This window comes from Quercus lobata, chromosome 3, assembly GCF_001633185.2.
Source record: "Quercus lobata isolate SW786 chromosome 3, ValleyOak3.0 Primary Assembly, whole genome shotgun sequence".
Lineage (NCBI taxonomy): Eukaryota > Viridiplantae > Streptophyta > Magnoliopsida > Fagales > Fagaceae > Quercus > Quercus lobata.
The window spans coordinates 52941572-53013312 of record NC_044906.1 but is presented as its reverse complement, the minus strand read 5'-3'; the positions used below and the strand labels follow the sequence as shown (position 1 = coordinate 53013312).

At 36.3% G+C, this 71741-nt stretch overlaps 4 protein-coding genes, 1 long non-coding RNA gene and 2 pseudogenes across 21 annotated transcripts; 1 reads left to right on the top strand and 6 right to left on the bottom strand.

Moving 5' to 3' along the window:
• Positions 1-8852: 8852 nt before the first annotated feature.
• Positions 8853-12176, bottom strand: LOC115979876 (annotated as a pseudogene).
• A 13729-nt stretch (positions 12177-25905) lies between these two features.
• On the top strand, positions 25906-36808 carry LOC115982200. Of its 16 annotated transcripts, XR_004089537.1 has the most exons (11): positions 25906-26360; positions 26804-26878; positions 27020-27068; positions 28535-28656; positions 28936-29095; positions 30203-30392; positions 30569-32591; positions 33317-33422; positions 33733-33775; positions 35322-35383; positions 36582-36808. It is a non-coding gene; the product is annotated as an uncharacterized LOC115982200 (long non-coding RNA). The 16 variants fall into 16 exon arrangements; XR_004089547.1 differs by lacking the exon at positions 35322-35383; XR_004089541.1 differs by lacking the exons at positions 35322-35383; positions 36582-36808 and adding an exon at positions 34086-35315.
• A 570-nt stretch (positions 36809-37378) lies between these two features.
• LOC115981050 lies at positions 37379-37912 on the bottom strand. The gene has a single exon (XM_031103239.1). It carries the CDS (start codon positions 37910-37912, stop codon positions 37379-37381), a length of 534 nt encoding a protein of 177 aa, XP_030959099.1.
• A 4604-nt stretch (positions 37913-42516) lies between these two features.
• On the bottom strand, positions 42517-44015 carry LOC115982196 (probable xyloglucan endotransglucosylase/hydrolase protein 23). 2 transcript variants are annotated; one of them, XM_031104730.1, is made up of 3 exons: positions 43668-44015; positions 43370-43563; positions 42517-43147 (listed from the first exon to the last, which is right to left on the bottom strand). In XM_031104730.1, the coding sequence occupies exons 1-3, from the start codon at positions 43950-43952 to the stop codon at positions 42715-42717; spliced, it is 912 nt and encodes a 303-aa protein (XP_030960590.1). In that variant the 5' UTR covers positions 43953-44015; the 3' UTR covers positions 42517-42714. The 2 variants fall into 2 exon arrangements, with proteins under 2 accessions (XP_030960590.1, XP_030960591.1); XM_031104731.1 differs by having other exon boundaries at positions 42517-43114.
• A 3420-nt stretch (positions 44016-47435) lies between these two features.
• On the bottom strand, positions 47436-48855 carry LOC115982197 (probable xyloglucan endotransglucosylase/hydrolase protein 23). Its single transcript, XM_031104732.1, has 3 exons — positions 48497-48855; positions 48203-48396; positions 47436-48028 (listed from the first exon to the last, which is right to left on the bottom strand). The coding sequence occupies exons 1-3, from the start codon at positions 48779-48781 to the stop codon at positions 47629-47631; spliced, it is 879 nt and encodes a 292-aa protein (XP_030960592.1). The 5' UTR covers positions 48782-48855; the 3' UTR covers positions 47436-47628.
• Positions 48856-56683: 7828 nt separating this feature from the next.
• Positions 56684-58134, bottom strand: LOC115982199 (probable xyloglucan endotransglucosylase/hydrolase protein 23). The gene is made up of 3 exons (XM_031104733.1): positions 57808-58134; positions 57514-57707; positions 56684-57281 (listed from the first exon to the last, which is right to left on the bottom strand). Exons 1-3 carry the CDS (start codon positions 58087-58089, stop codon positions 56882-56884), a joined length of 876 nt encoding a protein of 291 aa, XP_030960593.1. The 5' UTR covers positions 58090-58134; the 3' UTR covers positions 56684-56881.
• Positions 58135-70036: 11902 nt separating this feature from the next.
• Positions 70037-71513, bottom strand: LOC115982198 (annotated as a pseudogene).
• Between the last annotated feature and the right edge of the window lie 228 nt (positions 71514-71741).

The following is a 71741-nucleotide window of genomic DNA, read 5'->3' as shown; positions in this document are numbered from 1 at the left end:
TCAATTAAATATGAAAGTTTGTGGACATAATTTTTTTTGCCACAACTCTAATATGGTTGATTGTGAATAATGAAGAAAAAAAAGATGAGTTCATGTAAAAGTGGCATATAACCACTCACAATTGATCACATAAAAATAATGGTAAAAATTGTACAAGAGAAGTTTTGGTCGTAAAAGGATAAAGTTAATGGAGGTCTTAGGGACATTAATTTAAGAAATTTTTTATTAAAAAAATTAATTTTTTGACTTTTTTTATATTTTTCATTAAAATTATGTTAAAATTTTATTAAAATAGTTTATTAACAATTTTTCTAATTAAGGACAACCATTAAAAGAACGATTATAGGATAAAATATTCTTAAGCTAATCCAAGGTAGGCAAATTAGTTTATCAAAAAAAAGATTAAAAAAAAAGGCAAATTAAATTGACAGTTGCCAAAAAAAAAAAAAGGTATTGCTGAAAATAACATAGACAAGGTTTACGACGCAGCTGGCCCTTTTTGGACCCCACAAAAAGCTTTTTACATTTTCTTTTTCCTAGCCCATTCCCACCGCAACCGTAGCCGACTACTTCAGTTAAGGAAGCAAAGCCAAATCCACAAACCATTAACAAAAAATCTAATAACTCAACTCAACTATATTGAATCCTTTGGTTTATTTGATTATTCACTTGGCCCCACCATTACTGAATAATGTGACCAATTCCTGTACTTTCTGCTCAGTAAGTGGTAGCCAACCAGAAAAATAAAAAAATAGTGACCCTATACGTCATAGTCCACTATATAATAACTCTTTTAAAAAGTTTTAATTTGTTAGAGCATTCACGTGCAAACTTTCCTTCTATTTTACATAAAAATGCTATTTATATATATTTTACACATCTATTTTTATAAAATACTCACATCAGTTTATCAATTTTATACATTTATTTAATAAAATATTCATTCTTTTATAATTTTTTATTATTCTCTCGTCACCATCTCTCTCTCATCGACCCAATCTGAAACCCATCTCTCACTCATCGCCTCTCTCTCTCACAGACCCAATCCGCCTCTCTCTCACTTTCTCATCAACAAAACAATAATTACAATCCTCCATTTCATGATAAAATAACCACAAAACATCCAAACAACATCCCAGATTTTCTCACAAAACAAACAACTCAGATTTAAGACAAATTAAATAAAATTTTCTTAAATCCTCCCACCTCCACCTCCACCTCCACATAAACCACCATGAACGATTATGAGATTTTAGCTGCACCACCATAAATCTTAAGATTTTAGCTCCGACGAAGCACTCGTTCATTGCCTCGTTGCTTCAATGGATTCCAATGAAGACAGCAGTGCCGATGACGAGGACAATGAGGCTGGACTCAGTGAGGCCGATGACGAGGACAGAGAGGGTTGGAGCTAGAAGGAGACGAGAGAAGGAAAAATAAGTAGAGATAAAAAAAAAAATGAAAAAAATGAGAGCACCAGCGACAAGAGAGAGAGAAAACTAATAAAATAATAAATGCACAATTTTACACCTACTAATGTGGGTGTTTTTTTGTTCAAAATGTGTAAAATGAGCAATTTTTTCTATTCTGCACAACTTTACATCAACTGATGCAGTTGCTCTTAAATACTTATATGGTAGCTTAATTCTCGTTTGAATATGAAAATTTACACCAAAGAAAAGTACCAACACCCACCAGGTGGCTCGATAATTGGAGTCTTTGTCTCAACATTTAGAGAAGAGTGGTTTAAGCGATAACCCCAACAAAATCCGTATGGTACACATGATATTATCTATTATCGCCACATGACATGGGTCCTAAGTTCACACCAGAGACCCTTTTTTTATTAAAAAAAAAAGAAAAAGAAAAAGAAAAGTACCAACACAACCAAACCAGAAAAAGAAAGAAAGGAAATTTTTTCTTGCTAGTCAAGTTTGAACTAGAGAGTGAAAGACAGCGAGTTTTGTCAAAACAAAAGCGCGTGTTTGGAGCACAGAAGTAAGGGTTACGTGATTGCATGACCCATAGATGGGCCGTGCATGATAATAAGTAAATTCGCTGAACTTTACAAAAGCCTACTCTCGCGCCGTACACAAATTATTTACACTCGCCATGTATATATATTTTTTATTCACGTGGGTTATTACCGTAAATTACTGAGTCCAACACGAGTCAATTTTTTTAGCCTAAAATTTCTAACATTCGCTTGTTCCCCATATGGGCATGTTTTGATTGTTTTCTATTCATGTGTTTATTTATTTAAATAAACTTTTTAAAGATGGTTTGACAGACCTTAAAACACTCACATTAGTCATTAGTAGATGTGTAATATATGATAAGGGATAAATTTTTTACATTCAACTCTAAAAATCATCAATATTCGTTTATATATACACGGTTATTATTTACTTCTAAATCTATTTTTTAATACTTTTTCACTCATATAGAGAGAGAGAGCAATAAAAATCTTGATAAAAAATATTTTAATACAATATAATGTAAAATAGATAATCATATGTGAGTGTTTTTGAAAAGTGAATGTGTAAAATACAAAAAATAGGTTATTTATTTATTTATTAACATAGATATAACTTTTTGCATGGGCTATGATTCAATGTCATTATACAAAAAAATTGAAAATAAAATTAGTTCAAAATTGGACTGCTTGTCTAAAATCAGACTAAAACTATTTTTAGTTAACATGGAATTCACGAAAATATCAATTTTGAAATTTGTTCGCGGGGGGGAGGGGGGGGGGGGGGTTGTGTAGAATATATATGTGCAAACAGTTTTATTCTTAGCTTTGGGATGGAGGGGTGTCCTGGGTTTTGGCACTGTCCAACAAAGTATACATTCTTTTTATAAAACGACCATTTTTAATAATAATAATTATAAATTTAACCGGATTCTATAAGGGAATATTTTTAGTTCTAGTTTTTACCAAGTTTTTTTTTTGGAAAAAAAAAAAAAAAAACTGATGTTTGGAAAATTTATCATTGATTGACTTGACTTTGGCAATAGCCATTAGCTTATTTGATTTTTGTTGACAACATCCTGTTGAATGGTGGTTAAGGATGATTGTAACTAGAAAAGGTGATATTTTAAGAAATGAAAAACTAATGACAAATAGACTCTACACAATGAGAATACTAAAAATACTATTAGTTTTATGGACAAAATTTAACTACAAAATTGGTTGTAACTTAAAACAACAACCTTACTCAATATCTTTTTATTGGTGGTGAATTTTGACAAATCCACAATTGGATTACATTTTCTTCTTATATTCTATATGCTTGCAAAATTTATAGAAAATTAAAAATCAATAGCTATGTCATTAATAAATTGTTTAAATTGCAAGTTTTTGTTGTTTGAAATTATGCATAAAATATAAACTTATAGATCATATAGTAAATAATATCCGATTGACACAAAATTTGACATATATATTAAGAGCATAAAGAACATGTCATTTAATAGTTAAATTTTCAAAATATATAATAATATTTATTTTATTGAGTAAAGTTGTAGCCTTAAGTTATGTAGTTGCACGATTTTCCTGGCCCAAATTCGATTGATCAGGTCCTGGCCCAAAGCGCAACCCACAATAAATATTTATAGAGGATGGGTCAAAGAACTTGGCCTCAGCGTGTCTATTCAGTCTGATGCATGGGCAATATGGTTGCAGAAAATAAAGACATGCAAATGGATCTCTCTCCTATAAGTTTATTTCTTTAGTTCCTTATACAGAAATTTTCGTCCTCTTCTCTAAGGGACTCCATTACATTATATAGTTCCCTTTCCTCATCTCAACCCTACACTTGTTGACTATCTAAGCACCTACTTGAGTGGCTGTCCCATCAGACGCCTTCATCTCTCCCCATGTGAGTTGTAGAGGCCAAGGCGTTACTGTTCAGGGGTCATTTCCTCATTAATGCGGCCAAGAGGGTGGTTGGGGCGCAATTAATGTGGTGGTAGCTCTCCATGGGATATTTTGGATTTTAATCATTTTATATGTTGGGAGGATGAACTGAAGTGACTGGGGAGAGCTCCTCGTATGGGCTTCATGAGGTCCGAGGAAGAGTTACTCCTCGGACAGGTTTCCTTGGCGTTTATTGGGATTGAGTAATGCTTCATACGTGGTTTCTCTTCGGACAGGACGCTCCTCGGACGGGCCTGAATTTGGAATAGCCCATCATTTCTGGGCCGGGCCCCACATTAGCCCCTCAAAACTCCGGTTTCTATCTCCCTCCGAGGAGGAAAAGACGGGGTTTTGATATTTGGGAGAGGGTGGAAATAAGAAGAGCGCGTGGCCCGCGTGCGGACCGTTACTTCTGACGCGCTGCAATTTTCGAGGCGCGGACATTAACTTCTGGAGGCGTTATGTTCCCCCATCCAACGGTGTGGCGTAGATCGAACGGCTATCGTTTTTTCCGTATCTTTAGGCAGGAGCGATCTTTTCTCTCTCCTCCTGGCTATATAAGACGTCATAGGGGTTCAGTTTCTTCTTTATCTGCATTTCACAAACCTTAGAGGCTTCCAGAGAACTCCATCGAAACCCCAGAGATACACGAACACTTGCGACCGTTACGCCATCGTAGCCGTTTTTGTGAAGCGTTTCGTCCACGAGAGATTCCCAGGCGCCTCATTGAACGTTTTGTGAAGGTACCAGTACATTTCGTTCATCTTGCTGTTTCAATTTCCTCCTCGGACTCTACTTTTTTTTTTCTGAGTCTTTACTTTTGTTCCCCGGTTCAGTCCAGATGGGTAGATTTGAGAAATTAGTTAACACCCCCGCCGCTATGGAGGCCTTTAGGGCTAAATATCGCATTCCCCCGGGGGTTGGGTTGCGGTACTGTCCTCTTGAAGGAATATTGACAGATAGGCGTGCGGGAGAAGTCGTTATCCCCATGATTGCCTTTATAGAGGGAGGGATGACACTTCCCATGCGTAGGATTACAAGGGAGTACTTGTTCAACCATAGGTTGACGCCGTACCAGTGTGCCCCGAATATGTTCAAGATACTAGGCTGTGTAGATGTCTTAAACGAGCGGATGAATCTAGGCCTTACTTGGCACGATGTGGCTTATCTATACGAATGTCATCGCCTCGGGGATGAGGGGTATTATCTTAAATCCCGGAATGAGGACGTTAGGTTGATCTCTTGTCTCCCAATATCCAATAAGACAGTGAAGAATGACTTCCTTATTGCTTCTGGGGAGTGGTTCGACGGTATTCATTGTCCAACTCGGGCAGGAAACCCAGGTGCGGCGTCTCTAGGATTGGTCCCTTTTGGGATAGGATTTAGTATTGAGGGGTTACACTTTTTGCTTTCTTTATAATTGGAAGATTTTGTGGACTAATCCTCTTTTCCTTGATTGTTTGCAGATAAAATTCACGTCGCTCCTCGGCTAAACTTTGTGAACGTGCCAGCGCTGAACTACCTTCTTAGGTCGGAGATCTACGTTTCCGAGGACGGGCAGTTGCGTGCTGCCCATCTGGTTCTGGGCTATCAACCCCTGAGCAGCTCTTTCCAGGCTATCGGTCACGCTATAAGGGCTGGTAGTCCGAGGTTGGCTAGGATTGACGTGTCCAGGGACGGGCTCCTAGCTGAACACGATCTGCCACCAGTTGTGTTGCCCGGTGTTAGAGATCCCTACTTGGCAGAGCAGCTACCTCCGCCAGACGAGCCTAGTGCTGCCGCTCAGGTCGAAGAGGAAGCTGAATCATCTCGTCTTTCCCTTGAGGCAGAAATAGACGAGTTTTATTTTGAGGAGGAAGTTCAACAGACCCCCCTGGTGGAATTTTCTGATCCCGAAGGAGAGCGGGACCGACATTCTGCAGTTGGGGTTCCTTCCATCGTTCTTTGCTCGGACGATACTTCGGACGAGGAGATAGAGCCCATGGCAGAAAGAGGAAAAACTCTAAAGGAGCTGATGGCCTCCCGAGGGAAAGGCCGGCTGCCGAAAGGACAGTCCTCGAAGGCACCAACTCCACCACAGGGCAAGACCCTCCCTCCCGTGGCTCCTACGGACACCTCAGACCTTGGCCTTAAGGTTAATCCGGACTTAAAGAAGAAAAGGCCGGCCGACACTCCTGAGGAGGGCGAGGTGGCTGCTCAACCGACCAAGCAGCAAAAAACCACTCGCGCGCCAAGGAGCAGAAGGGGCAACTCCTCGGAGAGTCGAGACAAGGAGACTCTTGCGGATGTGCGTGCTACCCCGCGTGCATGGGGCCCCAGATTGGAGCTGGATGGGGTGGCCATTCCCTACAATGCTTCGATCCGAGATTACAATCGAGGCCGGGCGGGCTACGTGGCCGAGGCCCTAGAACAGCCCCTACTCCTTCCTCGGGATATGGAGGCTTATAGGCGGTTCTCTCAGCCCGAGATCTTCCTATCCCTTAAAAGGGATCTCGTGATGGTAAGTAATCCTTTTACTGTTTCATTAATTTCTTTGACCTTAGATTACAGCAATCTTGTTTCGTTTGTAGATTACCCAGCAGGTGTTCGTGGCTGAGGAATTTTGCCGTGGTAATAGTAGTCGGGCTGAGGTCGAGAATCAGGCGCGAGCGGAGGTGGAGAAAACCTTGGGGTCCCTCCAGCACGATTATACTGGACTTATGGACAAGTTCAAGGAGTCAGAAAACCGGCGCAAGTATGCAGAGGCTGGTTTGAAGAGTGCTAAGGCCCAGGCGGAGGACCAGCGCAAGGAGCTGTTCTCGACCCAGATTAACCTTGCCACCGAGAAACAGGCAGTGCAGGATCTCAAGACCGCTCTGCAAAGGGTCGAGGATGAGCTGCGACGGGCCAAAGAGGAGGTCCAACTGATCCGAGAAGCCACAGAGGCTGAGAAGAGTGCCGCCCGCCAGCTCGGGGCCGAAGAGACAGAGGCCAGGCTATCCGAGGAAATCCCCGAGGTATGCCGGGAGTATTGCGATATCTCATGGTCTCGTGCCCTCGACGCCGCAGGAGTTCCTGCTGACTCGGCGCTGAGACTGCCCGAGAGCATCTTCTATCCTAAAGAGATCCGAGCGCTTCCTGATGGTGTCCAAGCTGCCTCTGAGCAAGATCTGGCGACGCCTGATGCTGTCCTTGTGCCCAATATGGCGGATGATCCCGTCGTAGACTCTACCATCGAGGTTCCGCCTCCTCAGCCCGAGCAGAAAGGAGATCCTCCTGTTGAGGCTTAGCCTTCTAGGCTTTCGATCTTTGTACTCTTTCTTTCTTTTTTTTTTTTTTTTGACCGAGAGTCGTCCAATTTTCTCGCTTTTTTGTAAGGACCTCTCCTTTTAATGTACTCGGAATGTTAATACAAAATGTTCGTTTTGCTTACTAGGGATGCACGTCAGTAGTGTTCTTCTTTAAACATTTGCAACTATGTAGATACAGATAAACGGTCAAGATAGAAATGGGTTTTTGGGCTGTACATCTGAGAGTTGCGATGGCGCCAGACTGCGCGCACGTATTAAAATGGTTTCTTTTTAGTAATGATCTCTCAATCTACCATAAGCAATAATTTCCCCCAAGTCTGTGGCCCGAGGAGCCATGCAGGACTTAGGTTCTGTTTAGAGCTATGAATAGTTGTCTTAAGTATTAATTTCCCCTTAGTCTGTGGTCCGTGGAGCCATGCAGGACTAGGTTCTGTTTAAAACTTATTTTAGCAATAATTTCCCACAAGTCTGTGGTCCGAGGAGCCATGCAGGACTTGGGTTCTGTTTAAAACTATGGATAGTTGCCTTAAGTATTAATTTCCCCTTAGTCGGTGGTCCGTGGAGCCATGCAGGACTAGGTTCTGTTTAAAACTTATTTTAGTAATAATTTCCCCCAAGTCTGTGGTCCGAGGAGCCATGCAGGACTTGGGTTCTGTTTAAAACTATGGATAGTTGCCTTAAGTATTAATTTCCCCTTAGTCTGTGGTCCGTGGAGCCATGCAGGACTAGGTTCTGTTTAAAACTTATTTTAGTAATAATTTCCCCCAAGTCTGTGGTCCGAGGAGCCATGCAGGACTTGGGTTCTGTTTAAAACTATGGATAGTTGCCTTAAGTATTAATTTCCCCTTAGTCTGTGGTCCGTGGAGCCATGCAGGACTAGGTTCTGTTTAAAACTTATTTTAGTAATAATTTCCCCCAAGTCTGTGGTCCGAGGAGCCATGCAGGACTTGGGTTCTGTTTAAAACTATGGATAGTTGCCTTAAGTATTAATTTCCCCTTAGTCTGTGGTCCTTGGAGCCATGCAGGACTAGGTTCTGTTTAAAACTTATTTTAGTAATAATTTCCCCCAAGTCTGTGGTCCGAGGAGCCATGCAGGACTTGGGTTCTGTTTAAAACTATGGATAGTTGCCTTAAGTATTAATTTCCCCTTAGTCTGTGGTCCTTGGAGCCATGCAGGACTAGGTTCTGTTTAAAACTTATTTTAGTAATAATTTCCCCCAAGTCTGTGGTCCGAGGAGCCATGCAGGACTTGGGTTCTGTTTAAAACTATGGATAGTTGCCTTAAGCATTAATTTCCCCTTAGTCTGTGGTCCTTGGAGCCATGCAGGACTAGGTTCTGTTTAAAACTTATTTTAGTAATAATTTCCCCCAAGTCTGTGGTCCGAGGAGCCATGCAGGACTTGGGTTCTGTTTAAAACTATGGATAGTTGCCTTAAGTATTAATTTCCCCTTAGTCTGTGGTCCTTGGAGCCAAGCAGGACTAGGTTCTGTTTAAAACTTATTTTAGTAATAATTTCCCCCAAGTCTGTGGTCCGAGGAGCCATGCAGGACTTGGGTTCTGTTTAAAACTATGGATAGTTGTCAGCAGCCCAGCAAGCAGCGGATAATCATGAAAGAAAACGTGTGCTAAGCCATTCTCATTAATAATAATATCTTCTGAGGTTATTTACATTCCATGGTCGAGGTACAGCTTTTTCATCTAAATCTTCGAGGTAATAGGCGCCTATTCCGGCCACTGATGTGACGCGGTATGGTCCCTCCCAATTGGGCCCCAACTTGCCCCAAGAGGGGTTCTTTGCGCCGCCGAGAATTTTCCTCATTACGAGATCACCTGGCCCCAGAGGCCGTGGTTTGACGTTAGCATCATACCCTTGTCTCAGCTTCTGGTGATAATAGGCCACATGAATCATCGCTTTTTCCCTTCTTTCCTCGGCTAGGTCCAGACTCCGTTCCAATAACTCGTCGTTATCGCTTGGGGTAAACGATCTAGACCTCAGTGTGGGAAAGTTGTTCTCAATCGGGAGCACGGCCTCAGCCCCGTAAGTCATCGAGAAGGGGGTCTCACCGGTTGATCGTCGCGGCGTCGTCCGATAAGTCCATAAGACATGGGGGAGTTCTTCTACCCATCTTCCCTTCGCCTCGTCCAACCTCTTCTTCAGTCCGTTCACTATGACCTTGTTCACGGCTTCGACCTGCCCATTTCCCTGAGGGTAGGCGGGGGTGGAATATCGGTTGGTGATTCCAAACTCGCGGCAATACTCCCTAAAGTTTTTACTATCGAACTGCAGACCATTGTCGGAAATGAGTGTACGCGGGGTCCCGAAGCGGGTGATAATGTTCTTCCAGATGAATTTCTGGGCGTCCACGTCCCTAATGTTGGCCAATGGTTCAGCCTCCACCCATTTAGTGAAGTAGTCCGTTCCGACTATTATGTATCGCTTGTTCCCTGCGGCCTTGGGGAAGGGTCCAACTAGATCAAGGCCCCACTGTGCGAACGGCCATGGACTCGAGAGGGGATTGAGAACTCCTCCGGGTTGGTGGATATTCGGGGCGAATCTTTGGCACTGATCGCACTTCTTAGCGTATTCTTGGGCCTCTCTCTGCATGTTCGGCCACCAGTACCCCTGGGTAAGTGCCCTGTGTGCCAGCGATCTCCCTCCGGTATGACTTCCACAAATCCCCTCGTGTAACTCCTCAAGCAGAGATTCGAATTCTTCTGGGTGTACGCAGAGTAGGTACGGTCCAGAATATGAGCGTCGATATAGTTTGTGGTCCTCTGACAGCCAAAACCGAGGAGCATTCCTTCGTATTTTCTCGGCTTCCAATTTCTCTTCCGGCAAGACGTCGTTTTGCAGGAAGTTCTTTATGGGATCCATCCAGCTGTGACTCTTTCTGATCTGGTGGACTCTGGCAGGGCCTCTACTGATGGGACTTGCCTTAGCTAGATCTTCAACCAGGATTACTCACGGCAGATTATGTGCCGAGGACGTGGCGAGAGTGGCCAGCGAGTCCGCATGGGTGTTGCCACTCCTGGAAATGTGTGTCACATTGAAGGACTCAAAATTCGTCTGCAGCCGCCTGACTTGTCCCAGATACTCTTGCATCCTAGTATCTCGGGCTTCCAGCTCACCCATCACCTGTCCGACTACCAGTCTGGAGTCCGAGAACGCTTCTATCATTTTTCCGCCCAACCTTTGAACCATCGTCATCCCTTGAAGTAAGGCTTCGTATTCGGCTTCATTGTTCGTAGCCGAGAATCCGAGCCTTAATGATTTTTCAATGGCAGCACCGTCCGGGGATATTAAAACTATCCCAACTCCTGACCCTCTCTGGTTGGCTGCGCCATCTACGTAGACCTTCCAATGCGTGTTCCTCCCTGTTGAGATCGCACCAACCGACTTCCCATCCATGTCCTTCTTCTCGGTTATTGTTTCTATGGAGGGCTCAGCAAACTCCGCTACCAAGTCCGCGAGGACCTGCCCTTTGATGGAGGATCTGGGCATATATTTTATATCAAAGGCTCCCAAGAGCGCACTCCACATGGCGATCCTTCCTGTATAGTCAGCGCTTCGAAGCACTGCTCGGAGGGGAAGCTGAGTCAGAACGATGACTGTGTGCGCCTGAAAGTAATGAGGAAGTTTTCGGGTTGCATGCACTATTGCCAGGATTGCCTTTTCTAAAGGTAGGTATCGCACCTCGGCCTCATGTAGTGATTTGCTCACATAGTACACCGGTCGCTGTACCCCGTTATCATCCCGTATCAGTACCAGGCTTACAGCGTGGGGGGCTACGGCGATGTAGGCAAACAGCACCTCATCCGCCTCAGGGCTGGACATGATGGGCGGTCGGGACAGGTAGTCTTTAAGTTGCTGGAAAGCCTGAACACAATCCTCCGACCATGCAAACTCTTTCCACTTGTTTATCAGGAGGTAGAAAGGCCGACATCGATCCGCCGATCTCGATATGAACCGGTTCAATGCCGCAATCATACCAGTGAGCTTCTGTACTTCCTTCGGATTCCGAGGAGCCTGTAGGCTGTTAATGGCTTTGATTTGATCGGGACTTACTTCTATTCCCCTGTGGGTGACCATATACCCTAGGAATTTCCCAGACCCTACCCCGAATGAACATTTGGAGGCATTCAGCCGCAACCGGTTCTCCCTTAATATGGCGAAGATTGTTCCGAGGTCCTTCACGTGCTCGGACGCCCTTCTACTCTTGACGACCATATCATCTATATAAACCTCAATGATCTTGCCCAGTTGTGATTCAAACATCCGAGTCATCATTCTTTGGTAGGTTGAGCCTGCGTTCTTTAGCCCAAACGGCATCACCTTGTAATGATAGTTTCCGATGGGCGTCATGAAAGCCGTTTTCTCTTGGTCCTCTAGCGCAAGGGGTATCTGATGATAGCCTTGGAAGGCGTCCAGGAAGCTCATCCGAGGGTGCCCCACGGTTGCATCCACCAATCGATCAATTCGGGGTAGGGGGAATGGGTCCTTTGGGCATGCCTTGTTCAGGTCCGTGAAGTCTACGCAGACCCTCCATTTCCCTGTCTTCTTCTTTACCACCACCGTGTTTGCCAGCCACTCTGGGTAAAAGACCTCTTTGATAGCCCCCGCTCTTTTTAGCTTTGCCACTTCGTCTTTTACGGCACTAGCATGTTCCTTTGAAGGGCGTCGGGGTGGCTGCTTCTTCGGAGTGGAAGAGGGGTTGACGTTCAGGTGGTGACAAATAAGGCTGGGATCGACGCCCGGGGCGTCGTAGGCTTCCCATGCGAACACGTCGACATTTTCTCTAAGAAATCCGACCAGTTCCTCCTTTTCCTGAGAGGGCAATTCCGAGCCGACCAGAAAGAACTTCTCTGGGTCGTCGTTGACAGCGATTTTATCTAAACTTTCACATCCTATCTCCTCGGCCAATCCGTCGTCCTGCTCTGCCGAGGCGGCTGATTGCTATAAACTTTCAGGGGCCGAGGACTCGGCATGGGGCCGATGTAAGACGGCGGCCACCATACACTGCCTGGACACGGCCTGATCTCCTCGGATCTCTTCCACTTGTCCTTTGGATGGGTATTTCACCTTCTGATGGAGTGTGGAGGTTACTGCTTCCAGGGCGTGGATCCATGGCCTGGCGACTATCGCGGTGTAGGTTGAGTAAACGTCGACGACGATAAAATTCACTTCCACCACCTCCGCCCTAGTCTGTATGGGTAGTCGGATTTGCCCTTTTAGCGTAACCATTCTCCCCTCGAAGCTAAGAAGGGGGGAGTCATAAACTGCCAAATCTTCTGGCTTCAGGTTCAGCCCCTTGTATAGATCATGGTACATTATCTCTACTGCACTTCCCGAATCCACCAACACCCTTTTCACGTCAAAGCCCCCAATCCTCAGAGTGACCACCAAGGCATCATCGTGGGGTTGAATAGTTCCTCTCTTATCCTCATCCGAGAACCCCAGTATCAAAGAGCTTCCCTTTTTTGACCTTTTGTGTTCCCTCTGCCTGCTCCCGGAGGGGAGCCGATCAACAGCTAACACCCTGGGGATGGGTGGTCCCGTTCTTCCTGGTGCAGCGAAGATGACATGTATTGTCCCGGTGGGTGGTCTTAAGGTTACGTCCTTTCGCGGCTCTTGTGCTGCTTGGCCGGTGTAGCCACTCGACGGGTGCAGCAGGTGACGTAACTTTCCCTCTCGGACCAACTGATCCAGATGATTCCACAGATTCCTGCAGTCCTCAGTAGTGTGCCCATGGTCTTGATGATAGTGGCAGTACAGGTTTTGGTTACGTTTGGAAGGTTCTCCAGCCATCTTTCCCGGCCACCTGAAATAGGGTTCATCTCTTACTTTCTCCAGTACCTGTTGTACGGGCTCTCTGAATATGGCATTCATTGTTTGCGGGTTACTCTGCCCAGCCTATCGCGTAAAATCTCTCCTCGGCTGACCATGATTGTGCCGTTCCAACCTGAAATCATTTGCTTTGGGGTGGATAACCTTCTCCTTCCCCCTCCCTTGCAGCTGATCTTCCTCCACTCTTTTGTACTTGTCTATCCTATCCCTCAACTGATCAACGTTGGCAACTGGTTTACCAGTGAGGGACTTCCTTAAGCCATGGTCGGTGGGGAGGCCGCTTTTGAATGTGCTGATAGCGACAGCATCGTGGTTATCATCCAGGTCATTATATACTTCCCAGTATCTATCGGAGTATGCTTTCAGAGTCTCTCCCTCGTGCATGGACAAGGACAATAGCGAACCGAGGGGCCTGGGGACTCTGGTGTTGGTGATAAAGCGAGAGCAGAAATCTCGAGTGAGCTGCTTGTAAGAGCTTATGGAATTTGTCTTCAGGCCGTTGAACCACCTCATCGCCATTGATCCCAAGCTGGACGGGAAGATTTTGCACATAAGGGCCTCATTTTGCGAGTAGATCGCCATCTTTTGGTTAAATTGACTCACATGCTCTACCGGGTCTGATCGACCGCTATAAATGGCGAATGCTGGTTGGTTGAACCGTCGAGGTAGCTCAGCCCCTTCAATTCTATACGTGAAGGGGGACCTTGAAACCTGATCCAACGCCTTCTTCATGGCGTCGTTTCCCGAACCCTTACTAGATGCGCTCTCATACTTCCGCACAGGGCGTGGTTCCTTTTCGTAGGTAAAGGTTTCACTTGGGGGGGTCCTTGACCTCCGTCGGTAACTCACATCCTCCGCATTAGAGGACTTGTCTGAGTCTGAAGGAGATCGCCTTCGCTGTGCTCGTCGTAGCTTCCTTTTCAGATCATCTATCTCTCGCTGCATGGCCTGGTGACTATTTCGCTTCTGGGACACGTGACTACCTATCTGAGTGTGACTCTGGCTTGTCCGGATAATATGCACACTTCCCTCGCGATTTCCCCTGTGGCCTGGATTGATGGGGTTATTTTGCCTCTGGGACTCGGCGGGTTGTGTCTGTTGGGAGTCAGCCTCGTGAGGATTCTCCTGGTGCGGACCTAGTTCTGCCATGCTTGACCGTTGTGCTAACTGATGCTCTAGTTCTCCCCACAGACGGCGCCAATTGTAGTTGCACGATTTTCCTGGCCCAAATTCGTTTGATCAGGCCCTGGCCCAAAGCGCAACCCACAATAAATATTTGTAGAGGATGGGTCAAAGAACTTGGTCTCAGTGAGTCTGTTCGGTCTGATACATGGAAAGCATTGTTACAAAAAAATAAAAACACCAGAATGGATCTCTCACGTATAAGTTTGTTTCTTTAGTTCCTCATACAGAAATTTTCGTCCCCTTCTCTAAGGGACTCCACTACATTATATAGTTCCCTTCTCTTATCTCAACCTTACACTTGTTGACTATCTAAGCACCTACTTGAGTGGCTGTCCCATCAGACGCCTTCATCTCTCCCCATGTGAGTTGCAGAGGCCAAGGCGGTACTGTTCAGGGGTCATTTCCTCATTAATGCGGCCAAGAGGGTGGTTGGGGCGCAATTAATGTGGTGGTAGCTCTCCATGGGATATTTTGGATTTTATTCATTTTATATGTTGGGAGGATGAACTGAAGTGGCTGGGGAGAGTTCCTCGTCTGGGCTTCGTGATGTCCGAGGAGGAGTTACTCCTCGGACATGTTTCCCTGGCGTTTATGGGTTTGAGTAATGCTTCATACGTGGTTTCTCTTCGGATAGGACGCTCCTCGGACGGGCCTGAATTTGGAATAGCCCATTATTTCTGGGCCGGGCCCCAATATTGATTTTATGGGAAAAGTTACATAAAATATTGAGATTAAAAAAAAAAAATTACAATCTACTAAAAATGCTTTTTAAATATTTAAAACATTTCTATTTTTTATATTATTGACGTGTTTAAAAAAAATATAAACAGATTATTGGCTTTATATATTCATCTTTGGTGGTTTAACATTATATATAATTTTATCTTTACATATTTATCTACTTTAATTTAGATGTTTATAACTAAATAATATTATCAATGAAGAGTAAAAAAAACCAAAAATAATGTCTATACATATCTATACTATATATAATAATGGAGTTTTGTAATAAATTTTATAAAGTTCTTTATGCACTACATCTTTAGCATCTTTTATTTGTTTATTTGCAATTCTAACTTTGTTCAACTTTTCATCTTCTTCAATTATTGTCTTTTTAGTTCAATATTTCATCCCCTCCAATAATTTTTTTTTTTTTAATTTTCATTTGATTTTCTTTAGATTTTAAAAAATTTTCCATTATATCTTCTTAAATTCAATAGTTTCACTTCATTCAACCTTTCATCTAATTCCACCCTAGGCTTTCTCTTCCATCTTAATTTTCATATAAATTTCTTCTTACTTCATTTACACCTCTCTCCCCTATTTTTTCCAAGTTATCCACGACAAAAAGGTCAATACTCTCTCTCTTTCTCCAATTTTGTTTCTCTTTTGGTTGATTTTTTTTTTTTTTTTGTTTCAACCACTTTTTTTTTTCTTCTACTAATGGTTCTTTTTGCTATTGCTGTATTATTCTTATTATTTATTTATTTCCATCTCAATACTAGAAAAAAAATGTAATTCAAATTTGGGATTTCATGATGAATGAGTTTGAGTTTTCATTGTCTCAAAACTATTCAAATATGTTTTTTCTTTTTCAAAATTGATTTGAATTGAGCATTTGATTATGTTTGTTATAAATTGCTTTATGGTTGCCCTTCTCTAGATTGTAGGAATGCTACTTTCAATATGTTTGCCATAATTTTTTTTTTTTTTTCTGATAACTAACTTCAATGTGATGTTTTTTGTTTTGGTCTTTATTTTATAGTAAGTGTGTTATTCATTTTTATCAAACATAAATTGTTATTGTTCTCCTTTTCCTATCGTTTTATATGTTGACCTAAATTTCATTTTTATCTTTGTTTTGTTTGTCAATTTCTTGATAGATATCAACAATTAAGCCTTGCAATCACTGGAAGCTTTTTATTCTATTGAAGTTCATACCAATCAATTGGTAATTATTTTTTTTCTTAGAACCTTTTGAAGGAAAGGGGAATAAATTTTTTGTTTTTCTTGGGTGGTGCTTGATAATTTGCTCTTTATGGTTCAACAAACATTAGCTATATAAGATTTCTCTTTCGTTATATTAATTATTTGTTGTTTGTTATTTAATTGGACTATTTGGTGTCCCAGAAATTGTGGGCCAATGGAAGAGAAAACAAAGTAGAGTTTGAAGCTTTATTTATTTATTTATTTATTTTTGTTGTTGTATAGAACTTGGTGTGTAACAATTTAAATCTTTTTATCTTAACTTTTTTAAATGAAACTCTAATTCTTCAAAGCACACCAGCTTAAGTAGATTGTTGTGTTGTGGCTGGAATTTTTGTATTTTGGACCTTAGTTGGCCTATTTGGTTGACAAACAACTTTGGGGACTGTTTAGATTTTGAGAAATTGTTTGGGATTTTAGGAGTGAGGAAATTCAAAGAATTGAATTCTTTTAAAATTCCATTAGTATCTAGCTTTAAGCTAATTGTTATGCGAATGGAGAAACTAATTGGTTCTTGATTCTTGAATATCTATCTATAATATTGTGTACATGAACAACAGTTGGGTTTTTAGTTTTAGATTTTGGATTATGCTACTTTCTTTCAACTACTTGATTTTCTTTTTGGAATTGTCTCCTATTGAAGGTCTAGAATATTGTGTACATGAGTTTTAGACAAAACATAACAATACTCCTATACTTGAGTTTTAAATTTCATATTTTTCTATTTCTTTCCTTATTAAACATAATATGATAGCTGATGTGATGCAATGAAGGTAGGAGCAACTGCTATTTTTGGGGCATAGCAGCTGATACATTATAATAATTTCCCATAGCCATTTAAACTTCATGACTTGGAATGCTAATAGCCATATTCTCTGAGGCAAAAACAATTGGTTGAGTTCAATAAGTTTGCCACTAACTTTGACCACAACATCATGATAATATAAGTGACTCACACACTTGCAATTCGTATATGCACTATTTTGATTCTTGTGGAAATTCAAAACATTGATAAAATGAATGTAATGGCAAGTGGATGATTTGTATATAGACACGTTGATGAATGTGTGTAGTGGACATGAGTAGAATCAATGGCATGTGTTTGAGAATTTGGTCTTTGATGGAAATTAGTATAAGTGAGGGTCTATTAAATTTTTACCTCTTTATCTCCCCACTATTCTCTACTTTACTGTTTTTATCTTCCCACTACTCTCTACTTTACTGTCATACTTCTTTTATCATTTTCTCTATATTATATTTTGACTCTTCTTCTCCCCATTTTATTTTGTATAAATTCGATATCATTTCTTCCATTCAATCCATATTTTCCCCACAAAAAAAAATTGTAAATACTCTCTTTCTCCCTCCCTTGTGGATTTTTGTTTTTTCTTATAATTCTGATTAAGATTGATGGTTTTTTATTTTTAAATATATGTATTGGTATTTTTTTTTTTAAATTTCCCATTACAGAGTCTTCTCTCTCCCTTTTAAAGCTTTGGTTGAATTTTGATTTGGGTTAATACTTAGTTTTTTAGAAATAGGAATTTGAGTTTATGTCAAAACACATTCTACATGGCTATGAATTTGAATATACTTACCAATTTTGAGTAATAAATTATATAAAGTATGTCTTTTATTCCTTTTGTTTCATTTTAATTTTTGTTAAGATAACATTGTAGTTTTGTGATGAATTTTTATTATTATGATAATCTCATTATTCCTTAAGAGATGAAAAATTTGAATAATAAATTTGAAACTTATAAAGTTCAGTTGTATATCAAATATAACACACTACAATAGAAGTTAGAAAAATATAGTTCATCTTAAAAAAATATTAATCAAACATACAAAATATAATAGTATGATATATTTGTACTTTGTAGATATAAAAAGATGAAAAACACTTGTAGAATTTTTTTTTAAAATAAATAATATTTGAAGTAATTGTTAATTTTTATATATTACACCTCATTACAAAATATTTATATATTCCCACACATTGCGTGGGTCTGCGGCTAGTTGCTAATAAACAAGAAGGTCAAAGTGCTATTATTGAACAGGAGACATTTCCTGCAGTTAACTGGTCATGAGTTTGGGTCAAATCAGTATAAAAGTTTATCTTTAATTAATTTTATTAAACAGTTATAATTCTTCTGTGTAAAGTAGAGGTACAAATCTGATTAGAGCAAATTCAGATTCATCAGCATCATAACAATAATTTCCTTTAAAAAAAAAATAGCCCAATGGTTATCTGATTGTTGAGACAGCCTAGGAGCATATATAGTGATATGAAACTTTGATGCAATTACAGAGTACTCTGTGATGCTCTGTCTTGCCATATACTATTAAAGGAAGATGTCAGTGGTGGGAAAAATGCAGATACAGAAGTGATGCAAACTATATCATGAAGGATATGTGGCCACTACAAAAAACTTGATTTTTAGTAGCGGTTGCAACCACTACTAAAACTATTAAAAACTGTTGCTAAAAGTCATATAGGTCTATACCAGCGGTTTTCTAAACCGCTGCTACAACTTGAATAACCGCTATTAAGTTCCCGTCGCTATAGGTCACTATAGGTTATGGCAGCGGTTTTAGGAATCGTTGGTATAGAAAACATCTATAGTAGCAGTTCTATAAACTATTGCTAAAGAATTAAAAACTGCTAGTACACACAACTTTACCTTTTGGAATTAACTATTTATACCCACGGTTATATAACTGTTGCTATAGATTTTTTAGCAGCAGTTCATAGAACTGCTGCTAGAGAATTAAAAACTGCAGATACACACTACCCTTCCTTTCAGAATTAATTATTTGTACCAACGGTTATGTGACCGCTCCTATAGATTATTTAGCAGCAATTCATAGAACTGCTGCTAGAGAATTAAAAAAAACCGCTAGTACATAGGGCCCTTTTTTTTGAAAATAATTATTTATACCAGCGGTTATGTAATTGCTGCTATAGATTCTTAAGCAGCAGTTCTATAAACCACTACTAAACAAAATTAAAAATGTTTGTATACCCTTCCCTTATTTCTAGCATGAATTATTTTTAACAGCGATTTTGTGAATTGCTGCTAAATATTCTTTAACAACAGTTTTATAAAGCACTGCTATAAAATAAAATAAAACCGCTAGTTCTCCCATTCGTACACTTTGTTATAAATTAGTTATTGCAGCAAAAAACAACCGCTACTATAGGTTCCATATAGGAGCAGTTATAAAAACTGTTACCGAAGGTATAAACATTATTGAATATTACAAAAATATTTTTTAATTAAATTTTTCCTTGAAAATTAGTAATAGAACATGTTTGGAATGTTATTAAAATCCACAATTCCAAAAATCAAAGTAATAAAATAATTGCAAATAGTTAATAATATTGATCCAAATGAAGAAATAAAACTTTACAATTCGAAGTTTGAAATCACAAATAGCTAAATAAAAGTATAAACAATATTTTTTGGTACTTAAGATAAGACAAGGATAAAATAATTGTAGACAACCTACAATAAAAACTAAGACTATAAATATTCCCTTTGAAGTATGCCAAAAGTCACTCCAGCATGAAACTTGGTCACCCTTTATATTCCAATGTATTGTCTTAGTTTCCTGGAATACAATAAACCATATATTTGCATTAGTGAAAACTATATATATAGACAAATCTTAGACAATATATCAAATGACTATTGGAAAAGAAAAATGATGACAAATACATATCATCTCATGTGCATTATTTTTATTGTATTACCTCTAAACCAAGAGTCAACAAGCTTAGCATAATTTTGGTGATTTACTATATTTGGAGCCTCAGCCACTATTTGTGTTGCAGTTTTTGACTTATCAAAGTGCTTTGCTTTCAAAGCATGCTTCCAATTCCTCCATTGATCACCCAATCTCTTTAAATTATGACGCTTGATTATCTCTCTTGCAATCTCATCTTTAGGGATGTCAAACTTTGACTGAAACACAAATACATATATAAAAAAATAAAAAATAAAAAATAAAAAAACCATAACCACTATGTAGAAGCATTCTTTCTATAAAAAATAAAATTAAAAAAAAAATCTATGTAGAAGCATTGAAATTCTGGAAAGAAGTATAATATATGTTACTAAAATTTTAATACCTCAATTATATTCCAACAATTTTCTTTGTAGTCATTTGGCATTGTACGCCAACTAACATTAATAGGACATAAGTGAGGCTTCGTTGCAACAATCTTTATAAATTGATTAAACCTACAGCTTAGGCTAGAAATAACAGTCAAAAGACAACTTAAATTTGTTTATGCACAAAAAAAAGTAGTCAACACCACAATCATACTTTTAATTAAGTGTTATGTACTACAAGGTCTAAAAACATAAGTAATCATATTCATAGGTAGCTATAATCATATTCATAAGACATTTTGGTTTTTTTTTTTTTTGGTTTTTTTTTTAACAAAAAAAATTTAGTAATTAATCCTGAAAAAAGATTAATTTTCACTAATATTTGATTAAATTAGTATATATTCATGAAATTTAAGAATCACATGCACATATTCAAAGTCAAAACTAAGCCTCAATGCAGTCATTACTCATTTTATTAAAAAAAAATGCTAAATCTCAATAGATCAAGAAATACCAAAAAAAAAAAAAATCAAATAACTAATTAAAATTATTTTATTTTATGCTATATAATATATTTATTTATTTAATAAAAAAATGCATAATTGTTTAAAAATCTTGATGTTTACCTGGGGAGTAATGGTTAAAAACCATACATTCAATCACCCTTTAGTCTCCACTCTCTTAGATTTGGAGGAAATAGCAAATTCTCTGAGAAAATTGTAAAAAAATATTGGAGATTAAGAAAATTGATGAAGTGGGATACAAAGAGAGAGGGGTTAAAAGCTCACCTGTGAGTTGTTGTTACGACTCCTTCTACAAGAGTTTTTTTTTTTCCTTGAGGAGACTAAAACTCTTTTAATTTTTTCTACGCACTTATTGGCAGCTACAGGTTTTATTTTTTAACATGGCGGGTAACTACAATTTTGAGATAAAGATAAAGAAGACCAGTATTTTAGAAACCAAGATAAGATAAGGACTCTTAAAATGTTAAAAATAATAATACGTAAAAACCAAGATGAGATAAGGATTTAGTGAGTTAATAAAAAAATAAAAAAAGAAGTAAAAAAATACGTTTTATTTGGGAGAAAAAAAAAGGACCTGAATTTCAGTGTCCAACACACGTTTATTTGGCAGGAAAAAAAAAAAAAAAAACACTTCCAACACACTTTCATTTGGGAGGGGGGAAAAAATTACATAAAACAAACTTCCAGCACACACGTTTGTTTTGGAGGGAAAAAAATAAAAAAGAAATTGAAAAACTTTCCAATTGGCGGGGTTAGAACCCACCTTGATGAGATAAGGATTTAGTGGGTTAATAAAAAAAAAAGTAAAAAAATACATTTGTTTGGGAGAAAAAAAAGGGACCTGAAATTTCACTTTCCAACACACGTTTATTTGGGAAAAAAAAAAGAAAAAGAAAAAGAAAAAAAGAACACTTCCAACACACGTCCATTTGGGAGGGAAAAAAAAAACATGTAAAAGAAACTTCCAGCACACACGTTTATTTGGGAGGGAAAAAAATTAAAAAGAAATTAAAAAGCTTTCCAATTGGTAGGGTTAGAACCCACCTTCATGAGATAAGGATTCAGTGGGTTAAAAAAAAAAAAAAGAAAAAAAAAAGAAGAAGAAGGAAGTAAAAAACTAACGTTTATTTGGGAGAAAAAAAAGGACCTAAATTTCACTTTCCAACACACGTTTATTTGGGAGGGAAAAAAAAGAAAAAAAAAAAAAAGAACACTTCCAACACACGTTCATTTGGGAAGGGGGAAAAAGCAGGTAAAAGAAACTTCCAGCACACATGTTTATTTGGGAGGGAAAAAAATAAAAAAGAAATTGAAAAACTTTCCAATTGGCAGGGTTAGAACCCACCTTCTCAAGGTAAGTGTCCAAAATAATAACCAGTGGACCAAACACTATACTCTTACAGTACTGGAAATCTATTAGTATTAACTATAATTTAAAGAATTTGAAAAATTAAAATAGTTTATGACACCTACTAATTAATAAAAATATAAAATACGTAAGCTTATATATAAATTTTTTATTATAAATAATATATTTCGCATTAATTATTATGTTTTATAGTTGAAAGAAACTTAGCCATTCTTGATATAACCAATATGGATTAATATTTTAATTTTAATTTTTTTATATGTTTTATTATTCTATATTTTTATAATATAAAATTATTTTTAAAAATTATTTTATTTCATTACATTTTTAAACAAGATTGGTTATTTGTGCAGAATGTAACAATTCGTGTTTGCGGGTCGGGTTTGTATTTTGTCGAGCCATGAGTATTAGGTTATATGGGTTGACCCGAATCCGACCTGTTTAATAAATGTGTCAGGAATCCTTAACCCAAACACAACTTGTTTATTAAATAGGTCAACCCGACCCGACACGTTTAACTTATTTAATTAACAAGTCATGTAAAAGTCAATACAAATGAGCCGTTTTTAATAATCTAGGAGAGTAATAGTCCTAGTAATTATAGAATTAATGTATTTTTTTTCTCATTTTCATTTATTTTTATTGTATAGGGTAAAAACCAAAAAACTCTCTTGAGTTGGGCCCTTAACCAAATTTTTTTTTTTTTTGGTATAGATAGGGTTAAAAAGCTTACTTTGAAATAGTGTAAAGGAACTTAGAATAAATGTGTCAGGAATCCTTAACCCAAACACAACTTGTTTATTAAATAGGTCAACCCGACCCGACACGTTTAACTTATTTAATTAACAAGTCATGTAAAAGTCAATACAAATGAGCCGTTTTTAATAATCTAGGAGAGTAATAGTCCTAGTAATTATAGAATTAATGTATTTTTTTTCTCATTTTCATTTATTTTTATTGTACAGGGTAAAAACCAAAAAACTCTCTTGAGTTGGGCCCTTAACCAATTTTTTTTTTTGGTAAAGATAGGGTTAAAAAGCTAACTTTGAAATAGTGTAAAGGAACTTAGAATAAAAATACTTAAAGGGTAAGAGATTTGAAAAATGAATAATACTCTTCTTTTATAAAATCTCATCGGTTTGTCTGAGGAAGACTACTTATACTCGAGGGTGATCACAATAATCTATCTCTAGACTTAATCTTCAAGTGTTTATAATATTCAAGTATAGGATGATAATATTCAAGTGTTTATTACAATAATCTATCTCTAGACTTAATTTTGTTTCCATCTCTTAATATAATATATCTTTTCCCATTTACAGGTCGATCACTGCCATCTCAACCGTCCACTTCTAGGGTGGATGGTTCTTCAAGTGGTATACTTGTCCCATATTCCTTTTCCCCTCCTTTTAAGAGTAAGATGTGAAGGTAACAGGCTATCAAAACACTATTCAGGAGAGTCATTTAACCATATGTAAAGTTGTGATTTACAACTATTTTGTGTTGACTTTAATTCCATGCCAAATTCTATTGTAATTTTGTTCAATCTTATGTACCTGTATTTTATGTGGGATTTCTTAGTATGGGTTGTGTGTGAGAAAGAATGTAAAAACTCAAGACATCATTGAAGCCATGTGCTCAGCAGATGACTGGAATGCGAAGAGTCATGACAGATGGTGACAGCTGGTTTTTGCGAGTATTTCGCTGATAAGGCCTTCTCACGAGATACCCGCAAAACATTCTGTTTTGCTATTTTTTCATATTTGATACACCATGTCTCTACCTATACTATTTATACCCACATTACCCACATATTGAAAGGAGTGTTTTTTCAGAGAGAAAACTCTAGCCATAACCTTTGAGAGCTAGAGATTGTTATACCCACAATCCTCTACACAATTCATTGTGGTTTTCCTCAACTCTTACCTCTCCATATCCAAATTCTTGAGAGGTTGATAGCCCAAACACTTACCACACCCATTTTGAGTATAAAGTGAGGTTTTGGAGCTACTGGGAAGCATTGGAAGAAGCCATTTGTTTAGTGGATGCAATCGGGCTGAATTGCGTGATCCAGAGAGCTAAAGAAGACAAGGCTTCGTTAAGTAAGTTAGTAGCAGGAGCTTGGAGGGTAGAAGTACATGGAGTAAACTAAGCTGGGAAGGTCTTTTATTATTCGTGTACTCCAACTCATTCTCTAGTGGATCGATTTACCGCTTGGAGGGTGGCAGAGAGGTTTTTCGTCGAGTTCTTTAGTTTCCTCTTCGATAAAACATCGGCGTGTTATCTTATGTTTGCATTCTTTTTCCCTACTCTTTTAGCTTTCATTTTAGTGATTGATATATGATAAATATGGCTTAGAGTAGTTTATTGTTTGTTCGCTCGCATTTACTCTATTCCACACTTAGTTTAAGTTAGAGTAAAATTAACAGAGCTGTAGTTGTAATTTAGGGGTCTAAACAGCTCTTGTGTTTTCACACGAATTCTAGCTTTCACCATAAATGCGGCATGATAAGTTGGTGCAGTGCATTTAATGTGAAGAAGATAGTTACTTTCTAAGTAAGCTTCCTCCAACCTTCACTTGAGGAAATTATTGTTCCTCAGCCAGATAGTATCCTAGGTATAGCTTGATAGCCTTCATTTGCCTGTTTACATTTTTAAGCCTATCCCCTTCCTCGACACAGGATTTTGGTTCAAACCTTCCCTGGGTTGGTCTTATCGGAATTTTAGATGATGATTTGTTTTCAGACAGGTCTTCTCTGAGCTAATTCCCTTGACCTCTAGGCCAAAATGCTTGGTTTGAGCTCATTCCCTTTCCTTAATACATAATTGGGACCCTTTGGGCTCAACTTAGGCCCAATCCTCTTTGATTTTTCCTTCCCCCCCCCCCACCCACATTAATAATTTCATTTGCTTCTTAATAATGCACTTAAAGTTTTGGGTTTTTTTTTTTTTTTTTGATAATCAAAAAGGGGGGGGGGGCGGGGGTGATCATATGTGACTTACCCCCCAGGGCGTGACCTAATAAGGGCACCCCCGCTAGGAAATATTGGATTAAACCATAACTACTGTGATCAGAGCGCCACAAATCTCACCCTAGCACCCCAAGAGAGCCAGAGTGTGGGGCGTAATGCATGCCATGAAAATGTATGTTGGCTTAGCGTTAAGCACGTATGTGTTTCAACTTCATGCCCCAGGTTAGAAAGTCCAAATCTTCTGTCTCACTTTTCCTGCTCCATTATATATTCCACCGATAAAAACTTACCACATGTTCACGTAACTAATTAAATACTACCATTATTAATTAATGGTAATAATTAATTAGTTAGGTAAACATATGGTAAGTTTTTATTGGTAAAGTATGGAGTGGAGTAGGAAAAGTGAGATAGAAGATTTGGACTCTAGGTTAGAACCTTCAGAATTGGGTTTTTACATTTTTTAATTTTCTATCAAACACACTGATATAAATTAAATATAAATTTGTACAACAATCTTTTTTGATGTGTACCACTAGTCTAGTGGTAAGACTCGCGTGTTACTGTACTTGGCCTAGGTTCGAACCTTGCCAAAAACATTTTAATATTTTATTTTTTTCTCTCCTACAAAACTACGTCGTTTTATACATCAACTTAAACCATTAAAAAAAAAAAAAAAAAAACCTACTCTCTACATTTCACTTCAGCTGCCTCACGCCCTCACCCTCACCCTCATTCTTTTCTTTTCTTCTCTCTGAGTTCCATCTTCCATGCCTCCCTCTTCTATACTTGGCCCTCTTCATCACGCTTTAAAAAAAACGAAGATTAACAAAAATATGAGAGTGTTTATAGTGTGGAATTTGTTAATTTTTGCCTTTTTTTTTTTTTTTTTGTTAACTGTGAGTTGTTTCTTTTTTGCTCTAATGTAAGTCTTTCGTCGCCGGCGACGTAGAGAACGCGTTCTCTACACAAACGGTGCTAGAGACTCCATCTCTGCTGCCGATCTATAGCAGAGGATTCTCTGATTTCTCGCCAGAGCAGAACGGAAAGAACTTTGATGGAGGTTTTGGCGGATCGGACGGCCCGATCTTGCCTCCGCCGTCGGAGATGCAGTCAGAGGAGGGCTTTGCTCTGAGAAAGTGGCGCCGGTGAGTTCGCCATCTCAGTATTCAGATACTTCTAACTTTGTCTCTGTAATTCAGATTAGAATTTAAAATTTTCTCTAATTTTAATATAAGCTCAATTATGGTTATTGTACTATTTGCTTAGTAAAGTCAAAGAGCTATGAACTTCTAACTTTGTCTCTGTAATTCAGATTAGATTTTGATTTTTCTCTAATTTTAATAAATTTTTCCTATAAATTTAAAATTTTGAGCTCAAAATATCATTATTATTAATTTCTTAGTAATATGAACTATCTTCTAAGTTCTAACTTCTTTGAAATTCAAATCAGTATAGAATTTTCATAATTTTTTTTATAAAATTTATAAAGTACTCAGTTACTGTACTGTCTCTGTCCAAGCGCATAGAGCCACCCATATACGAAGAAAGTAAAAAGCAAGCACACTCATATTTCTCTCTCTCTCTGCAGTCTCTTTCTTTGTTATCACTCATTCCCCTAAAGCAACATGCCATCATTACAAAGATCAACCATCTTTCACTCACTGTATGTTTACTATTTTCTTTGGTAATCTATTTTTTTGATTGTGTCTGAGTAATTCTCTGTTTATTTTCTCTTTAGATGGTAAATTCTGAATTTTTTTTAGAACTTTATTGTATTGTAATTGTTCCCCATTTTTCTTTTCAGTATGAAACTGTTGTTAAGTTTCACTCAATTCCAGTGAATCTTCCATCAGGTAAATAAATCTCATTTTAAGGTTTTGTGCTGGCAAGATTATATCAAGAAATTCAAGTGTTTATAGTTGTTTTTGAGTAGTGTTTTTTCTTCTTATTTTTTTGAGGTGGTTTTACAATAAGAAATGGCAGTTCTTGTTAGTTATCTAATCAATGCTTCTTTTGTTTGGTTGTTTAGAGTTAACTGTCAACATCTACTATCTTAAAAATTAGAAATTGAGCTTATCTGACAAGACTTTGTTGTCTGATTTATTGTTTCGTTTGCAGAATTAGTTTTTTAATTGCTGAGATCAACTTAATAAATAAATAAATAAATAAAATGATATTTTAAAATCTGTATTTCCATTAGTTTGCTTTAGTTTCCGATTGGCTTAGTAGTTAAATTAGGAGTTTTTTTTTTTTTTTTTTCTTTTCTATTTCTTCACTGAGATATCAAATGATGAGAAAATTAGTATTCAAAACTTAATCTTTCACTTTGGCTACCATTAAACCGAGATAATTTTATGCATCGTTTGTTTTTTAATTATTTTTTCTGCTTTAAATTCCTAGTCACATACTCACAGCTGAGAATGATAAGTGCCTTTGGTGCTCCATTTTTGTTATCATTAGTGATTTGCTATATGGGTTAATTTTTTTTTTCTTCCTTTTTTGCTTATTTTTAGGATTTATGGAAAATTGGCATTTGGAGGGATTTATGATGATTTTGGCTGCATTATCTTGCCACTGTCTATGAATCAATATATATATATATATATATATATAAGCAGAGACCTCATGCGAGAGTGCATGAGGTTCTGCTATGTGGCGTTCTATATGAGTTCTTTGCAATCCTCTTTATTATGAAACGATTTTTTCCAACCTTAAAAATTAAAACAATGAAGCTTTTATGTTTAGCACTTATTGGTTCATCAAAAATCAATTCAGTTCTTCCTCTCTCCTAACTCTTCACTTCTTTCCATTACAAAAAACAAAGACTCTTCACTGATTCCGGACAACCAAAAAAAAAACTTTATTTCCCGGTTCAAATTCAAATGCACACTATGGATAAGCACCTGACAAAGTGAGACCAAGCTTTGCACTATTACACCTTTATAATAATATTATACTTCCAAGTAATTTCCGTTGAGATCAAACCCATCTTAAATTTTTTAAATTTCATTCATTCTCTTTCTTAACTCTTCATTTCTTTCTCTGTCTCTTAACTCTTCACTTCTTCTAGCAAAAACAAAAACAAAAACTCCTTCACTTCCCCTTTCAATTAAATGCACACTATGTACCTGTTTCTTTTGAAGATTATATATTGATGGATCAATGATTCCTCTATGAGTTCATGGACAAAAGCTCCTTTCTTAGTGTCAGTAAATAAATAAATATTGCCAACTCTGTCTCTTTTTTTCTTTCTTTCATTTTTTTTTTTCAAAATTTTATTTGGGATACTAAGTTTGTGGTTTGCAATGTTTGAGGGAAGACAGACTCAGGGAGATTGAAGCTTCAACTTTACCTATTTTGGTCGGGGACTAAAGTCACTAAACCCAAGGAGAAAAAGCCACCGGCCCCTAATTTATCAAATCCTTCTTCAGTATCTAAGAGGTACAAAATACTAATAGTCAATTTGTTCATTCTTTGTTGTTGTTTGGTAATGGGTTTTTGATAATCAAACTAGATGGTGGTTTGTTTCTTTTCATTTGAACTGTTTACTGCTTGAGATTTTTACTGAGCCACACCGTTTTTGTAATTTATGATTTGGGTTTTGGTGAATGATTTAAATATGTTACATGAGGATGTGATTAAGACAATTAGTTGAATTGGGTACTATTTAGACCCTAAGGCAAAGACAGGTTGAGTAAATAATCTGGTTTTGTTGGGCAGGTAGAAAGATCAATGAGGAAGAAGCTTAATCAATAAATCAAGCTCCTTTATGCCACATGTAATCGGAGCACAAACTCATGTATCTGTATGGATTGGGTCACATTCAAAGCGCCAATGGAGGCAAAACTTTTGTGGGATTTGAAGTGCAAAGAGCCCAAGAGTAATTATATATTTTATTTTGAATCCATAGTGTTTGATAAAATGCTTGACAGAAAATTTATAATTTTATTTGGTTGTATGATGTAGCAGCCTATATAATTGACATGAGTGAAACAAATTAAATTAGCTACGGGTAAGAAAGTTGTTATTATTTTTAGGTGAATAATTTTCTTTTACCTATTGAGGGGTTAAGTATTATTTGGTTGCAAAGTTTTAAAATAATCACCATAATCTACACATATTCTATGTCCTACTAAATGATAGAAACTCAATTGTTAAAAATAAGCACAAAAAAAGAAACAATAGAATAGTAAAGGTACAAATTAAGAACTAAGTGGGCAGAAAAAATTATGTGGTGTCTCCATTATTTGAAGGTTAGCCTAGAATCTATATAAACTCAACTATTAAAAAATTGTTAAATATATTATACGGGTACACCTTTGTTAAAAAATTGTTAAATATGTTGAATCATGTCTACCTCAACCATCATTGAAACTACTTGCTTTATTTATTTATTTATTGGTCAAGTATCATGTACAACTGTCCGCAAGAGCCTTGACAATATCAAAGTGTGTTTGTTGCTTTGCCTAGACATGAATGCAACCTTAGCACTGCTATAGTTAAAATATTATTGAAGATGCTTCATAAGATCAATGCCTTAGTTAGACATTTCATATGACAAGGGATAGGTTGAAGGAGTTTGATATGCATAATGTATGCTTGCAATTAATTGGTTTACAATCAATTGATGGTTTGCAACAAAATATGCCTACATTCTCCGAAGTTTCTACTATAATTGTAGGTGATTTTAGCAATGAAAATATCCACCATTTATGCTATAATATATGTACAAAAATTTCAAAAACCATTTTACATAAAAGCTTATAGCATTATCTGCGCAACGCGCAGGCAACCTTCTAGTTTTTGACAATTGGTGACCTATAAGTAAGAGGGACTGTACAGCACAGAATTCACTTGGTTGTTATTTAGGATGGGGGAAAGAAAATTGGATTTTAATGCACCACTTATGTCTGTGAGGTGATTTTCTTCACCATTAGCCTCTGAAGATAGAAGGAATAGGAAAGTAATTGAGTCCTATGTGCAGCAGGCGATTTACTCTTCCTATTTGTGGATCAGAAACAGATCAAGTACACGCTCTATGCGTCGTGGAGTACACGCTCCGTATGGTCCCTTTGTCTTCTGAGCCTTTTGATTTGGGTTTTGTCGCCATGCGCTCCCTCCACCGCGTCCTCTCCACTTCGCCTGAACTCAACACCTTCCTTGCTTTTCTTAACACTGTATGTGCTTTTTCTCTTTTTTTTTTTTTAAATCATTTTTTTAATTTTATTTCTTAACACTGTATGTGAACATCAATTATCACATTCAGTTTGTGAAATCAGTTCTGGATTTAGTGTTTGTTATTGTACCTTCTTTCTTATTAGTTACTTTCCCTTTAATCTTGCTTGTCTCACAGGGGCACAGGTGTGAAAGAGAATCTCTCAGATAAATACAAAGACAAAATTGTTGATTAGAAAAGATTGGCGAATGAGGTAGGTCCTAGGTCTTTTAGGGCCATAGGGAACACGTATGACCACTTCTCTTTCTCACACACACTTATCTTCTACCTTTGGGTCTTTGACATAACCTACACATCTCTGTCTGTCTCTCAAAACTACTGTGCTAGCTGTGGTCTTCAATGACTTTATCATTATTTTCAATCTTGTGCATTTTGATTTTCAAAACAATATGGTTCATGTATCAAAATTTTACTGAAGTGAATGTGTAAATTTTTCTTTAATTTTTATGCTATTTTTAACATATACATTGTCTTGACTCTTGAGTGAATAAAATCAATATCTCAAGTATTTATTACTTGATATGGGATGGGTAATGGTAAATCCTTTATTGTCACGTTTCATGGTTGTTGAAAAGGGATTGTATGGGATTGTATGAAACTTTGAATGCTGTCTCTTAAAGAACTTCCTTTTGGGAAATTGCATCTTTTTGACATTTGCAAACATAAAGTCGAAAGCCATTGTTGCTTACTTTTTTACTCAATAGTCATAATCTTTTTGAGAGTCACTTTACAATGATTTCCAAGGAGAGAGAGAGAGAGAGAGAGAAAATCTATTCAAGTTTTGTGAATTACTATAAAAGCCCTTACTGCCACTACTTTTTATGAATTATGTGTGTGTGTCTAGTGTCTACTACACTTGACCAAGAGTTCAAAAAGTTTTGAAGGCTTCGATCGAACAATTGGATTGGATGGGAAGCTAAGGACCTCATATTATTAGCTTCGACATAGGTTATACATATCTGTTGAATTGATTACCCCGATAGTATAAGTACAATTAATGAAGCCTAGCCACTTATAGTGGAATCCATGGTAGCATTGATCTCACTTTTGTCCTAAGCCTTGTGATTGGAATTTCAAATTTTGAAATCCATTTTGATTGGTAACTTTAACCTGTTGCCTCTTTATAGTGAAGAGTTCTATTTTTGTTTTGTAACTTTGAGTGCATGTTAAGAGTCCCACTAATGACATGTTGACAGGTTCAGAAATTTTCATTTTGGGGCTTAGATGTGCAAGTAGTGAACTTTTAACTTGCGATAAGCTCTCTCCCTTTGTCTCTCTATCACTTCTTTCTCTCTCTCTTACGTATGCAAAGACGAAGAAGGTATGTTAGATTTCTAGTCATGGTCACACTTTCAAAGAATCAAATAAACTTCAGACGTGGTGCCCCTATAATGTTTTTCATTATAAACAGAAATACAATTATATTTTTATTAGTTAATTCATGGATGGATATATGAATGTTTACATGCATGCATGATGATCAAGCAGCACATTTGTTCTCACATCTTAATAAAGAGAGCATCTTAATAAAGAGAGCATCTTCGCTGATTGAGGCTAACAAGGAAATTTAAAATTACAAAAAAGGATTAATGCTTGATATTGATGCCAAAAATATTATATTCGTGAAGTAGAAAATAGTTGATTCCTACAAATTTGGAAAATTAAATATATTGGCAATTTGAATTGGAATAGTTAAGTGGATATTCCTGTAGCTGTTTTACTTATGCAAGGACCCTTTTTAGTGCAATTGTTGAGATGCTTGTATTGGTTCAGGTATTCCTTATGTTATAGGCGTATGTAATGAAAAATGCTTCTTGCCATTTGACTTTCTGGGATGTACTTTACTCTTTAAATTGTGTGCCTGAAATTCTTTTACCCCTTATCTTGTATATTACCTGTGTCATTTGTTGGATGGTTATGCAATGGTTTTATTGATTTACATCAGCATGTACTAGAGAGGGGAAAGCCTCATGAAAGAAGCCAGATTATAAGCAAGTTGTCAGGACATATTGTACAACTGAGCCAACATAAATTTGCATCAAACGTTATTAAGAAATGTTTGGAGTATGGTGGCCCCACTGAACGAGAACTATTAATTAGGGAGATTTTTGGGCATAATGAAGGAACTGATAATTTATTGGTAAGTTAAAGCATAGGTTTATGTTTGGTTATGATTAATTTGAATACTCATTTCCTCACCCATAAAAAAATAAAAAAAAAATAAAAAAAAAAAACATGGAAGCAGTTCTCCTAGGATTTTAATAGATGAAAATGTTCTAGAAGTGTTTGGAATAATTCTTAGTTTATTAGATTAAAATATGTACTTGTAGTTGCTATTGATTGTCATTTGAAGGTGCATGATTCTTATGCATTATATATATATATATATATATTGGATATTTGGGGGGGGGGGGGGGGAGCATGTGCTGTGGTTATATTAGAAAATCTAGATTTGATGGCTGGGTGACATTCTACTCTGAGTTATATCCCAATGATTCAAGGCAACGATTACTCATTTATAGTTCTTGTTAACCATATGGTAAAATGCTTTTTTTGTTTGTTTGTTTGTTTGATTGTTTTTGGTGTTTGTTTCAAAAAGGAAATAGGTAGGGTACTATGGTTGTAAGACATACTTAGGGTGCTTCTGCAACTATGTTTTGCCATTGTTATTTATCTAGTTTTCCTTTGAATTTTTTAAGTATTTATAAAAGCCTATATATATATATATAGATTTTTTATTTATTTATATAAAAAATATATATATATATATATATAGATTTTTGGTGTTAAATTTTGGGTATAGGAGCTTTGGGATTTGTAAGGGTTTATATTGTGTCGTAACGTGTTTAGTTTTGTTTGATATAGGCCGAAGGTTTCATCGGCACTTTTCTTCAATTACAACACCTCGATGGGACTGCCATATCGGGTTTTGGTAGATACCAACTTCATCAATTTCTCTATCCAGAATAAAGTGAGTGATTAGTAGTTTTATTCCATTTTATTTTAAATGGGTTTGGTTCAAAAAAATGCATAGTTTTAGAGAAATTTTTATTGTTCATGACTTACTGAATGTGTGTAATTACCAATTGAGAAGGAAAAAAAAAAAAAAATCTAAGAATGAGATAGAAATCCTTATTCAATTCTAGAGCTTGTTCTCTTCCCATTAATGCATTGAAGGATATATTCTGGAAACATGGATAAAAATAATAACTTTATATATTTTGACTTGGTAACTTTGCATTATAATCCTAAATTATGTAATTTCTTTCATTGTTGTGTAGCTGGACTTGGAGAAGGGAATGATGGACTGCCTATATGCAAAATGTGAGTTTAGAATCACTAGTTTCTTCAATTTAATGTGAATATTAATTTGCTGCAAGAATTGTTGTGCCGTGTTGATGAAGTATCCTAAGTTCAACATAGTTGTTAATGTGGTTTTTATAACAATCATTGAGTACCATGTATCATTGGCAAACACTTAAATATGTGTTGGTTGCTTAATGATATTTATCAAAATATTACTCTTGGTTGTGTGGATGTCCATGAGAATGCTTAAGGAATAAAATGAGGATCTTTTTTTAAATTATGATTTTATTGAATCTGCTATTGAATTCGCCTACCTTGTGGATTGAAGGCACTCCTTGTATCACGCAATGTGTGATGGCACTCCTTTTGTGTACAAATGACTACATCCTTTTTTTTGTTAATTTTATGATGATAGTTATAAACAATGTTATGTATTTAATAATATATTTTTATGTTAATATAATGTTAGTTTTGAGACAATTGTGGTGTTATCTAGTTAAATTTGTGGTATTGTCTTAGTGGGGCTAAAATTATTATAGGATTATTTGTAATAGAAATGTGGTTTTAAAACCCACTAGAAAAGGAAAAAAAGAAAAGGCCTATAGCGGCGGGCAAAAACCGCCGCTAAAGGTGTACATTTTATGTTTTAAATGATTCTCTATAGCGGCGCTTATCGCCTGCCACTACAAGTGCAATTAGTTTTTTTTTGATTAATTGCCTATAGCGGTGTTGTTTGCCCGCCGCTAAAGGTAGACACCAATAGCGGCGAGCATGACCCCGCTGCTAAAAGTCAATGCCACGAATTCTAAACACGTATGGTGGCAGTTTTTTGCTCGTTGCAATAAACCTTCACTCACAGCTAAAAGGTACATCTATAGCGGCGCTTTTCGCGACCGTCACAATCGACTTATAGCGGCACTACAACACTGACAGGACGGTCCGCCACAATAGCACCCGTCGCTATAGGTCAAATGTACCTTTAGTTCAGCACTTTTTTTGGGCTTTAGCAGTGGTTCTGACCCGCCGCAATAGCACGTTTTTTTTGTAGTGCTTTGTGCATTAAGCGTAGAGAGAAGCCGCATATTTTTCTTAAAGGGTTAGGTGTTTTGCAAAGACTTTCTTTCAGTAATAGTGTCGAAGTAGGGGACTTGATGAAAAAAAGAAAAAAGAAAGAAAGAAAGAAATAATAGCTGTTCCGTAAGGCACATGTGCCTAGTTGTACTTGGAGTAATCATCTCAAAAGATGATAATGGTGGCAGGAGGTAGGAAAAAGAAAAAGAAAATAAAAAATTATCCGTAAAGTCTAGGTGATTTGATTTAGATGATATTGTCATGTATCTACTCTTGTTCTTATCTCAAAGTGAACTAAGGGTGGTAGGTGGTAGAAAGTAAAGGATATATATATATATATATATATATATATTGAATATGTGGATTTTTGTGTGAGTTAATAATGAAGAAATTATTAGTGTTCTTTTTCTAGCCTCTCTTCTAGACGGGTATTGTTATAAGTTTTTCTTGAATTATTTTGATTATTGAGTATGGTGCTTGAAAATTTGTTTAGGTGATATCTAAGGATTTTAGAGAAAGTGTTAGGGTAAAATTCTTTGTGGCAAGTTAGCTGAGGTAAGTAACCTTATCCTAATTGAGTTTTATTTTGCTTATATTAATGTATTTTTATTTACTGAAAAATTGTTTATAGTTGTGAGAATTTTTATTTCTATTGCATTACTGATTTCAAGTAAACGATTATTACAAATATATTTTAATATTGAGTATATGATTTTTATATACATGCTTGAATAAGATATATTTTTGTTAGAAACTACGATTTCATATATATGATTATGGACAATCTGACTATGAATTGATTCTGATACCAAGCCAATAGGGGTTATTCATTGGTACTCTGATACCCAAATCAATGGGGGTTATTCATTGGTACTTTGATACCCAGCCCATGGGGGTTATTTATTGGTATTCTGATACCCAAACTAATGGGGGTTATTCATTGGTACTCTAATACCCAACCAATGTGGGTTATTCATTGGTATTCTAATGCCTAGTCATGAGGATATAGTGTGACCATAGTCATAAGATTGTTAAGAATATGAATTTATATATGAATATTTGAATTATTTTGAGTCATTAAAACTGCTTATGTATTTTTGGAACCTATTGTAAGTTATAGGTTTGATATATGGAAAATTGACTACTTTCTAAACCATCTATGATATATTTGTAAGATTAAAATATGTAATCTATTTGCAACTTATTATTTTAAGACTATGAAACTTCTTTAGTTATTTTTGGAAACCCATAGTATATCATAACTTTTGAAGACTTGTATTACATTTTATTACTTTACATTTCTATTGCTAAGCCCAATCATGGGGGTATAGTGTGACCATAGTTATAAGATTGTTAAGAATATGAATTACATTTAAATATTTGAACTATTTTGAGTCCTTAAAACTACATATGTGATTTTGGTAATGTTTGAGTATTAGAACTATTTTGAGTCACTAAAACTGCTTATGTGTTTTTGGAACCTATTGTAAGTTATAGCTTTTGATACATGGAAAATTGACTCTTTTCTAAACCATCTATGGCATATTTGTAAGATTAAAGTATGTGATCTATGTGCAACTTATTATTTTAAGACTACAAAACTTCCGCAGTATTTTGAAATCACATAGTATATTATAACTTTGAAAATACATATTACTCTTATACTTTATAGATCTATTGCTTAATAGAACTTATTAGGATTTTGGTTACTTATTAAGTTGTCATCTCACCCATTTTTCTCTTGCAATTTCAGATTATGAAGAATAACAAGTTTTGGGAGCTTTGATGTTCTGTTGTGAGCAAGAAAAGAAGCTTAGTGATTTTGGAATTGAATGGTCTTTAAATAGTTTTATATTTATTGGCCAACTGGCATTATGTACATAAAGTTTGGATTTTGCTCCTAGTAAATTATTGGAGATCTATTCATGAAGAAATTGTTGAGGTATTTTGGACTTAATTGATTTAATTTTTGAAGATAAATTTAGTTGTTAAGAAGGTCTTGCACACTTATAAGGTGTTTACTTTATAAGCGTGCAGCGGTTGTCACGTGTCTATCTTTATAGTTGAGTTCAGGGTGTGACAAATATTGTAGGGACTTGTGGTCCTCAAATTTCTTGCAAATGTTTTTCAATCTTTCCAAACATTTGCACGAATATTGTGGAAACTAGTCACCTATTTATAATAGTGATGGTCCCTTTTTTTTTAATCAATATTGACAGAAGTCACTCCCAATTAAAATATATGATATATAAAAATTAAGTCCATCACATATATGTGATAAATATGGTATACCGGTGAAAATGATAAAGAAAATTAATTAAATAAAAAGGAATAATATTAACACAAAGATGTAATAAAAAATATATTGAATATAATGCAATAATACCATATTGATTGACAGAAAGAGAGATGATTACAAATAAATATTAATAGAAGCAGGTTTTTATTTTTTATATAATAATAACAAGAGGTAGCAATTTAGTTATAAGGACCTTAACAGACCTATTCTGATTTTAGATCACATAGGATTACATTGACAATATCTTAGGATTACTTTAACATCCTAGCTATAACCAGAGAAATATTGATTAGCTTCTCTATTTTGGAAGTGCTACTTTTTATTGGTGATGTCACAGTTGGGGGGGCCACAAATCGTGTATTACATCCTGCAATTTTATTTTGTGCAGACACAAGTATGTTATACTCGTCAATGTAGGCTTGTGTACCTGCATCAATTCTTGCTTGTTTAATATCTTCTAATATACCAGATATATCGGTTCGGCAACCCGTAATTCGTGCCTTCATCCCTGTGTCTGTGACTGTATCAAGGTAATTTGCAATATCATCGTCGATAGTTGGAATTATCTTCAAGCTTACAGAAGTAGAAACGAGTCCTAGCCTATATAGAATATTTGTAAGACCCTCTGGGTCTGAGAGTAAAACTGACAGGCAGTACTGATAGTCACTCGACTGTGTGCAAACCTTTTCAACAAGGGCTCGATCTGCATTAGAAACATCGTAGAAAAGAGAGGTGACTAGTAGAGGGATTATCAAGATTGATAGGAAACTAATTGGAGAGGCCATTTTTTTCTCTTTTTTTCTAAGTTCTTTGTCAATAATGATATTGTTGGTTCATGTATCTTTTGGCTTCCTATTATAATATATTAGGTTGGCATGAGGCAGTTATTTTCCCCATAGATAGATTGGCATGGAAGACAACTCTGTTCCGTGCCAAGTTAAGTAAGAGAAGTTAAACCATAATTTTCCTTTGACGCCTTTTTTTTAGATACTAAACACAATAAAATTAGAAAATAATTGAATTACTCTTTTTTAGCCAAGTTAAGTTAAACGATAATTTTCCTTTGACGCCTTATTTTTAGACACTAAACACAATAAAATTAGAAAATAATTGAATTGCCTTTTTTTAGCCAAGTTAAGTAAGAGAAGTTAAATGATAATTTTCCTTTGACGCCTTATTTTTAGACACTAAACACAATAAAATTAGAAAATAATTGAATTGCCTTTATTTAGCTTGACGTGAGAAAGGTTTTTATTTTTTTTTCTAACATGGGGATGAAGTTGCTTCTATTCATGCTTGCTTGCAACCCAAAATGAATCCAACTTCTTCTCCAAGATGGACTTCAATTTCCTTACCAATTCCATCCATCAAAGCCTTATTTGGGTCCTCCAAATCATCCATTTCTCAACATGGGTTCTCCTTGCAATCCTCAACTATTCCTAGGTTTCTTTTTCTCTCAATTCTCACTCCTTCATTGTCAACGCCAGAGCCCCTATCTCTGATTTATGGGATTTGATCATATTTAGCTTGTACTATGTCAACAATTATTGTAATTGAGAGTAAGGCAACATGACGTTAGTCGTAGTCCACAAATTCCTTATAAATGTTTGCCCATATTTTCAAACATTTGCATGAATATTGTAGGGACTCATAGTCCTCAAATTTCTTGCAAATGTTTTCCCATGTTTTCAAACATTTGCATGAAAATTGTGGGGACCAAGTCACCTATATATATTAGTTGAAGGTTCAAAAATGTGTATAAACACCTTTGAACGTTTAGACCCCCAAATAACAACTTAACCAATTCAAGCAATATGTCAAACAACTAGTGTGCGGAAACTTAACATATGCTATAATATGGAATTGGTAAAAACTATCTAAACCGAAACAAAACACAATCCACAGCAGATAATAAAAAGGCAAAGATAGAGAGGAAGGAAGATACAAACACAAAGACAACACGCGATGTGTTATCGAAGAGGAAACCGAAGCCCTCGACGTAAAACCTTTCCGCCGCCCTCCAAGCGGTAAACAATCCACTAGAAAATACAGTTGTGATACATGGACAGCAATAGACCCTCCAAGCCTAATCTACCCAGTGCACCTAAGCCCTCCAAGCTTCTTGCTCCAACGAGGTTGCGCCGAACCTTTTTCTTTTCTAGCTTCCCGGATTCCGCTACTAGACCGTAGCATCAACCAATGAAGATTGGTTCCTTCCTAACTGCTTCCCAGAAATCCAAACAGCTCTCTCACAGTAATGATAATGGTGAGAATCAGGTTTGCTATGATGCCTCTCAAGGATTTGACAATGGAGAGGAAGAGAGTTGAGGAATTTGAAGAGACTCTAATGTATAGATTGTGGGTGAATCAATCTTGTTTTTCTTTATGGTTTCTCTCTCAAAATTCTCTCTGGAAACTCTCTTACAATCGTGGGTAAAAGGGGTATTTATACTAGAGTGGGAGAGGAATGTGAAACGTCAAGTTCTACAAAACAGGGGTGGCTCACGGCTTGACCCGCGAGGCCCAGCCGCAAGTCTCTGTTTTCTTGCACACTCTTGAGCAATCTTCACTCTATCTTACTCACTACCCTTACATCAAATCCACCTAAATACAGGTTTACCAAATGTTGAATTACAAGCAAATTTGGCACGGAATAAAGCCAATTAGATGGTTGAATAGATTCAACCTTACAATCTCCTCCTTTGGCTATTCCGTGACAAAACCCTAAAATAGACTCTAGACTTAACATGTGAGTTAGGAACAATTGAACAAAACTCACTCACACTTAACTCTAGAAGCTGTGAAGCACTTGAATCATATGAACATAATACTCCTGAAACACAACAATATACCATGATCATTGTAAGCAGGAAATCATAAAATGCATATGAAATAGGCAATATGTGATCAAGCAAAGATGGAGTTAAGAAACAAACCATAGCTTGATCAACCAAGTGAACACCACAAGGTAGTGATCACAGTGCTTATTCACACTTGGAATGAACACAAGGACATACAAGTTAACAAGCACAAGGCAAGATACTTGTATGCTCAACACTCAACCAATGCATAATACACAAGGTATATGCATATAGGAACAATCCTACAAGGGCACAAGAGTGACAGTACATAAATCAAAATGCAAGACATTTAGATTAAAGTACTGATTTCAACATAGCATAAAGGCTGCATTAAGCAAGGTACATACCATAAAGCCTACAAACTATGCATAAAACATTAACCCTAAAAGCTTACAAAAGCACATGGGTACAAGCACAAAACATCCTGAATAGCATCATCAAAATATATTGAAGTTTAAACCAAGAGTATAGGTTAAGAGTTAGAAACAACTATACACCAAAACACAGTGTATCAAACCCATAAAAACACTAAAAGTATCCAAAACATAAGCATATATAAACAAAGTCTTTGATTTTGACAACTTTGACAACTCCCCCTCAACACATTACTCCCCCTTAAGAGCTGCTTTTCTGCTTCTCCATCATCAATGTCATTATCAACAGAAAGAAACATCTCCCCCTTTTTGACCGGAATGGCCAAAGGGTCACTGTTCATGCTGAGTGGTGAAACTGTCAAGTTTTGCAGACAGTACATCAATATGGTCTTGCATGGCTCTCATCCTGTCAGAGTGCTCAGTCTGGACTTCTCTGATCCCATCAAGTCATTCCAGAATGATTTGGAAAGCATCTGGAGGTGTATCTGAAGAAATTGATGCTCTAGGTCTTTTGCCACTCCTTCTGGGTGTTGAGGTTGATGCATGCCCTGCTGCCTCTGCTTCAGTCTCCATTGGGACACCCTCTCCTTCATCACCTTCATCTTCTTCTCCTGGAAGCCTAACACTAATCCTTTTGCAGGTAAGCTTGTTAATTGCAGAAGGTGTGGACATAGGGCTGATGTCTTGAGGGATTGGAACACCCTTCCTTCTAAAAATCCTCATATTGGAGTATAAAAATTAAAAACAAAAATACAAAAAACAAAAATGAATAAACTTTGTAGTTTTGTATTTAGAAAACACCTATAGAAGCACAAAAAATAAAGTATATTGTAGCAGTTGGGAAACTGTTGCCAAAAAAAAATTGTAGTTTTGTATTTAGAAATCACCTATAAAAGCACAAAAAATAAAGAATATTGTAGCAGTTGGGAAACTGCTGTAAGAAAAAAAGTATTTTATAGCGGTTACAAAAAAACCACTACTACAAAGAGACCTATAGTAGCATCTGAAAATCTGTTACAATAAACCCATTATAGTAGCATTTTCTGTAAGTGCTACAAAAACGACCACTGTTATAACTCATATTTTTTGTAGTGTGGGCACAAATCTATAAGAAAAAATAAGTCTTCTCTATGTGTTTCTGCAATAAAAATGGTCTTAAAATTTCATCCACCATATTCTGTTTGGTATTTTTTTTTATTTTACCATGAGACAGTTAATTTTGGAAAGTTCATTGGGAAAAAAAACAAGATAATGACCATGGTTCATTAAACATCACAAATCGGTAGTTAGCTTCTTGTTAGCATACTTTTGTACATCAATGCGTTCCCTTATGATTCACGTTTTTGTCAATTTGCTTCAAGCTGAATCATTAGCAGTAGCACAGTACATAAGGTAACTTACTTTTGCAATGTATGCGTTAAATAGTGAATAACATTTTTTGGACATGTATGTTTCAGTATAATATGTAATCACATACTGTTGCCAAATAAGTTTGGTCTTTGAATATTTTAGTTTTATCCATATATTTTTCTCATGCAATCCCATTGGGTAAATGTGCTTCACTATTTTCAATTTTTTATATGGGCAAAAGTTGGGTACAATTCCTCAAATTTTGTATGTTAGGTACCCAATTAAATTCATACATATTGTATTGGCTAATAAAAAAAAAATTGTTATATTTTCCAAGAAAAAAAATCAATGAAACTATTTGTTTGAATTTAGTAGGAGAATCTAAATGAACTGCTCCTAAAGAACTAAACTTAAAATTTACCCATTTTATATTTTATATATGGTAGGACTTGGTTAAAGCAGCTATATTAAGAAGTACAACAGTGGCTTAAAATGGTGTAGTGGGCTACCTAATTGACCTAGCATTTCCGGATGTAGGATTTAAGAAAAATAACTGGGACTTTTTCTATGCGTTATTCCTAGTGTTATAGAATATCTTGATCACACCATTGCAGTGCCAGCATTTTACAGGACTTTTAATCTTTTTTAACTTGCTGCAGAAGACAGTATGGATTAATTTTGCTTGCCGCTTAAAATTTCACATTATGCATAAGTTCATGTGCTTAACATTGATGTACCATTATTATTTTTTTTTTTATGGATACAAGTCAATATATAGCTCGCCAAGAACCAACAGCACTGGAATTCAGTGGAGAAAACAATCTCTTGTATTATATAGACATATATAACATCACAGGATTACATTGCAAATAAGAACAGATTTTGGCCAATGTAGTGATGACAAAAACGCAAATAATGAAAGAATTGAATCCTATAAATTACACGAATAGCCTAATATAATAGTAAAGAATCTATATATGTATAGGATGTTCCCTTTCTCTATCAAGCGCTACATTCAGGAGGGAGGCCCTGGGGAAATCTCTTAGTGTCTGAACAGTAATTATATATCATGTAGTTCTTCTGCACCCATTTCAGTCTCTCTTGACTTGCACTGTCCAGCTCTTGTGAAAGCCATGAACTACTATTGTTGGAAGGTGAAGGAGTGGTTGAACTACAAGAAGATGCTCCAGAAGACCATGTGCAAGCATCAGCTTTGAAGTTTCTGTATGAAGCAGTAAAGGGTGCTTGGCTCCAGTCTGTCTTGACAAGTCCACCTCTTGTTGCCCAATCATCAGCATTCCAGAGGCTAGAGTATATCTTCATTGGCTGGTTCTTTGGAAATGGAACCCCAATTGACTCTGAGTTCTTGAACTCTCTAATGGGAGTGCCATCCACAGAGTATCTGAATAACAGTTTAAAAATGTAAGACTGTACACTGGAAAGGAAACAAAAAGACAACTCATGTATTAGAAAATAATTAGTCAAGAGACAACATTTTTCACAATTGATAATATGGCCTGGTGTGATTTACTCAGTAGTGTGGATTCAAGTGAAAGTGACTTAATCCAATCACAGCAGGCAGGCCATGTTATTCGTTTTGAAAATGCTGTCTATAGTATTACTCATGGGAAAATGAATAGGTAGAAGGAGAGCTTACATAATGCGCTGGGGATTCCAAAGGATGGAATAGGTATGAAAATCTGCTGTTGGGTCAAACCAGAGATAGAACTGTTGCTCTCTGTTGCCTTTTCCTTGGCTGAAGACATTAGTGTGAAGGATGTAAGGATCACCGCTAAGATTTCCCAAGAACTCAAAGTCTATCTCATCCCATGTTGATCCTTTAGAAGATAACTGTATGTAAACACAAACATTCAAAGGGTTAAATATTAGTAAATGAACATAAATTTGTGTTGATATATGGTTTTCGATAATACTGAGTCTACAAGAAAACTTACATAGTAGGCAGTAACAGTGCCAGCAGAGTTTCCAGGAACTAGCTTGAGCTGCATATCTATCTTTCCAAAGAGGTACTCATTCTTGGATTGGAATCCTGAGCCAGAGGCTTTGTCAAGTTTGAGAGTAAGAAGCTCACCATTGTTGAGTATGTTAGCCCGGCCATCTCCCCATGTAATGTCAAAGTTTTGGTTCAAGTTGCCAACAGTAGCAACTATCAAATAACTAACAAGAATAGGCAGAAGAAGCATCAATTTAACATTTGAAGAAGTGGAAGGAGAAGCCATGGAGTATTTGTAGGGGTGGTAAGCAAATAGTAGTAGTAGTAGTATTTTATGTATGTGTATATGAGGTTTGGAAGTGAAGGATGAGTATGCTTAGGAACTTGGATTGGTATTTATAGTAAGGACATAGTAGACAGGTTACTAATTAAGACATGTATCCAAAAGTAAAGGAAAATGCATGGGAAGATCCAGTCAGCTGTAGACAGTTGTTGCCTCTAAGAAAGTGTAAAAATTAGCTGTCAAGATAGCACTACCAAATCAATATCATTAATATTTTCGTACTATAGTCTATAGTATACGCGGATTGAATTATTTTTGAGAAGAAAAAGTTGGTGAATTCACATCTCTCCCTTTCTTTTTATTTAGGCACCAGCCCAGCTTCATAAAGTTCCAATTAATACTCTCTTTTTGGGTGCAGTGTCTGTTCCAACCAATACTCCAAAATCACAACAACCTCCACCACTTGAGACTTTTAAAGTCGACTTAATAGTAGCACCTGGAGAAGTGAAAATTGAAAAATCACACGGTTACCTTTACTAATGTCTCCACTCTCAATCCATGATATAAATACTGTCCCCATGCCTCCATCTGCTTTCCAAAATAAATACAAAGTAGCTTCCTGGATATTACCGAGCACAAGATTCTTTAAAAGAAGCAAACAATTCCTGTTAGCACTTTTCTTAAAATTCAATTTAGTTTCTTGATTTTTACTTCAACTAGTCGCAGACTTACACGATAGTGAGAATAAATAATTATTTTCTAATTGTAATATAATGTATAATTTATTCTTCCTAAAAATTAAACAATTTATAATTGGTCCAATTAGGTTTATTTCGGTCCACTTGGTCAATTTATAGGTTGCCTTTTGAAGTTTAGCTCAATTTTTTTTTTCCTTATTTTTTGGGTTGAAAAGTATTAAATTTTATTAAATTGGGGTTAAACTCTTTAGTTTTGAGTTAAAAAGTGTAAACAAAATAGACATTAGAAATTAGAAATAGGAGTCCTAAAAATGCATTAAAAATAATAAATATTCAAAAGTCTTATTCAGTCCACTTCAGTCATATTCGGTCCATTATGTCTTCTTTGGTCCACTTTGGTTTATTTGGTCCATTCAGTCCACATTGGTCCTATGTTGTGCACTTCAAATCCTATTTGTGACATTCGGTCCACCTTGGTCCTAGTCGGTCCATTCTGTTCACTTTAGTTTTATTTGGTTGACATTAGTCTTATTCGGTCCATCTGTCCACTTTAGTCCTATTCAGTCGACATTGATCCAATTCAGTCTACTTCAGTCCAATTTTTCCTATTCGGTCCTATTTGTTTCTATTTGGTCCATTATGTCCACTTTGGTCCTAATATTTCCATTCCGTCCTACTCAGTCCATTTTGGTCCCTTCGGTTTTATTCGGTCCAATTTGGTCCACTTCGGTCCACCATGTTCCCATTCGGACCTATTTTGTCTATTTGGTCCACTTCGATCCATTTGGTATAATTCGGTCCAGTTGTACCCACTTTGGTCTATTTTTGTGCACTTACATATATAGGGAAAAGATTGTTTGGTTTGAGAGTACCAAAATCTAAATTTAATATATATATATATATATCTCAAACTCGTAATATCTAAAATTCTTAAGCATAGTATTTATTATTGCTACATTTTTTGTTAAGCTACATTAAGGTAGCATTTCAGTTCACTTCGGTTCAACTAAATTTAAGAGAAAGTCTTTCTAAATATGAAGGTTATGAATATACAAATCTAATCTTTAGGGCAGCTATTCATTATGTCCACTTTGGTCTTATTCGGTCCATATTGGTCCACTTCAGTCCTATTTGGTCCACCTTGTTCCCATTATGTCCTATTTTGTCTGTTTGGTCCACTTCATTCCATTTGGTCTAATTCGGTCCATTTGTGCCCCCATTTTGGTCCATTTTTGTGCACTTACATATATAGGGAAAAGAATGTTTGGGTTGAGAGTACTTATTTTGAATCTAAATTTATTAAAAATATATATATAAATCTCAAACTAGTAATATTTAAAATTCTTAAGTATAACATTTATTATTACTACACTTATGTTAAGCCACATTAAGGTAACATTTTAGCTCACTTTGATTCAAATAAATTTTAGTGAAAAAGTATTTCTAAATATGAAGGTTATGAATATACAAATCTAATCTTTAGGGCAGTTAATTATTTGTTTTAAAGTCATTACTTTTATATGAATTGCATGTGGTTGATTATACTTTCAAACAAAAATATATATAATTTTTATTTAAATAAATTATTCAAATTCTTCATTCTCTTAAATGAGATTATTATGACAATCAAAACACATAACAAACTTATACCGTATATGTATAGTTTATTCTCTAAATTTTATTGTATAAAATTTTTTCTCCTTAAAAATTAAACAATTTCAAAATGTAATTTCCATCACTCTATTTTTATAAATAGATAATATTATCATTTTTGATGTTTTTTTATTGATATTATTCTTGTGGGGCACAAGAATTTGAATAAGGTACTTGTGCCATGTGTCATACCCATGGCCGAGGAGTCCATTATTGCGCCAAGGAGGTCACACGCTCAGACAGTAGGGCTACGTTAGCGGCACGTTACCAGAGGAGGTCATACTATAGAGAAAGAGCTTCGGGGAGGGGGTTAACCCTGACATGACTGAATGGATGGTGGCTACCATCATATTTAATGCATCCCACCAAACCTCCTGACTGCATTTATGTAGAGAAGACTCCTGAACAGTTTTGACTTAGCTGTCCTAACTCACAAGGGGTTTGGGAAGGTGTTTGATGGGGCAAGCACTCAAGTAGTGGCCTGAACGATCAACAAATGGAGGGCCAAGATCTATATAATGTAAGAGACCCTCTAGGGAGAAGGGATCAGAAAAATTTGTAGAGAATACACTGTAGCAACAAGAACTAAAATTGTATCCAAGTCCAAAGGAACTAAATTCAAGAATCATTCTTCTCGGACTTCGCCGAGGAAGGATTTCCTTGCTTTATACTTGTCTTTCTTTGCTTTCTTAGTATAATTAATCCACTGTGCGCATTGCCTGATTCATTGAAATCTAGCTTTTAAGTCCACTCTCTATAAATTCATTGTGTGTGGCCCTTTGGGCCTTAACCCATTCATCTTTTGGGATCAGGAGCCAAAACCTGCCCTTACAATTTTTTTTTGAAAGGATCTATATTCTTCTAACTATTGTTATTATGTGTTATATTTTCCTAGTTTCTTTTGTTTCAATTAGCAGTTTTATGTTTCAAAGTAATAATTGATATTACAATTATTTTTTTTTTTGAGAAATGATATTACAATTATTGATATTACTCAATAATTGTTATTTTGTTTGCCACTTAAAATTTCACATTATGCCTATGTTCATGTGCTTAATCATTGAAGTACCATTTTTATTTTATAAATACAAGTAAATGTAACCATAAGTTCCCAAGAAACAACAGCACAGGAATGTAGTGGAGAAAACAATATCTTGTATTATAGACATATATAAACATCACAGGATTACAGTACGAATAAGAATAGATTTTGCCATTGTAGCTAGTGATGACAAATATAATGAAAGAATAGAATCCTAGAAATTACATGAATAGACTAATATAATAGTAAAAGAATCTATACACGTATAGGATGTTCCTTTTCTCTGTCAAGCGCTGCATTCTGGAGGGAGGCCCTGGGGAAACCTCTTAGTGTCTGAGCAGTAATTATATATCATGTAGTTCTTCTGCACCCATTTCAGCTTCTCTTGACTTGCACTGTCCAGCTCTTGTGAAAGCCATGAACTACTATTGTTGGAAGGTGAAGGAGTAGTTGAACTACAAGAAGATGCTCCAGAAGACCATGTGCAAGCATCAGCTTTGAAGTTTCTGTATGAAGCAGTAAAGGGTGCTTGGGTCCAGTCTGTCTTGACTAGTCCACCTCTTGTTGCCCAATCATCAGCATTCCAGAGGCTAGAGTATATTCTCATTGACTGGTTCTTTGGAAATGGAACCCCAATTGACTCTGAGTTCTTGAACTCTCTAATGGGAGTGCCATCCACAGAGTATCTGAATAACAGTTTAAAATGTAAGACTATATGTACATTGGAAAGGAAACAAAAAGACAACTCATGTATTGGAAAATAATAAGTCTAGGGACAACAATTTTCACCACTGTTGATACGTGATTTGTGTAAAATAAAAGTGCGGTGGATTAAGTAAATACAGAGAAGGAGAGCTTACATAATGCGCTGAGGATTCCAAAGAATGGAATAGGTATGAAAATCTGCAGTTGGGTCAAACCAGAGATAGAACTGTTGCTCTCTGTTGCCTTTGCCTTGGCTGAAGACATTAGTGTGAAGGATGTAAGGATCACCGCTAAGATTTCCCAAGAACTCAAAGTCTATCTCATCCCATGTTGATCCTTTAGAAGATAACTGTATGTAAACACAAACATTCAAAGGGATAAATATTCGTAAATGAACATAACTTTGTGTTGATGGATTGTGATAATACTGAGTCTACAAGAAAGCTTACATAGTAGGCAGTAACAGTGCCGGCAGAATTTCCAGGAACTAGCTTGAGTTGCATATCTATCTTTCCAAAGAGATACTCATTCTTGGATTGGAATCCTGAGCCAGAGGCTTTGTCAAGTTTGAGAGTAAGAAGCTCACCATTGTTGAGTATGTTAGCCCGTCCATCTCCCCATGTAATGTCAAAGTCTTGGTTCAAGTTGCCAACAGTAGCAACCATCAAAGAACTAACAAGAATAGGCATTAGAAGCATTAATTTAACACTTGAAGAAGTGGAAGAAGAAGCCATGGAGGATATGTAGTGGGTGGTAAGCAAATAGTAGTAGTAGTATTTTATGTATGTGGATATGAGGTTTGGAAGTGAAGGATGAGTATGCTTAGGAACTTGGATTGGTATTTATAGTAAGGACATAGTAGACAGGTTACTAATCAAGACGTGTATCCAAAAGTAAAGGAAAATGCATGGGAAGATCCAGTCAGCAAAGCTGTAGACAGTTGTTGCCTTTAAGAAAGCGTAAAAATTAGCTGTCAAGACTCAAGATCGCGCTACCAAACACAACCAAATCAATATCATTAATATTTTGATCTATAGTACGCGGATTGAATTATTTTTGAGAAGAAAAGGTTGCTGAATTCACATCTCTCCCCCTCTTTTGTTTAGGCACCAGCCTAGCTTCATAAAGTTCCAATTAATACTCTCCCTTTGAGTGCGAGTGTCTGTTCCAAATAATACTCCTAAATCACAACAACCATATGCTCAAATAAAATAAAATAAAATCATAACAACCTCCACCACTTGAGACTTTATAATAGTAGCGCCTGGAAAAGTGAAAATTCACACGGTTACCTTTACTAATGTCTCCAACCTCCATCCATGATATAAATACTGTCCCCATATATATGCCTCCATTTGTTTCCCAAAATAAATCCGAAGTACCTTCCTGGATATTACCGAGCACAAAATCCTTTAAAGAAGCAAACAACTCGGGAAATCATGTTAATTTTTCTCTTAATATTCAATTTTGTTTCTTGATTATTAGTTTTAGTTTATTTATTATTTATTTATTTCTACTTCAATTGTCAAATTAACCATTGATGTTTAATGTGGTGGTACGGCCCACAATGATATATGGATCATTGGGCCTTGACCCCAATTAATTTCTGTTACGTTGGGTATAGCCCATAATGGGAGATCCCAAGGGAAATTTTGGTAGGTGGATGGTGGTGATGAACGGTTATGAGGTGGTATGTTACTAGAAATCTACTGCCCGAGGAGGACCTCTGGTAGCTGAGGTGTCCCTAAGGTGTCCTGAGCTAGATCACATTTCCCAAGTATTGTTTGATGATTTCTCACTCTCTTGTGGTTTCTCTTCCCTAAAAAATGTTCCAACCCCTTACCCAGGCCTTCTCCTTTGTTTTTTGTTAGTGGACCCATCATGATAGGAGAATATTCTGTATGCATGTGGGTCCCTCCACCCGCAGAGTCTAGGTGGTCCTTTGGGTTTGGGCTATTGTTCCAACGAATCTAGCCTTGTATTAGGGAGTGGGACCCATAGTTCTGCTACTGAAATGATTTTCTAATAACTTGTGCTCGAAGCTGAATCTTGTGCTTGGCTGGCGGAGTACTTTAGAGATTACTTCCCTTTCTTAGAGGATAGACAGGGGTTTCTCAGATGCTATAGAGCAATGGCCTAGGTAGTTTAGCTCGGGCCTTCTATTGGTGGAATCGGCCTATGTCCGATGGTTCTAGGCCCAGGACTGGTATGGGCTGAACTTTTTTCTCCCACATTTAATTTTGTCAATTTAGTCCACCAATTTTCTAAAATGAGTCCATTTGATTATTTTGTTCTAATTTGTTAACAAATTAGCTCATTTAAATTATTATTTTTAAAAATAATATAATGTCTATTAAGTAATATATCTCATGAATTTTTTAGTTAATTTGTTAATAAAAAATGTTTAAGCTATTTGTTTACTAATTGATTTTGAAGGAAGGATTAAATTAACTCATTTTTACAAAGTGACAGACTAAATTGACAAAAATGGAATTTCAAAATTAAACAATTTATATCTATATATAGTATAAAAGAGATATGTTTGACTTTTTGTTAACCATTCTCTATTAAGCTACATGGCTATATAAATTATGCCATGTATATATTTAAAAACACAGAACAATTGTACCTTTTCATTTTACTTGTTAAGTTTCAGTATCTACTTACCATTTCATATAAGATGTATATATTAAAACAAAAAACTGTCATTGAGAGGAAAAGCATTGGTAAAGCATAGGAAAGAGAATGAAAATTTTAGAAAAAAAGATATCATAAGGTATTTAAAGAAATTGTTCAGTATTATTGTTGTTACCATTGGTGTGGCTTGATTTTTGGGCCTAAATCAAATTGCCCAAACTGTTGGGAATTTAGAGGAGTAATATAATGAGATAACAAAATGATCTAGTAGACAAATGGAAAATTTGATTGGCTTGGAGGCACAGTTGAATGTTATCTTTAGACAATATTTGCCCCCATACAAGAGTTACTAAAGGGTTATCACAAATTTGTTCCTAGGATACTACCTAATTTATTGGGTTCTACAAATAGCAATTTTGGAGAAGACCCACAAATTTCTTGTGTTTCTAAGAAAGATGAAAGGGAAGAAATTGAGAAGAAGTTACCAAATGAATATGAACCACTATTTATACCCAAAAGATTATGACCCTTTAATAGACACATTTTCATTCAATATGCACATTTTCATTCAATAGGTACCTTTTCAGTCAATAGGTATATTTTAATTCAATAGGCACCGGTTAGTATATCCAATCAATATACACATTTTCGATCAATATACACCTTTTTATTCAATAGGCACATTTTTTGGTCAATAGACATATTTTCATTCAAATAGGCACATTTTTGATCAATAGACACATTTTCGTTCAATAGGTACATTTAATATATATCAAATATAAGGTTTGTGACTTTTCAATAGGCATCTTTTGGTATATTCAATATGAAGGGTTATGACATTTCAATAGGAACTTTTTGGTATATCCAATTTGAAGGGTTATGGCATTTTAATAGACACTTTTTGGTATGAAGGGTTATAACCTTTCAATAGACACCTTTAATATATATTTAATATGAAGGATTATGACATTTCAATAAGTACTTTTTGCTATATCTAATATGAAGGGTTGTGACCATTTAATAGGCACCTTTTGGTATATCCAATAGGGTTGTTCACGGGTTGGTCCGGGTCGGGTTTGTGCCTAACCCAGAATTGACCTGATCACTTCGGGTCTCCTATACCTAGACTCGTCGCTGACTGATAAATGGAGACGGTTTGGGTGGCCAGATGCCTTCGGTTTCTAGTTGGGTCTCGGTCGGTTTTGGACTATGCGAAACGTTTCTAAATTTTGCAAAAATCGATCCGTTTATGCCGAAATTTGTCCATTTTTTCCGGATTTGGCTGGATCTTGACGAGATTTTGGCGAATCTTGAAGAGATCAGGCCGAATCTCAACAAATTGCACAAAATAGACAGGCCAACCACTCCAATTGGTGGAGAACAACAAGTTTTTAGTGTATAGCTGGTAGGGTTGATGGAAATCAGTTTTTTATGCTCAAACCCATCAACTGACCCGTTGGTGTCGGGTTTTAGGGGCGGAGACCCGCTGCCGATTGTCATTGACATCAGGTTGGCTAGTTTTTGGGCTGGATCGGCTGGGTTGGTTGGGTATTAGGTTTGGTTGGACACCCTTAATATCCAATATGAAGGATTATGACATATCAATAGGCACTTTTTGGTAAATCCAATTTGAAGGGTTATAACATTTCAATAGGTACATTTTGGTATATATATTACAACATATCGTGTATATACCTATATATGCAACATAAATTAAACTAGAGACATAACATTCTGTCTCTTATTCATTCCTACAAAAAAAAAAAAAAAAAAAATAAATAAATAAAACAACATTTTTTTTCCTGCCTAACTAATAAAACTTTGTGCTATTTCTTTCAATATCATTTTTTCTTTTAAATTTCATGCAGTTTTGCATATACTACTTCAACTAAAAAATAATGGTTGTTGTTGTTGTTTTTTTATTTATTTTATTTTTATTTTTTAACTCATCCAATAACTATTTCTGTGCTTCGCATGAGTTAGCAACTAGTATATGTAAAAGTTGATGCATAGCATTTATTATTATTACACTCCTATTGAGCTACATCAGCAGTTATGTTATCATTTTATTTCCACCATTTCTTAAAAAAATATGTATATAAATATTAATGTATGCAATAATGCATTATGCCTTTCCATATTCTCAAAGTGTTTGTGGGGTGTGGGGGGCAAGAATTGGGGTTCAAGTTTTTAGGAGAGAGCTTTCACACATGTATTGTTAGGTTCTAAAGATTTAGTATTGAATATTTAGAATCATTGTTGTATTATGTTGGCAAATTGAGAACAAAACATGTCTAGTCTAGGTGTTTAGACAATGCTTAAATAAGCGTGTTTCAAGGTTTGAAGTCTAGCTGATTGCAAAAAAGGAAGTGAAGCTCTGCCTTTCTCGATCGATCGAGAATTAGGCTCAACCGATAGAAAATTGCAGGTAAAGTTCTTTGTAGAATTTTTAAACAGACCCAAATCTCGCGAAAACGTTTAGGGTTTCATCTAAACTTCTCCACATATAAAAGAGAAACTCTAACCACATTTTAAGGGTGTTGAAGAAGATTTGTGTGTTACTCTTTGTGAGATTTGAGAAGTTTTGTACCTTCTAACTATATAAGAATTTACTGGAGCCAAAACTACAATCAAGAATTGGTAAAACATAGTTGCTGCATCAAGATCATTACTGAGGGTGATATGAACCCGTTGAGTGGGATCTCAAAGTCACAAGCAAGGCGGCTTGTGTTGCTGTAAATCCAAGAAGAGAAAGAGTCCGTAGATTTGGAGATTGCACGTGGTCGTGTCAATAAGTTACTACATGAGGTAGCATTAGATTTATGGTTAAATCTTTTGTGAAAACTTCAATTCTCTTATAATGGATTTGGTTTACCTTGAGGATAGTTAGGTTAAATCCTTCCTAAGTTTTTATCTTGAAACGGTTAGTTTCATTAGTTTTCTTAGATCATCATATCATGGTGTTATTTACTTTTTCGCATCTTTGCATGATATGATTTATTTGTTTTTAACATAGATCTGAAAATTAATATAAGTAATCACTTGGTTAATATATTAGGTTAAATAATCTGTTTAAGGGGTCTAAATGAACATACACACACATATACCAAGGGAGTCAATTTCGTACAGGAGGTTGTATTGGTTTGGCCAGCGAAACGATATATTTTTGTACCGGTCAATACTAGTGTATCGTTTCGGGTTTACTGCTATTTAAAAAAAAAATTATTTGCATATATTTTAAAAATAATTTATTAAATATTATTTGCATATTTATAATTTTAATTATTTGGTAAAAGTTAATTTGTTAAGCAATTAAACTTGTTAAGCTTATAAGTTTATTATAAAAAAAATTGAAAAGAGATAAAAGCATAAGACCAAAAAAAGATAATAAAAAAGAAGGGGTAGTAGGTAAGAAATGAGATATTACGTGAAAAGGGTTTGGTAGAAAAAGATTAAATAATTAGAAAAATTAAAATAGTGTGTGATAAAATCAAAAACATGTCTGATGCCTCTTGCTAGTTGCTTCCCACCCCTATTAATTCTTTTTCTTTTTCTGATCTACATCACATGCCTAAGACCTACAAGTACAACCTACATGTCATTACAATTTCCAACAAGCCCTCATCTTCACATGATTAAACTTATCACTTCACTATCCAACGTTTCTTTATTTTCCAAGACTCTTTCACCTCCATCACAGCTCTCTCTATCTTTCACCTCAGACTCTCTCTTTCTCTTAAAGCTTCAAACCTTCAGCCCCTTCTCAAGAACACAAAGCTTGTTGGATATTTACTGGTGCCGCCGCTCTCCATCAAATGGCATGACTTCATCGTTGGTGTAAAGAGGAGTTAGAAATGAAGGGAGGCAGAAAGTATGACTGGCGTGAGGGGAGGGAAAGTTTGTGTGTAATTTTGTACCAGTCCTTTATCCATTAATCGGCCGGAATGCGGTATATATCGCAGTATGACTGAAACAGCTCCGATACATCCAGTATTTAAACTAGTACGAAATGCTAGTGTTTCTGTACCGGTGAAGGTTTCGGCATGGTAAATACCGGTCGTACCGGCCGATACGGTACGAGATTGTCTTCTCTGACTTACACACTTAGATTAGGGTAGAGTAGAATTTCAATTTTGTATAAATAATAAAAAATAATTATAAATATTCAACCATGATATGACTATCACTTTTCGCTACAATGACTTTACACATTCTTGAACCTAAATGTAATTTATAATAGAAAACACATATAATATAAACATCTTGGGTGGATAGGTCATTTATTTATTTTTTAGTTTATACTCGCCAATGAAAAAAAAATCTTATTCCACCGCTGTATTCATTTCCGTATGCTAATGAAGTATTCAATGCTAGGTTGTAAGGTCCAATTCGAGAGAGATAGAGATAATAAAGGTTTATTTATATTTATAAATTATTAAAATATTACATGCTAGTCATTTTCCTATAATATATATATATATATATATATATTTGTGGTATGCCATATTTCTCTACATGATACCTTCTTTTCTTTTCCCGTTTGTGTGTTAAAAATACTTAGTATTTTCTTTAAAAAAAAAAAAGTTCAACTTGAATAAAACTTTCAATAGGCACATAAAATCATAAACACATGCATAATAATTTTGGTAAAAATATTAATGTGATAATAAATCTGATTGAAATAACAAACCACTTTCATAGCACATAGAATCATAAACGCATGCATAATAATTTAGTTAAAAATATTAATGTGTTAATAAATCTGATCGAGACAACAAACCACTTCCGTACTGAATGACTATTAATGGACTAGGATACAGGGACGGAGGAAACCTATAAATAGAGCGTATGCGGAGAATAGAATTGGGGTTTAGGGTCCTTTTCCATTTTCAAAATGAAGCAAACGAAAAGGAAGCCCTAAGTCCCCAGGAGCTCCCACTAAAAGTTCAAAAATCCAAATAATCTATGAGGTATTTTAAAATACCTCTCAACCATATTTCTGCCTAGCCTATATGATGATCATGTTGGAGCGGAAATCAAAAGGTTCGATTAATTCAATGTCCTTGTCACCTTCTTGATGAATTTGCTATCAAGGCATGAAATATGTGAAAGTGATGGGTATTTCTATTTCTTTCTTTCTTTTGAATAATCATCGGTCGTTCTTGCATATTCCTTTCTTTTATCTTATTTTGGTGAATGAAATTGGACTTAGTAGATGTGGTTCTGCGATCAAAACAGTCTTAAATTTAATCAAACATAATTAATCAGCTGGGTATTTTACCATGAGACAATTAATTTTGGAAAGTTTATTGAAAAAGAAAAAAGAAAAAAAGATGATGACAATTTTATTCTATATCTTCCAAGTCAAGGATTTCTATTTCCTATGTGAAGCAATGGATCCATTGACCAATATAGCATAAACAATGTTCTATGTTCTAGGAATAATTTAATTTAATATAACAATATTTTTGAATTTAAGTAGAAAATTTAGGATACTATTGCGAACAAATTGCACCTAAGAACATGTCAATTAAAGAAACAATAGAGAGTATAACTTTAGATAGAATATAGTGAAAAAAAGAATATATATATACAATCGATTTTAACTAATTTACTGAGGATTTATAATCAAACCCTAAAAGTTTTTGGAAATAAAGGCTTTGTTGTTGTTTTGCATAGTATTGGCCCAGAACATAGAGCACAACTATTTCTTCTGAACCAATGTTTAAATGATTACCACTAGATTATATTAATTAATAAATATCGTCATTCCTAGTGCTATATATAGAATAACTTTGATGACATTATTGCAGTGCCAACATTTTACAGGACCTTTAAATTTAGTTAAATTGCTGCAGTATGGATTAATTTTGTTTGCCACTTAAAATTTCACATTATGCATATGTTTATGTGTTTAATCATTGAAGTAGCATTTTTATTTTTTACGAATACAAGTCAATATAATCATAAGCTCGCCAAGAACCAACAGCACTGGAATGTAGTGGAGAAAACAATCTATTGTATTATAGACATATATAACATTACAGGATTACAAAGAGAATAAGAATAGATTTTGCCATTGTAGTGATGACAAAAAGGCAAATAATGAAAGAATTGAATTCTAGAAATTACATGAATAGAATAACTAATATAATATTAAAAGAATTTATATATGTATAGGATATTCCTTTTCTCCATCAAGCGCTGCATTCAGGAGGGAGGCCCTGGGGAAACCTCTTAGTGTCTGAGCAGTAATTATATATCATATAGTTCTTCTGCACCCATTTCAGCCTCTCTTGACTTGCACTGTCCAGCTCTTGAGAAAGCCATGAACTACTATCGTTGGAAGGTGAAGGAGTAGTTGAACTACAAGAAGATGCTCCAGAAGACCATGTGCAAGCATCAGCTTTGAAGTTTCTGTATGAAGCAGTAAAGGGTGCTCGGCTCCAGTCTGTCTTAACAAGTCCACCTCTTGTTGCCCAATCATCAGCATTCCAGAGGCTAGAGTATATCCTCATTGGCTGGTTCTTTGGAAATGGAACCCCAATTGACTCTGAGTTCTTGAACTCTCTAATTGGAGTGCCATCCACAGAGTATCTGAATAACAGTTAAAAAAATGTAAGACTACATGTACACTAGGAAGGAAACAAAAAGACAACTCATGTAGGAAAATAATAAGTCTAGGGACAACATTTTTCACCACCTGATGATTTGTGTAAAATAAAAGTGGTGGACAACAGACTAGGTCAAAAGTTATGAAAAATTATGAAAAATATTGGGTGTCTAAGCATTACTAATGGGAAAATAAATACATAGAAGGAGAGCTTACATGATGCGCTGAGGATTCCAAAGGATGGAATAGGTATGAAAATCTGCAGTTGGGTCAAACCAGAGATAGAACTGTTGCTCTCTGTTGCCTTTGCCTTGGCTGAAGATATTAGTGTGAAGGATGTAAGGATCACCGCTAAGATTTCCCAAGAACTCAAAGTCTATCTCATCCCATGTTGATCCTTTAGAAGATAACTGTATGTAAACACAAACATTCAAAGGGATAAATATTAGTAAATGAACATAAATTTGTGTTGATGGATTGTGATGATACTGACTCTACAAGAAAACTTACATAGTAGGCGGTGACAGTGCCAGCAGAGTTTCCAGGAACTAACTTGAGCTGCATATCTATCTTTCCAAAGAGGTACTCATTCTTGGATTGGAATCCTGAGCCAGAGGCTTTGTCAAGTTTGAGAGTAAGAAGCTCACCATTGTTGAGTATGTTAGCCCGTCCATCTCCCCATGTGATGTCAAAGTCTTGGTTCAAGTTGCCAACAGTAGCAACTATCAAAGAGCTAACAAGAATAGGCATAAGAAGCATCAATTTAACACAAGAAGTGGAAGAAGAAGCCATGGAGAGGATTTGTAGTATTTCTTATGTGTATGAGGTTTGGAAGGAAGGATGAGTGTGCTTAGGAACTTGGATTGGTATTTATAGCAGCAGAAAGGTTACAAAGACGTGTATCCAAAAGGAAAGGAAAATGCATGGGAAGGTCCAATCAGCTAAGCTGTAGACAGTTGTTGCCTTTAAGAAAGAGCAAAATTAGCTGTAAAGATCGCACTACCAAACACAACCAAATCAATATCGTTAATATTTTGTCCTATAGTACGCGGATTCAATTATTTTTAGTAGAAAAGGTTGAAAGCTTTTGTTGCCCAATTCTCATCTCTCCCTTTCTTTTGTTTAGGCACCAGCCCAGCTTCAGAGAGTTCCAATAAATGCTCGTTGTGGGTCTAGTGCCTGTTCCAACTAATACCCCTAAATCACAACCACCCCCACAACTTGAGACTGAAAAGACATAAAGTGAGCACCTGGAAAAGTGAAAATTCACACGTTCACCTTTAGTGATGTCTCCACCCATGACATAAATACGGTTCCTATGCCTCCATCTGCTTTTCAAAATAAAGACAAGTAGCTTCCTGGATATTGCCTAGCACAAATTGGGCCAATTTTTTTTCTTTCTCATTGGAAGCATGTGTAAAATCATTATTGCAACTATGACGGGAAGCCTGTCTTATAGTCATAATTGGGGGGGTAAGAAGAAAGAGACACCATTGTGCTTTGTAGCCAACAGTGTGTGATTCACAGTAACTTTTTTCATTCTTTAACCTGTTGAAGTGGTTGGCTATGTTTATGGGGAGTAGACAATCAATAATCAAATTTTTTTTTTCACTATTTATATATAGTTGATCAATTCAACAAGTTACAATAAAAGTTGTATCTTGAAGTTATTGTTTCTCATTTAAACGAGAATTTGAGTTGGATTCCTTTTTACCTCCGTTGTGGTAAGAATAAAAGAGAGAAAAAAGACACTTAGAACAAGCTAGTATTTTCATGACTGATGTTTTTGAAAAATAATTTTTCCAAAATAATGTTGTTTCTGTCTTACCGTTATTTTTTTTCTTTTTAATTTTTTTAAAATTTTTTGGATTCTTCTAATTCAAGTTTACAAAAGATTGGTTCTTTAAACGACTAATAACTTTTTTATACACTTGTAATAATTAATTAATTAGTTTGAAGAAAATTTATTCAAATTCTTTTTATATCTTTTTATTGGATATAAATTTTGAAAATCTAATCGTTAGATTGTATGTTCTTTATGTTCTTAACATTCTCGTAAAATTTTATTGAAATCAGATTTTATTTATTATTCGGTCAATAAACTTATTTTTTATGCATAATTTTAAACCATAAAAACTTGAAAATTAAACATTTGATTATTGAATAGGTATTGATTTTTGATCTTTTTGAAATTTTGCAAACATGGATAATATAATAAGAACAAACAATCTCACTGTTAAATTTTCAAAATTCATATCTAACAAAAAGATATAAAATAAATTTGAAAGATTTCTCTTCAAATTAGTTTGGAAAGAAACCTTTTCAATTACAAACCCACCCCACCTCTCCTTTTCTTTTGTTTATCTTTTTCTTAGGCACCAGCCAAGCTTCATAGAGTTCCAAGCAATTCTCCTTTTTGGGTGCTAGTATCTTTTCCAACTATTACTCCTAAATCACAATCACCTCCACCATTTGAGACTTTAAAAGACATAATGGTAGTACCTGGAAAAGTGAAAAATCACACGGTTACCTTAACTGATATTTCCACTTTCCATCCATGATATATACAGTTTTTTTTTTTTTTTTTTTTTTTTTTTTTTTTTTTTTTTTTTTTTTTTTCAGAAACATCTATGATATAAATACTGTCCCTATGTTTCCATCTGTTTTCCAAAATAAATACAAAGTACCTTCTTGGATGTTACCGATCGGGCACAAAATTATTTAAAGATGAAAAAAAAAATAGGGAAAATCATGTTAATTTTTTTTTTCTTAAATTTCAATTTAGTTTCTAGATTTTTACTTCAATTATCAAATTAATCATTAATGTTTAATTTTGTCAATTTAGTACATCAATTTGCCAAAATGAGTCATTTTGGCTAATTTGTTCAAATTTGTTAACAAATTTAGTCATTAAAAATATATATTTAAAATAATATAATATCTATTAAGTAATATCACATGAATTTTTTAGTTAATTTTTAATAAAGAAATGGTTAAGCTGTTTGTTTACTAATTGAATTGGATGGAAGGATTAAATTAACTCATTTTTACAAAGTGAGAGCGTAAATTGACAAAAATGAAACTTTCAAATATTAATTTAACATTTGATCTATTTTGGCATAGCATTCGGTGACTTTGGTCCATATGATCTATATCGCTCAACTTTGGTTTATTTGGTCAATTTTGGTCCACTTCAGTTCACTTCTGTACATTTAGTCCATTATGATCCACTTCGGGCCATTCGATTAAGCTTGGTCCATTCGGTCTACTTCAGTCCATTAGGTCTAGCTCGGTCCGTTCGATCCATTTCAATCCATTTTGTTGATGCTTTGGGAGGAGAGGTTTGTGTAGATAGAAGAGTTGCATCATTGACAATTAAGTCACATTCTTAACGTAATGTTGGTAGGTTCTTGAAAAAATTACATTTTTTTATGTATTATTAAAGTCATGTATTTTATTCTAATATCAGTAATGGATTTACTTTTCTATGTATTACATTTTTTGGTCATTTAAGATGTATAGAGGATGAACCGTTCGTAAGAAGTATTAGAAATAAATTCCAACCACACATTATATTATTTACAAAATATTTCATTTTATATAATAATTGTTGTGGGGCCCAATAATTTATGGGCCAGACACATTTGCTCGTGGAGAGTCCGAAGGCCCAAGCCGAGGAGAGCTATGGCCCAAGCCCGATAACATAGAGCACAAGACAGTTTTGGAATATAGCCGAGGATAGTTCAGTTCTCGGCAGATCCAAAATCCCACCGGAAAAAAGGGGTACAACTGGTATAGGACTAAACTTGAAAAGAGACCTAAAATATCTTGGGAAAGTTACCCTTATGACCCTTCCCAGATAAGACTCTGCGCCTAGCAGAGCCGTATTCTTCAGCTTTATCAATCATCCCCAACAATTCCGGGATTAGACTGATGGGACAAATATCAGTCTTGTAAAGGTTGACCCTACATGTGGACGAAGGACAGCGAACGCAGGCTAGTATAAAAGAAAAAGTAAGTAAATCTGGAAGACTCTCTCCATTCGACCTCCAGAAAAAAGACTCCATGGGTGAAAACACCTTAACAACATATGCTCATCACAGAAAAAACCCACCGTTGGGTAACCGGGGTAAGACCTTAATGATCCTCGGATCAAGTCCGAGGATTCCAACCCCGCCGGATGCGATGCTGTAGGGCTTAAATGATCAAACCCAACTTCTTTTTCTGCACGAATCCTCTAAAATCAAGACCGGAACATCGCCCCGTGACCAACGGTTAGTTTTTCAAGCCCACTCTCTACAAATCATATTGTGAGGGATCTTTCATGTGCGAGTCCAACATCATCATTGGGCCGCAGAAGAACTGTGTCCTTACAATTGGCGCCGTCTGTGGGAAAGGCTTGCGCGTTGGAGTGGGTGGCAGTGGAGTCGACTCTCTAGCAAGCAGAGGTTCGTGAGGTTTCCTACGTCTCCGGCAACACACAGCTGTTGCTCCGACATAAACTTCTGCTAGGGGCTATGCCTTGCAGTGCCAACGGCGCGGGCAGCTTTAGGGGCTTTTGGCCACAAACCAGCTCTCCCCGCCCTGGTCTAGGGGCTTACATTCGAAGCATAAACGAAAGTAAAAAAAAAAAAAAAAAAAAAAAAAAATCTTACAAGTTTTGGACAGAACCAAGGCCTTGCATGGTCCTCGGACTCAAGCCTATGGGGAAACCAAGTACAAAAAGAAAAAATCACAAGTTTTGGACAGAACCAAGGCCTTGCATGGTCCTCGGACTCAAGCCTATGGGGAAACCAAGTACAAAAAGAAAAAATCACAAGTTTTGGACAGAACCAAGGCCTTGCATGGTCCTCGGACTCAAGCCTATGGGGAAACCAAGTACAAAAAGAAAAAATCACAAGTTTTGGACAGAACCAAGGCCTTGCATGGTCCTCGGACTCAAGCCTATGGGGAAACCAAGTATCACAAGTTTTGGACTCAAGCCAAAAAAGAAAAATCAAAGTTTTGGAACAGAACAGGCTTGAATGGTTCTCGGAAGCTATGGGAAACAAGTAATAAGGAAATTTACAAGTTTGGACAGAAACAAGGTTTGTATGGTCCGGATCAAGCTATGGGGAAACCAAGTACAAAAAGAAAAATCACAAGTTTGGACAGAACCAAGGTCTTGCATGGTCCTAGGACTCAAGCCTATGGGAAACCAAGTACGAAAAGAAAAATGTAAGTTTGGACAGAACCAAGGTCTTGCATGGTCCTCGGACTCAAGCCTATGGGGAAACCAAGTACAAAAAGAAAAATCACAAGTTTTGGACAGAACCAAGGTCTTGCATGGTCCTCGGACTCAAGCCTATGGGGAAACCAAGTACAAAAAAGGAAATCTTACAAGTTTTGGACAGAACCAAGGCCTTGCATGGTCCTCGGACCAAGCCTATGGGGAAACCAAGTAAAAAAAGAAAAATCACAAGTTTTGGACAGAACCAAGGCCTTGCTATGGTCCTCGGACTCAAGCCTATGGGGAAACCAAGTACAAAAGGAAATCTTACAAGTTTTGGACAGAACCAAGGCCTTGCATGGTCCTCGGACTCAAGCCTATGGGGAAACCAAGGTAACAAAGCTAGGGGAAACAAGAAAGGAAATCTTACAAGTTTTGGACAGAACCAAGGCCTTGCATGGTCCTCGGACTCAAGCCTATGGGGAAACCAAGTACAAAGGAAATCTTACAAGTTTTGGACAGAACCAAGGCCTTGCATGGTCCTCGGACTCAAGCCTATAGGGAAACCAAGTACAGAAAGGAAATCTTACCAGTTTTGGACAGAACCAAGGCTTGCATGGTCCTCGGACCCAAGCCTATGGGGAAACCAACTATTTAAGAAAAAAAAAAAAAAAAAAAAAAACTATGGCACATAAACCTCAAAATTCATCCGAAGAGAACTCCTCGTTAACAATTGGGTTAATCCCTTAATTGCACGGATTCCCCGGTCTACCCTCGGATCCCCAGTACCAAAGGGGCTGATGCGATACGGTGCAATATATTACCCAAAAGCACAATCAAAGTCCCTCGCTACTCAGCTACCCTCTCGGACGAATTATTTAGAGTTTATCGTTCTCGGACATTGGTCTAGCATGCATCGCGCAGCATTCAGCGGTTATCCCGGTTAGTTCCAAGAGTTTAATTTATTGAGGATTACCATTGTTATACTTGATAATATTTGTGAGTTTAAACCAGTAGGAATCTGTGTTAAGGCATTTTTCTGCCCGGAATATCATTAAGGGCAAGCTTACATTTAATATTCATGCACAAAGTAGTTGTTGCGGAGAAGAAAAGTATGTATAAAGAAATAGACAAATCTTTTATTAAGACAAAGGAACAGTACAGTGTACAATGAAAAGCTGAAACAAGCTTACATTGAAGCTAACTACGTAAGTAAAGAAAAATACAAGAGAGTGAAGATAAAGCCGAGGAGGTAGCACAGAGGAGAGGTTGGCTACTGCCTCGAGACCTTATTCCTCCTCAATGCTTTTGCACGCTCATAACTCAGGCAGCAAAAGAACCCAACTTGAGCCTCACACCGCTGAAGGAAAGGTACAGGGAGCCGGAAGTTGAGCAGCCTTCACCAAAAATTTGTCTGCAACAAGGCAGAGGCGCTGATGGCGGAGAATCTTTCTTCTGACACACCAAAATTCTGGCACGAACAGAACCTGCTTCGGATTTTGACTAAAAGAGGGAGAAACACCCTTTCCCCTCTGTCGAAACGGAATGTTCCCTTGAATTTATGCCTCCTTTGCCCGTACCTCACTACTTTGAGTCTCAGGAGGACACGGCGCCTCCGTGGCGGAAAGAGTTCCTTTTTCCCAACCCTCGCCTCAAACATGATATACTAAGGGAGGAAACTGAAGGATTTGCGCACAGGTAAGGTAACTTTCTCTCCTATTTATTCAAAAAGATAAGGTGGTGGCATTTAATTCACGCAGCGTCCCAAGGAATGCTACAGACAAAATGTCTCCGGCTCGATTTCCCACGCCATCTGCAACCATGAGATTAAATGAGTCTCGTGAAGGCGCACCTCGAACACTGGGACGCCAAAAAGTACCGCGTGACCAAAGACTACGGAAATACCTCTTAATTTGTGGGCCCAGTAAACTCGCGGCCCAGGCCCGTTCTGCATGGGGGCCTAGGGACAGAACCAAGGCCTTGCATGGTCCTCGGACTCAAGCCTGTGGGAAAACCAAGTAAAAAAAAAAGGAGAAAAATTACAAGTTTTGGACAGAACCAAGGCCTTGCATGGTCCTCGGACTCAAACCTATGGGGAAACCAATTACAAAAAAGAAAAATTACAAGTTTTGGACAGAACCAAGGCCTTGCATGGTTCTCGGACTCAAGCCTATGGGGAAACCAAGTACAAAAAAGAAATCCTACAAGTTTTATACAGAATCAAGGCCTTGCATGGTTCTCGGACTCAAGCCTATGGGGAAACCAAGTAAAAAAAGAAAGAGAGAAAAATTACAAGTTTTATAACTGCTCGGATGGGAAAAGTCCCCGGCTCAGATACTGTAAAATGTTAAGGTCAATAAAAGTGTTAGGATGATGGTGGGGCACTCCACTATTCGGTAGCCTAAGGGGGCTGTTCATTTTTGTGGGTGATATGTTTTTGAACGATTACTTCCTACACCGCATAAAGCATCCAGTTCTAATCTCGGCATTGTTTCGGGCAAGTATCGTTATTCACAGGTACGCATTGCTAGGTCAAGCAATTCTGTTAAAGTTGTGGTGACTTCTTTTTATTAGCAAGTATTTTGGCCTTAGTTGTCATCGATTCAAATGCTATATTATTGTGCCGAGCAGCGTTTGCAAATTTGTAAAAACATAGAGACAGAACATGCGAAGTAAAATAACAACAATTTTTATTAATATGAAAAATTATTACAACGTACAAAGAGGGGCTCAAACAAGCCTATACAAAAGGTGAGCTGCCGAAGCAACACTAACATTCGCAGTACAGATAAGTAAACAGCCAGGTGTCTTTTAAACTCGTCTTCAAAGTCTCTCCAATCTCTGCCTCAGTATTGCTCATATCGAAAGAAGAACCTTCTTTGGAAAAAGATGAAGGAGAAGGAAGAAGAATTTGAAGGAGAAGGAAGAAGAAGATGGAGGAGATGAATGAGGAAGATGGAGGACATGAGTAAAGAAGGAGGAGAAGAAGAGAGAAGAGATGAAAAGAAAGAAAAAGGAGTAAAAGAGGGAGAAGTGAAAGTACCAGGATGGATCTGGTGCTGGGAAGACTAAGAAAGGGAGGCGGAGGAGGCCACCAGTGAACGAAGAGAGGAAGAAGCAGAGACATTTAGTCCCTGCCTCGGTCTTGGCTCCTAACACGCTGGGGCCATATTAGGTGAGCTCATAAGAGAGCGGTTGGTTATGATGATGGGAGTTCTCGACTCAGTCACGCCGAAAGTTGGACATGATGAGCCCCTGTTTCGGATTTTGGCTGAGGCGAAGGTGAGACAAATCTTAAGTCTCCGCCACCCTTGCCCTGACCGAGCCATTTCGAGCTTTATTAGAATATGGTGCTTTGAGGAGGGGTATGGTTCCTTCATCACTCGTTGTGGTAAACGAATTCTGATTGGGTGTATAACAATTGGGTTAAGTAAACGCTAAGGAAGAGGGGCTGAGGATCTCGGATCTCGGAGAGGCAAAAGGGTCTCTGTACGAAAGTGATGGCTTCCTACTTGCCTTCTTATAGGGAGGGCAAAATGGAAGGTATTAAATTCGTTCTGGTTTCCAAAAGAATCTGAAAAACAAAAGGTGCGTCCGTTTCACTTCCCCACCTCATCAGATGAGCCGTCGGACGTAAATGAGTCTCGTAAAGGGAAGTCATTAAAGGCGCGTCTTGGACAGCCAAACGGCAGGAGCGGGTCACGAGCAAATTAAAGGGAGCGCCTTGCAAGCTGATATATTTTCTGGGCAGGTGGAGAAACCGTCAGCATTAATGGAGGGTTAAATTAAAGGAGCTGTAATAAAGGCTCGACATTGCCAAAACCCCCCTTTCCAACTGGGAGGTTGGACAGCCGGGTTTTGAGGGGCTATTGTGGGGCCCAATAATTTATGGGCCAGACACATTTGCTCGTGGAGAGTCCGAAGGCCCAAGCCGATGAGAGCTATGGCCCAAGCCCGATAACATAGAGCACAAGACAGTTTTGGAATACAGCCGAGGACAGTTCAGTCCTCGGCAGATCCAAAATCCCACCGGAAAAAAGGGGTACAACTGGTATAGGACTAAACTTGAAAAGAGACCTAAAATATCTTGGGAAAGTTACCCTTATGACCCTTCCCAGATAAGACTCTGCGCCTAGTAGAGCCGTATTCTTCAGCTTTATCAATCATCCCCGACAATTCCGGGATTAGATTGATGGGACAAATATCAGTCTTGTAAAGGTTGACCATACACGTGGACGAAGGACAGCGAACGCAGGCTAGTATAAAAGAAAAAGTAAGTAAATCTGGAAGACTCTCTCCATTCGACCTTCAGAAAAAAGACTCCATGGGTGAAAACACCTTAACAACACATGCTCATCACAGAAAAAACCCACCGTTGGGTAACCGGGGTAAGACCTTAATGATCCTCGGATCAAGTCCGAGGATTCCAACCCCGCCGGATGCGATGCTGTAGGGCTTAAATGATCAAACCCAACTTCTTTTTCTGCACGAATCCTCTAAAATCAAGACCGGAACATCGCCCCATGACCAACGGCTAGTTTTTCAAGCCCACTCTCTACAAATCATATTGCGAGGGATCTTTCATGTGCGAGCCCAACATCATCATTGGGCCGCAGAAGAACTGTGTCCTTACAATTGTATATAAAATGCTTTCTATTTCCTTGAAGCAAATAAACTTAGAAAATTTAAAATACTTTCAAATAATAAATATAGATAGATTAATTTAGGAAATCTAATATATTGTATTAACTATATTTTGTTAGAAAATAATCACAACATTTTAAGAAGGATTTGAAACTAACACTTATGAGTCTCATCCAAGGTTTTAAAAATTGGATCGAATCAGCTAGTCTGACCAGTTGAACCGGGAACTGGAGACCAGTCTAGTCTGAGAAAATGCATAAAATAGGTAAAAAACTAGGAAAAACCAGGAACCGGAGGCAAATCCGGTTTTTAAAACCATGGTCTCATCTTCTATTTTTAGTTTTTACTTAACAAAAAAAACAAATAATCAATTTTTCTGCATATCCCACAGGTTTGGGACTGGTAAAATAAAAGTCAAGAGATTAATTAAATTCTAGCCAAACCTTTTTTATTTTTTAAAGCAAAGAATTTACTGTTGCTAGCAAGAACGTAGCGTTTGCAATTTGCATACAGGGGTAAGTGGAGGCTACTAATGCAACTGGGAAACAGGAATCCTATAAATAGAGAGGGTATGCGGAAAATAGAATTGGGGTTTAGGCCTTAGGGTCCTTTTCCATTGTCCAAATGAAGCAAAGGAAAAGGAAACCCTAAGCCCTCAGGAGCTCCCATTGAAAGTCCAAATAATCTATGAGGTATTTTAAAATACCTCTCAACCATATTTCAGCCTAGCTAGTAGGCGCGCAGCTAGCCTATATGATGATCATGTTGAAGCGGAAATCAAAAGGTTCGATTCAATATCCTTGTCACGTTCTTGATGAAGTTGCTATATCAAGGCATGAAAGTGATCTGGGAATGATATATATGAAAGTGATGGGTATTTCTATTTCTTTCTTTCTTTTTGATAATCATGGGTCGTTCTTGAATCTTGATATCTTCCTTTCTTTTATCTTATTTTCGTGAATAAAAATGGACTTGTAGATGTTACTCAAAACATGAATCTTCTCAATGTGGTTCTGCGATCAAAATGGTCTTAAATTTAATCGATCAAACATATTCTGCTGGGTATTTTACCATGAGAGAGTTAATTTTGAAAAGTTCATTATTGAAAAAAGAAAAAAAAATATGATGGCAATTTGATTCTATATCTTCCAAGTCAAGGATTTCTATTTCCCATATGTGAAGCAATGGATGCATAGGCCTAAAGCATAAACAATGCTATATTTTTTAAGGAAAATTTAATTTAATACAACTATGTGATTGAATTTAATTAAAAAATCTAGTGTAAGTTGCTAAAGAATTGTACTTAAGTTTTATGATTTTTGTATTTGTAGGTGTTGGTTGAAGCAGCTACCTTAAGAAGTATACCAGTGACTTGATACGATGCAGTGGGTGCAGTGGGTTATCTAGTGGGATCCAGATGTAGGATTTTTTTTTATAAAAAAAAGTGACTTTTGCTATGCATCTTAATCTCTAGTTCTTAACTAAACTGTTTTTGCTATGTCTCATTTACACATGATAGAGCTCTTGCGGTTTCAGTTAATATCTAAGAAAAAATCAGAATACCTGCTGCTCTTGGAGGTACCCAAAGAATGTTATGAGATTATGGAACTATGAAGTCTATCCTACAATATTTAAGTGTCCGTGTAGAAATACCTGCTGCATTTGAGACTTTGTATGGATTTGTAACCATTGAATTTGTTTTGGTTAGTATTGATCCATGTTGATGAAAAGATGGGTGAGTTATTTGACATGGTTTGGTCATTAGAAGAGGGTGATTAATGCACTGATAATAAAAAAAAAAGTGTTAATTCAAGTTGAGAGAATAGAAAATGATAGAAGATACAAAATAACATAAGTAGTAGTAAAAAAAGATGTGTAAATTAAGGAAATAGAACACGTGCAACAAATTCTAACTAATTTGTTGAAATCCATAACCAAACCCTAAAAATTTTGGAACTAAGGTTTGTTCGTTATTGTTTTGCGTAGTGTTGACTCATTATGAAGAACATACAGCACATTAATTTCTTTTAAACCGATATTTAAACAGTGAGAAATGTTAATAGATGCCTTAAAAGTATTTGTTAAGTAACTATTTTTAGAAACATTTTATGGGAAAATAATAAATCAATTAATTTTTTTTATAGTTTTTTATATTTTCCATGCAAGTAATGTCAAAACTTCCCTAATATAGTTTATTAACAATTGCTCTAAGGGTATCCATTAACATAACTCTTAAATGATTGTCATTAGACTATATTAATTAATAAACATCCTCATTCCTAGTGCTATAGAATAACTTTGATCACTATTGAAGTGCCAACATTTTATAGGACCTTAAAATTTGGTTAAAATGCTGTAGAAGATAGTATTAATTAATTTGGGAGAAAAGTTAACAAATGCCTTAAAGATATTGGCTTAAGAAACAGTTTTAGAAACTTTTTGTAGGAAAAGAAGAAGAAAAAAAAAACAATTACTTTTTTTTTATGGTATTTTATATTTTCTATAAAATTAGTGTCAAAACTTATTAAAAATAAATTATTAATAATTGCTTTAAAGGCACCCGTTAATATAACTCTTAATTTTGTTTGCCATTTAAAATTTCACATTAAGCATATGTTTATTTGTTTATTCATTGAAGGGACCTGCTAACGACGCTTAAGACATTTGTTAAAGGACAATTTTAGAAAATTTATTGATATTATTTTTATAGAAAATATGAAAAGTATAAAAAAAAATTTACCTTTTTCTTTTTCAATAAATTTTTTTAAACCAATACTCTTAAAACATTCATTAACTTCTTTCTATCATTAAAATACCATTATAATTATTTTATATGGATACAAGTCAATTTAACCATAAGCTCGCCAAGATTCAACAGCACTGGAATGTAGTAGAGAAAAAAATCTATTGTATTTTTCCATAGGATTGATGACAAATAGGCCAATAATGAAAGAATTGAATCCTAGAAATTACATGAATAGATTAATATAATAAAGGAATCTATATATGTAAAGGATGATCCTTGTCTCCATCAAGCACTGCATTCAAGAGGGAGGCCCTGGGGAAACCTCTTAGTGTCCGAGCAGTAATTATATATCATGTAGTTCTTCTGCACCCATTTCAGCCTCTCTTGACTTGCACTGTCCAGCTCTTGTGAAAGCCATAAACTACTATTGGAGGAAGATGATGGAGTAGTTGATCTACAAGATGATGCTCCAGAAGACCATGTGCAAGCATCAGCTTTGAAGTTGCTGTAGGAAGCAGTAAAGGGTGCTTGGCTCCAGTCTGTCTTGACAAGTCCACCCCTTGTTACCCTATCATCAGCATTCCAAAGACTTGAGTATATCCTCATTGGCTGGTTCTTTGGGAATGGAACCCAATTGACTCTGAGTTCTTGAACTCTCGAACGGGAGTGCCATCCACAGAGTATCTGAATAACAGTTCAAAAATGTGAGACTATATGTACACTGGGAAGGAAACAAGAAGACTACTCATGTAATGGAAAATAATAAGTCTAGGGGAAACATTTTTCACAGCTGATAATATGGTCTGGTGTGATTTATTTATAAAAAATAGTGACACCAGTAGTAGACTCATTTGAACGTGACTTGATCCAATCACATCAGGCAGACCATGTTATGCGTTTTGGGAAATGTTGTGTACATTGTATTACTCATGAGAAGATGAATAGGTAGAAGGAGAAGGAGAGCTTACATAATGCGCTGGGGATTCCCAAGGGTGGAATAAGTGTGGAAATCTGCAGTTGGGTCAAACCAGAGATAGAACTGTTGCTCTCTGTTGCCTTTGCCTTGGCTAAAGACATTAGTGTGAAGGATGTAAGGATCACCACTTAGATTCCCCATGAACTAAAAGTCTATCTCATCCCATGTTGATCCTTTAGAAGATAGCTGTATCTAAACACAGACATTCAGATGGATAAGTAAACGAACATAAATTTGTGTTGATGGTATGTGCAAATACTGACTCTACAAGAAAAACATAGTAGGCAGTAACAGTGCCAGCAGAGTTTCCAGGAACTAACTTGAGCTGCATATCTATATTTCCAAAGAGGTACTCATTCTTGGATTGGAATCCTGAGCCAGAGGCTTTGTCAAGTTTGAGAGTAAGAAGTTCACCATTGTTGAGTATGTTAGCCCGTCCATCTCCCCATGTAATGTCAAAGTCTTGGTTCAAGTTGCTAACAGTAGCAACTATCAAAGAACTAACAAGAATAGGCATAAGAAGCATCAATTTAACACTTGAAGAAGTGGAAGAAGAAGCCATGGAGAGAAATTGTAGTGGGTGGTAAGCAAATACTAGTAGTAGTAGTAGTATTTTATGTATGAGTATATGAGGTTTGGAAGTGAAGAAGGATGAGTGTGCTTAGGAACTTGGATTAATTGGTATTTATAGTAAGGACACAGTAGACAGGTTACTAAGACGTGTATCCAAAAGTAAAGGAAAATGCATGGGATTGTCCAGTCAGCTAAGCTATAGACAGTTGTTGCCTTTAAGAAAGTGTAAAATTAGCTGTAAAGATCGCACTACCAAACACAACCAAACGAATATCATTAATTTTTTGTACTATAGT

Excerpts from the sequence above, each read along its gene's own strand:
- LOC115982197 (XM_031104732.1), bottom strand. The coding sequence starts at position 48,781 with ATGGCTTCTTCTTCCACTTCTTCAAGTGTTAAATTAATGCTTCTAATG. Across the intron at positions 48,397-48,496 it reads GCACTGTTACTGCCTACTAT|TTATCTTCTAAAGGATCAAC; the intron begins GTAAGCTTTCTT and ends GTTTACATACAG. Across the intron at positions 48,029-48,202 it reads TGGAATCCTCAGCGCATTAT|ATACTCTGTGGATGGCACTC; the intron begins GTAAGCTCTCCT and ends ACTGTTATTCAG.
- LOC115982196 (XM_031104730.1), bottom strand. The coding sequence starts at position 43,952 with ATGGCTTCTCCTTCCACTTCTTCAAATGTTAAATTGATGCTTCTTCTG. Across the intron at positions 43,564-43,667 it reads GCACTGTTACTGCCTACTAT|TTATCTTCTAAAGGATCAAC; the intron begins GTAAGTTTTCTT and ends GTTTACATACAG. Across the intron at positions 43,148-43,369 it reads TGGAATCCCCAGCGCATTAT|TGTACAGTCTTACATTTTTA; the intron begins GTAAGCTCTCCT and ends TTTCCTTTCCAG.
- LOC115981050 (XM_031103239.1), bottom strand. The coding sequence starts at position 37,912 with ATGGCCTCTCCAATTAGTTTCCTATCAATCTTGATAATCCCTCTACTA.
- LOC115982199 (XM_031104733.1), bottom strand. The coding sequence starts at position 58,089 with ATGGCTTCTTCTTCCACTTCTTGTGTTAAATTGATGCTTCTTATGCCT. Across the intron at positions 57,708-57,807 it reads GCACTGTCACCGCCTACTAT|TTATCTTCTAAAGGATCAAC; the intron begins GTAAGTTTTCTT and ends GTTTACATACAG. Across the intron at positions 57,282-57,513 it reads TGGAATCCTCAGCGCATCAT|ATACTCTGTGGATGGCACTC; the intron begins GTAAGCTCTCCT and ends ACTGTTATTCAG.